This window comes from Lithobates pipiens, unplaced genomic scaffold (genome assembly GCF_037356315.1).
Source record: "Lithobates pipiens isolate NorthernLeopardFrog02 unplaced genomic scaffold, aLitPip1_a1.2 Scaffold_16, whole genome shotgun sequence".
Classification (NCBI taxonomy): Eukaryota; Metazoa; Chordata; class Amphibia; order Anura; family Ranidae; genus Lithobates; species Lithobates pipiens.
In genome coordinates this window covers 237,438,851-237,510,939 of record NW_027507748.1, presented here as the reverse complement: position 1 = coordinate 237,510,939, position 72,089 = coordinate 237,438,851, and the positions used below count along the sequence as shown (strand labels likewise).

General features: G+C 43.8%; 1 protein-coding gene across 1 annotated transcript; it reads right to left on the bottom strand.

Annotated features, from left to right (window-relative positions):
* Positions 1-29,266: 29,266 nt before the first annotated feature.
* YOD1 (YOD1 deubiquitinase) lies at positions 29,267-55,210 on the bottom strand. Its single transcript, XM_077481199.1, has 2 exons — positions 54,905-55,210; positions 29,267-30,527 (listed from the first exon to the last, which is right to left on the bottom strand). Exons 1-2 carry the CDS (start codon positions 55,110-55,112, stop codon positions 29,833-29,835), a joined length of 903 nt encoding a protein of 300 aa, XP_077337325.1. The 5' UTR covers positions 55,113-55,210; the 3' UTR covers positions 29,267-29,832.
* Positions 55,211-72,089: the final 16,879 nt, after the last annotated feature.

The following is a 72,089-nucleotide window of genomic DNA, read 5'->3' as shown; positions in this document are numbered from 1 at the left end:
TCACCAGGCATCACGCCTTGCGTTTGTACTTGTACATATGCGAAGGATCCTTTGGTTAAAGGGTTGGTCAGCTGAGACGCCTTGTAAGAACCTTCTAACTAGTTTCCCCTTTAAGGGAGAACAATTTGATGATAGTTTGGATAAATACATTCAAACAATTTCCAGCGGAAATAGTACTCTTTTGCCAGTCAAAAGAAAATATATGGCCTCTTCCATCAGACCAGGCTTAAAGGAAGACCTGGGGCTACAAGTCTGCAAAGCAGAATACAAGACCTCCTTATGAAGAGGCATCTCCCCTCCCCAAGGTGGGGGGGGAAGACTTCTGATGTACTCAGAAGTCTGGCAAAGGGAGATTGAGGACAAATGGACTCTCTCCACAGTGGCTCTAGGATACAAGCTAGAGCTTTGAGAGTTTCCACCATCTCCTTTTCTGAGATCAAACGTTTCCAAGGATCCAGGGAAAAGGCAATCCCTGTTGCAATCATTAGACCGATTATTGGCTCAAGGGGTGATCAGACAGATTCCCAAACAAGAGCAAGGTTTGAGGTTTTACTCAAACCTAATTACGGTGCCAAAGCCAAATGGGGATATCAGACAAAGTCTAGATCTACGTAATCTAAATCGGTTCCTGAAAATCCGCTCCATTTGCATGGAGTCAATCAAGTCAGTCATTTCCATGCTGCAAGGAGAAAAACTTCTGGCGTCCATCGACATCAGAGATGCATAGCTGCTTGTCCATATATTTCCTCCTCACCAGAGGTTTCTGCGATTCAAAGTAGAACAGAAGCATTTACAGTTAATAGCCTTGCTCTTAGGGCTTGCTACAGCACCTCAGGTATTCACGAACCTATTAGCCCCACCTCTAGTCAGGTTAAGGGCACAGGGCATAACTGTCTTGGCTTACTTAGACGATCTATTGTTAATAGACTAGACATGTGCAGAGTAAAATATTTCGTTTCGTAAATTAGTTTTCGCCCGAAAAATTTATTTATTTAGTTACTCCCGAAAATTGTTTTTATTTATTTTGTTTTTCGTTCAAAAATTGCATTCATCCAAAAATCCACATGAATTACGGTCGAATCTGTCTTTGAAGGCTTATGGTGTCTGTCGAATGTATAAAGAAGATTCGACGGAGCTAGTATATAGCATACTTCTGTGAACTTTAGAACCCTATTAAAGTCTATGGGACTCCAACGTTCAAAATCTAAAGTTCTAATTTTAAAGGCTAATATGCAAGTTACTGTCCTAAAAAGTGTTTGGGGACCTGGGTCCTGCCCCAGGGGACATGTATCAATGCAAAAAAAAGTTTTAAAAACTGCAGTTTTTTCGGGAGCAGTGATTTTAATAATGATTAAAGTGAAACAATAAAAGTGTAATATTCCTTTAAATTTCGTACCTGGGGGGTGTGTATAGTATGCCTGTGAAGGGGCGCATGTTTCCCATGCTTAGAACTGTCCCTGCACAAAGTGTCATTTATGCAGGAAAAAAGTCCTTTAAAATCACTCGCAGCTATTATGAATTGTTGGCTTCGTACTACAGAGAACACTCATTGAAAGTCATTGATAAAAATAAATAAATAAATAAAAAACGTGAGGGTCCCCCAAATTCAATTACCAGGCCCTTCAGGTCTGGTATGGATATTAAGGGGAACCCTGCGTCAAATTTGAAAAAAAATTGATGCGGGGTCCCCCTTAAAATCCATACCAGACCCTTTATCCGAGCACGCAACCTGGCAGGCCGCAGGAAAAGAGGGGGGGAGAGAGAGCGGCCCCCCTCCCTCCTGAACCGTACCAGGCCACATGCCCTCAACATTGGGAGGATGCTTTGGGGGTCTGTAACCCCTCAAAGCACCTTGTCCCCATGTTAATGAGGACAAGGGTGGGCGGGGGGCTTATCAGAATCTGGAAGCCCCCTTTAACAAGGGGAGCCCCAGATCCCGGCCCCCCCTGTTTGAAATGGTAAGGGGGTACAAAAGTACCCCTATCATTTCACAAAGAAAGTGTAAAAAATAGTTAAATAAGACAAACACACTTTTGAAAAATTCCTTTATTAAAAATAAAAAAAGATTCCAGCGGTGATAATCCACTCTTGCTATCCAGCGACGGATGTCCAGCGATGGCTGATTTGATCCAGCGCAGCGAATCCATCCATCTTCTGTCTCAACGGAGGAGACACTGCGGGGATCCCGGTGGCCTGACGTTTGTTATATGCGGAGGGCGGGGCCACCCGTCACCTGACCCGCTCCCTCTGATGCAAGGGGAAACCCGGGCTTCCCCAGTGGCGTATGGGTGACCCCGCCCCTCTGATGTAACGGAAACCTGCCTGTGTTACATCAGAGGGGGCGGGGTCACCCATACGTCACGGGGAATCCCGGGTTTCCCCTTGCGTCAGAGGGGGGTGGGGTCAGGTGGATTCGCTGCACTGGATCAGATCAGCCATCGCTGGACATCCGTCGCTGGATAGCAAGAGTGGATTATCACCGCTGGAATCTTTTTTTATTTTTAATAAAGGAATTTTTCAAAAGTGTGTTTGTCTTATTTAACAATTTTTTACACTTTCTTTGTGAAATCATAGGGGTACTTTTGTACCCCCTTACCATTTCAAACAGGGGGGGCCGGGATCTGGGGGTCCCCTTGTTAAAGGGGGCTTCCAGATTCTGATAAGCCCCCCGCCCGCCCTTGTCCTCATCAACATGGGGACAATGTGCTTTGAGGGGTCACAAACCCCCAAAGCCTCCTCCCATTGTTGAGGGCATGTGGCCTGGTATGGTTCAGGAGGGAGGGGGGGCGCTGTCTCGTCCCCCTCTCTTTTCCTGTGGCCTGCCAGGTTGCGTGCTCGGATAAAGGGTCTGGTGTGGATTTTTAGGGGGACCCCACGTCAATTTTTTTTTTTATTTGACGCAGGGTTCCCCTTAATATCCATACCAGACCTGAAGGGCCTGGTAATTGAATTTGGGGGACCCCCACGCTTTTTTATTTATTTTTTATTTTTTATCAATGACTTTCCATGAGTGTTCTCTGTATTACGGAGCCGACAATTCATAATAGCTGCGAGTGATTTTAAAGGACTTTTTTTCCTGCATAAATGACACTTTGTGCAGGGACAGTTCTAAGCATGGGAAACATGCGCCCCTTCACAGGCATACTATAGACACCCCCCAGGTACGAAATTTAAAGGAATATTACACTTTTATTGTTTCACTTTAATCATTATTAAAATCACTGCTCCCCAAAAAACAGCCTTTTTAAAACTTTTTTTTGCATTGATACATGTCCCCTGGGGCAGGACCCAGGTCCCCAAACACTTTTTAGGACAGTAACTTGCAGAATCTTTTCTCTCTGTCAAATCTTTTTTCTCTGTCGAATATTTTCTCTATATAATCTTGGACTAATAGAGGTAAGGTTAGGCACATTCGACCACAGGTTCTATAGACACAGATTGTTATTGTCAAAGTCACGTCGAATCTCCTATTCTATATCGAACTGTTGTAACAACGAAAACGAAAATAAAGCATTTATTTATGTCGGATCTTTCGTTTTTCGGATTCTGTGCTTTCGTTATCGTTTGTCAAAACGAAAATACCTGAAATTCGGACGAAAATGCATTCGGACGAAAACTAATGCACATGTCTATATAATAGACCAGTCAGTGGCTTGCTTGAAGCAAAGCGTAGCCATCACAAGCAGTTACCTGGAAGGTTTGGGTTGGATTTCAACCTAAAGAAATCCTCCTTAAAGCCACTAAGAAGGCTGGAGTATCTGGGTCTGATCATAGACACAGCCCAGAAAAGGGGGGTTCTTGCCTCCCGCAAGGATCAGCTCCATACAGGAGCTGGTGAGGATGATCAGGTCGAAGAGAAATCCTTCAATTCGCCTTTGCATGAGGTTGTTAGGGAAGATGGTAGCTTCATTCAAAGCAGTTCCCTATGCTCAATTCCATTTAAAACTAAAAGCAGTATTCTGTCTGCTTAGAACAAAATGATTCAAGCTTTGGACTTGCCAATGTGGCTGTCCCCATGAGTGTCCCAAAGCCTCAGTTGGTGGTTACTATCTTGGAACCTGCTGAAGGGAAAGTCCTTCAGATCAATTATCTGGAAGTTAGTAATGACAGATGCCAGCCTTTAAGGCTGGGGAGTAGGAGCCTTGCCCATCGACATCCTAGGGATTCCGGCAGTGTATCTGGTGCTAGAAACCTGGACCTCCAGGTTAAAGAATTGTCCTGCCAGGATCCAGTACGACAATGCCACGGCTATCAATCACAAGGGGTCACCAAGAGTCTCTCAGCTCAGAGAGAGGTGAACCAGATTCTGACTTGGACAGAAGAGAATGTCCCATGCCTATCGGCAGTTTTCATTCCGGGAGTAGAGAATTGGCAGGTGGACTATCTAAGTCGCCAGCAGTTATTCCCAGGAGAATGGTCTCTTCACCCCAAGGTGTTTCAGGTTTGCCAAAGATGAGGGACTCTGGACGTAGACCTTCTAGCATCCAGATTCAACACTAAGCTAGTAAACTTTGCATCCAGGACAGGGGACCCACTCGCATACGAAACAGATGTGTTGGCGACCCCGTGGGATCAGTTTTTACTGATCTATGCACTTTTCCCAGATTCAGTTGCTACCTCAAGTTCTTTGCAGGATCAAGCTGGAAAGAAAATCAGTAATACTGGTAGCACCAGCATGGCCCAGAAGGTCATGGTACGTAGAGATCGTAAGGATGGCAGTGGAGGGTCCAGGGCTCTTCCCACTAAGGCCAGACCTGCTATCTCAGGGGCCGATATTCCATCCTACTTTACGAACGCTAAATTTAACGGCTTGGCTATTGAGACCCATATTCTGAATAAACGTGGGCTTTCTAGGTCAGTTATTTCTACTTTGATTAATGCTAGGAAGCCAACTTCTAGAGCTATATATTATAGAGCCTGGGAAGCTTATGTTTTCTGGTGTGAGTCCAAGGGTTGGTACCCTTGGAGATATATCATAGGCAGAATTCTTACCTTTTTACAATTAAGCGTAGAGATGAAGTTGGCCCTGAGTACTATTAAGGGCCAAGTCTCAGCCTTATCAATTTTTATTTCAAAGACTGCTTGCTATGCATTCTTTAGTCCAGGGTTTCATGCAAGGAGTGCTGCAGATTAATCCGCCAGTTAAATCACACTTAAGCCCTTGGGACTTAAATTTAGTTTTGTCAGTGTTACAAAAACAGCCTTTCGAAGCGTTGCAGCATGTTCCCTTAGTCCTGACTAGGAAGCTGATATTTTCATGTTTGCTGTATCCTCACCAAGGAGGATTTCAGAATTGGCTGCTCTTTCTTGTAAGGAGTCATATTTGATTATTCATGAGGACAGAGTGGTGTTTGGCAAAAGTGGTTTCGGCTTTCATCTGAATGAAGATATTGTTCTGCCAGGGTTTTTTCCCAAGACCTTGTTCCAGGGAAGAAAGGTCACTACATTGTCTTGATGTAGCGAGAGCAGTGAAAATGTATTTAAGAAAACTGCTCCGATTTGTAAGACTAATGTCTTATTTCTTCTGCCAGAGGGTCCTAAGAAGGCACAGGCAGCGTCAAAATCCACTGTCGCTAGGTGCATTTGGCAAGTTATAATTCAAACTCATGATTTAAAGGGAAAGATTCCCCCTTTTCAAGTTAAGGCGCACTCTACCAGAGCGGTTGGTGCTTCTTGGCAGTGCGTCACCAGGCCTCCGGGTCTCAAATCTGCAAGGCCGCAACTTGGCCTTCAGTACATACATTTGCTAAATTTTATCAAGTGCATGTAAGATGGAATTAGGATATCGCCTTCGGGCGCAGTGTGCTGCAGGCAGCAGTATAAGTCCTCAGGTCTGGGGGTTACCCTACGGGTTGTGTCTCCCTCCCCTCAAGTAGCATTGCTTTGGGACATCCCACCAAGTAAATACTTGGGGCTCTGTGTCCTATGATGTACGATAAAGAAAATAGGATTTTTAAAACAGCTTACCTGTAAAATCCTTTTCTTGGAGTACATCATAGGACACAGAGCTCCCGCCCCTCTGTTTTATGGGGTGAGAGTATATTACTTATATTGCTTGGCTACAAAAACTGAGTGCTCCTGGAAGGAGGAGGGGTGATATAGGGGAGTCAACTTCCTGTATTGGTTATACCAGTGTCAACACCTGAAGGTAGGCCTATAACCCACCAAGTAATTACTTGAGACTCTGTGTCCTATGATGTACTCCAAGAAAAGGATTTTACAGGTAAGCTGTTTTAAAAATCCTATTTTTAGCACACATGGCTTTCATAGGGTTTATTCAACCATTTGCTTCTGCTGCTGAATCATGGAGCTCCTGGGTGGAGAGGCTGGAGCAGTATATGGAAGAAAATAGTGTGGCTGTAGAAAAGAAAGTTGCAGTTTTCCTCACAGCATTGGTTCAAGCTGCATATGGCACTCTCAGAGACTTAATTTCTCCAGACAAGCCGGCCTCTAAGCCCCTGCCTGAGAATCTACAGGAGCACTACAACCCAAAGCCATTAGAAATCGCAGAGCAGTTTAAATGCTACAGTAGGAGGCAGCATGCTGGGGAGGATATATCATTGCTTTACGTAAACTAGCTGCCACTTGTCAGTTTGGAGACTACCTGCAGACGGCGCTCCGAGACATGTTTGTCATGGGACTCTGCGACCCAGCCATACAGAAACGTTTACTCACAGAACCTGACTTGACTCTGGACGAAAGCCATGGACCTTGCTGCGGTCATGGAGTTGGCTACACGGGATGACACCCTACTGAAATATTTCACACTACTATCACCCGACACCCACGACGGCCATCGCCAAATCACCCTAAACCTCGCCACCCTAATTCTTCTGTCTCTAGGATACCAACTTGCTACTGTTGTGGTAACACTTCTCACAGTGCACCTGCTTGCAAGTTCAAGGATGTCATTTGTTTTCTTTGTGGAAAGACTGGTCATATTGGGCATGTTTGCCACAGCTCACACTCCCACAAAAGGTAGACGTAAACAGACATTTCATGTGGATACTGACGAGAACGGCTCCAGCTCTGATGTGGAGACCTGTGTCCAGCATGTTGGACTGTTTCGGGTAGCTGGGAACACTCCTGCGATAAAAGTGGATGTCACACTCAATGGCTATCCTATCTCCATGGATGTTGATACAGAGGCGGCTGTGTCCGTCATTTCATGTACTGATTTAAAAAGGCATCGGGTCTGTCCCCACCGCTCCAACCTACAAATCTCACTACAAACCTACTGTAAGGAACTGCTACAGCCCTTAGGTTCTGTGCAACCCATTGTGACATTAGGCAAGCGCAGTGAAACGCTACACCTTTATGTTGTAAGTAAAGGAGGTCCTCCTCTGTATGGTAGGGACTGGATCAAAGCCCTGGGCATGCCCCCTCTTGCCATTGCCCAATGTATATTGCTTCCTGAGGTAAACCATTGGGTGGAATCCCTGAAGTCATGCTTTAAAAGAAGGTTTTTAAGGACTCTTTGGGCTTGGTAAAAGGAAAAAAGCCCACCTTATCTTAAAGCCTGGTGCTACACCTCGTTTTTGTAAGGCAAGATCAGTGCACTTTGCCTTGCGGAAGAAAATGGAAGCAGAGCTGGACCATCTATTGGCTGAAAAGATCATAACTAAAGTTGATAGAAGTGAATGGGCATTGCCAATTGTGCCTGTCAAGAAAAAGAATGGAGACATTAGAATTTGTGGGGATTTCAGGATTGCCCTGAACAACCAACTTCTTGTGGATCAATACTACCCATTGCCTCGACTTGAAGGTCTATTTGGCTCACTGGTTGGGGGGCAAAAGTTCACAAAAATAGACTTAAAGCAAGCTTACCTGCAACTACAAATACACCCAGATTCATGCCATCTGTTAACCATTAACACCCATAAATGATTATTCCAATATAATCGCATGGTTTTTGGCATAGCCCCAGCTCCAGCCATCTGGCAGCGGATCATGGATGAGGTCCCGGCCGGCATACTTTTCACCCAATGTCTACTAGATGACATGCTCATTACTGGTCCCACTGATGAACAACACAGAATGTTGAAGCTGTGCTAGAGAGACTCCAACAGTATGGTTTGCGTGCCAGTCTTTCAAAATGCAAATTTTTCAAGTCTCGAATGGAATTTTGTGCCCACACTGTTGACAGACATGGGTTACACACTACTGAAGAAAAGGTTAAAGCCCTTACCCATGCCCCTACTCCCCAGAATGTCACAGCTCAGGTCCTACCTTGGCCTCCTAAATTACTACCACCGTTTCTTGCCGAACCTAGCACACCAGCTCTACCCGTTACATCGCTTACTGGATACAAGAGCTAAATGGATATGGACAGACAAATGTAAAGAAGCTTTTCGGCTTTCTAAAGAGCTCATTCTGTCCTCTCAGGTTCTGGTCCACTACGATATAAAGAAACACGTGACCTTGGCCTGTGACGCCTCACCTTATGGACTGGGTGCCGTGCTTTCCCATGTCATACCAGATGGCATGGAGTGCCCCATTTCTTTTGCCTCCAGGTCTTTAACCAGAACAAAACTATTCCCAGATAGACAAGGAAGCTTTAGCCATTGTATGGGCCACAAAAAAATTTCACATGTACATCTATGGGCAGGAGTTCACACTGGTCAAGACAGACCCCTGGTCAAGACTCCATCTTGATTTTGCTGGCCCAATCCAGGGTAAAATTTATTTGATCGTGGTAGATGCACATTCAAAATGGCCGGAGGTACAGTCAGGTCCATAAATATTGGGACATCAACACAATTCTAATCTTTTTGTCTATATACATCACTACAAAGGATTTGAAATGAAACAAACAAGATGTGCTTTAACTGCAGACTTTCAGATTTAATTTGAGGGTATTTACATCCACATCAGGTGAACGGTGTAGGAATTACAACAGTTTGTATATGTGCCTCACACTTTTTAAAGGGACCAAAAGTAATGGGACAATTGGCTGTTCAGCTGTTCCATGGCCAGGTGTGTGTTAATCCCTCATTATCCCATTTTTAAGGAGCAGATAAAAGGTCCAGAGTTCATTTCAAGTGTGCTATTTGAATTTGGAATCTGTTGCTGTCAACTCTCAATATGAGATTCAAAGAGCTGTCACTATCAGTGAAGCAAGCCATCATTAGGCTGAAAAAACAAAACAAACCCATCAGAGGGATAGCAAAAACATTAGGTGTGGCCAAATCAACTGTTTGGAACATCCTTAAAAAGAAAGAACACACCGGTGATTTCAGCAACACCAAAAGACCCAGAAGGCCATGGAAAACAACTGTGGTGGGTGACCGAAGAATTCTTTCCCTGGTGAAGAAAACACCCTTCACAACAGTTGGCCAGATCAAGAACACTCTCCAGGAGGTAGGTGTATGTGTGTCAAAGTCAACAATCAAGGGAAGACTTCACCAGAGTGAATACAGAGGGTTCACCACAAAATGTAAACCATTGGTGAGCCTCAAAAACAGGAAGGCCAGATTAGAGTTTGCCAAACAACATCTAAAAAAGCCTTCACAGTTCTGGAACAACATCCTATGGACAGATGAGACCAAGATCAACTTGTACCAGGGTGATGGGAAGAGAAGAGTATGGAGAAGGAAAGGAACTGCTCATGATCCAAAGCATACCACCTCATCAGTGAAGCATGGTGGTGGTAATGTCATGGCGTGGGCATGTATGGCTGCCAATGGAACTGGTTCTCTTGTATTTATTGATGATGTGACTGCTGATAAGAGCAGCAGGATGAATTCTGAAGTGTTTCGGGCAATATTATCTGCTCATATTCAGCAAAATGCTTGAGAACTCATTGGACTGTGCTTCACAGTGCAGATGGACAATGACCCGAAGCATACTGCGAAAGCAACCAAAGAGTTTTTTAAGGGAAAGAAGTGGAATGTTATGCAATGGCCAAGTCAATCACCTGACCTGAATCCGATTGAGCATGCATTTCACTTGCTGAAGACAAAACTGAAGGCAGAATGCCCCAAGATCATGCAGAAACTGAAGACAGTTGCAGTAGAGGCATTGCAGAGCATCATCAGGGATGAAACCCAGTGCCTGGTGATGTCTATGCGTTCCAGACTTCAGGCTGTAATTGACTGCAAAGGATTTGCAACCAAGTATTAAAAAGTGAAAGTTTGATGGATGATTGTTAATCTGTCCCATTACTTTTGGTCCCTTAAAAAGTGTGAGGCACATATACAAACTGTTGTAATTCCTACACCGTTCACCTTATTTGGATGTAAATACCCTCAAATTAAAGCTGAAAGTCTGCAGTTAAGGCGCATCTTGTTAGTTTCATTTCAAATCCATTGTGGTGGTGTATAGAGCCAAAAATATTAGAATTGTGTCAATGTCCCAATATTTATGGACCTGACTGTATTTCAAATGCCTTCTACTACCTCAGCTGCTACCATTCTAGTCTTAAGGAAGCTCTTTGCTCAGTATGGCTTGCCAACAGCCATAGTCTCGGGCAATGGAACTCACTTTACATCACATGAGTTTCAATCCTTGCTCAGTGGCTTGAGCATCCAACACTACAAAACAGCTCCTCATCACCCAGCCTTGAATGGTTTGTGCAGACGTTTAAGAAGCACTTACTGTCCACGCTGGACCAGATCGGACTGTCAGAGGAGAAGCTGCTCGACTTCTTGACCATGTACAGAAACACATTACTACTGGGCTGTCTCCTGCTTTTATGTTTGGCAGGCATCTCCGCACCAAACTGGATTTAGTCCATCCACAGGAACAGTTACCAACACCTCCTCCACCAGGCTGTCCTGGATTCCGTGCCGGTGATCTTGTATGGTTTCGGAATTAGAGTTTTGTCTCATTGGCTTCCTGGCATAATTGATGGACCTCTTGGATGAAGAACGTACCTTGTTCACCTGGAGAATGGCGTTTATGTTAGACGACACCTTTCGCAATTGAGGAAGCGCATTTGGCAACCACTAGAGACAGACCCGACCCCTCATTCTAACCATCCACCAGAGTCTACCAGGGATCTACTGGTGACATATGGCATGGCGTCTGGCATGATCCCACACGTTTACAACCAACCCCTAAAAAGGTTGGTGACCATATTCCTGAGGAGTCCGGACCTGTGCCTGGCATCGCAGAGACTGATTGGTCTGTTGGACACCCACTGACATCTCCAGAACCCTTGTCTGACTCTATCCCTTCCAGTGCTGTGCCACTTCGTAAGTCTGCCCGCCAAAGACATCAAACTCCTCTCTGGCAAAGCACTGAAATCTTACAGGACAGGAAACTGAGAAAAAAGGGCTCCCGAAGTGCTGTGGCAGCCACAGAACGGAGTTGGAGATACTACTTGCTGAACTGATCCTGTTTGCCTTGTTCTTTATGTGTTGTGTATTTGTTCTTGTATATATATACACCGTATTTGCCGGCGTATAAGACGACCCCCTATTTTTCAAGTGAAAACATAGGTTTTGGGCAATACTTGCGGTATAAGACTACCCCCCTTCTGAGGCAACACCATTTTAAAAAAAACATTTGAACCATTAAAAAACAAAGCAAGAATGCCAACTACTAATCCGCCATGCTGTGATATGTCATAAAGTAAATCAAACAATAATAACACAAACAGAGATCTATTGAATGCCACAACTCTGGAAAGTCAAATTTTTCACTAACCAAACCTATACCACTTTTGGGTTACATTCTATGGGAATTTTCCACCAAAATGCATTTAATAACCCCCCTGTCATATGTCCCAGATTTACATGTCCCTCTTGGGTTCCTGGGACCTCAAAGGCAAACAGCAGGATGTATAGTAGTAGATCAGTGAATGGATTTACCCAGAGAAGTATGGTGAGCGGTGTATTTTAATGAATACAACGCCTGCTTGGATTGGCAGAGGCTGTAGCATCATCAGCCCTTCTCTCTCTCCCTCTCTCTCTCTCCCCCCCTCTCTCTCTCTCCCCTCTCTCTCTCTCTCCCTCCCTCCCAATCCGAGCAGGCTACATAGAGGTTGTTACTCCAATCCAAGCAGGCTCTGTATTCATTAATAGAATACATCGCTCACCGGGAGTAGCTCAACGGCGTATACTGTTTATAGCTGAAGCCACATACAGTATTAGCAGACATTTGGGGGCTGAAATCCAATCGGGCAGCATTGTATACCCGGCGTATAAGACGACCCCCAATTTTTGGGCATTTTTTTAAGTGTAAAAGGTAGTCTTATACGCCAGAAAATACAGTATATATATATATATATATATATATATATATATTATGTTTTATTTTTCTTCGAGAAAAAGAGGAGGTGTAATGTTTATGCAGAATCACTGTGACCCTTAACCCCTTTCTCCTGATGCATGCTGGGGGGGGGGGGGCTGTACCAGGAAGTCAGTTAGTGTGTGTGGGACTAGAAGCAGCAGCATGATACTTAGAGGGAGACCTGTTGTATATAAATCCTTCATGTAAGAATGTGCATTGGTTTCTGAGTGAGTAATAAACCCTTCCCTAGTTAAGAAGTGCATACAGCCTGTGTGTTACTTGCTGAGCAGACACTGGCAACATTGCTAGCAACACCCTGAGAGACCGTGTCAAAGGGACATTACAGGCACCATGAGACCAGAGGACTGATACTGCTGCCTGCAGCACATTGCGCTAAAAGGCGATATACTCATGACTTTTTACATCTACTTGATAGAATCTGGTAAAATGTAAGGACTGAAGACCAAGTTGTGGCATTGCAGATTTGAGCCATGGAGGCTTGGTGATGCACTGCCCAGGAAGTAATAAGAGCCCTGGTGGAGTGTGCTTTAATATGAAAAAGGTGGAATTTTCCTCTTAATACCATAAGCTTGAACAATCATTGGTCAATTCCATTTAGAAATAGTGCATGTCCTCTTTTAGGACTTTCAGGCAACACAAACAAAACATAAATTTTTTAGAATCTGAGCAGGCGCCTTTAAATAGATTTTGACTGCTCTCACCACATCAAGAGAATGTAGGGACTTTTTCCTCAGAACGGGGTTCTTGGAAAAATAAAGGTAGAACAATATCCTGGTTTAAATGAAAACCTGGCACTACCTTTGGTAGAAAATTAGGATAACTACGCAATACAACCTTATCCTTGTGAATAATTAAATTTTACAAGAAAGAGCATGCAGAAGATATGGCTATCAGAAAAACTAGTTTCCTTGTCAAAAGGACCAAGGGAATATGTCTTATCGGCTCAGAAGGCTGTTTGTGTAATGCTGACAGGACTAAATTCAAGTCCCAAGGGTTCAGGGGTGACCTAACCGGAGGATTAAGCTGCGTTAGCCCCTGGGAAAAAAAAAAGCTATGAACCAAAGAGTGTAAAGCAAGTGGTCGCTGAAATAATACCGACAAGGCCAAAACCTGGCCCTGGATAGTACTCAAGACCAGCTTTATTTCTAATCCCATCTGTAGAAACTCAAGGATTATACCCAGGACATACTTCCTGGGGTGCCAACCTCTGGATTCACACCAGGAGACATAGACCTCCCAGACTCAATAATATAGCACTCTGGAGGCCGGGTTCCTTGCATTAACCAGAGTAGACACCACTGAACCTGACAGCCCATGCTTCTTCAGAATGTGGGTCTCAACAGCCAAACCATTAAATTTAGCATTTGTAAAGTAGGATGGAATACCAGACCTTGTGAGAGAAGGTCTGGCCGTGGCGGTAGGGTCCATGGGTCCCCTACCACCATCTTTACGTTCTCTGCATACCAAGATCTCCTGTGCCATAAGAATTACTGACTTCCCTTCCTGCTTGATCCTGTGAAGAAGTTGTGGACGCAGGCAGAATAGGAGGGACTGCATAAATCAGCGAGAACCGATTTCACAGGAATAGCAAAGCATCTGTTCCGCATGCTAGCGGATCCTTTGTTTTTTGACACAAAGTTGACAATTTATTTGTTGAACCTGGATGCCAACAGATCTACGTCTTTGACATATTGACAGGAAGATATCGGGGTGAAGGAACCATTCTCCCGGGAACAACTGCTGGCGACTCAAATAATCCGCCTGCCAATTTTCTATCCCTAGAATGAAGGCTGCCGATAGGCAAAGTTCATGGTTTGTTGCCCAAGATAGGATTTAATTCTTCTCTCTCTGGGCCACACAACAACTTGTGCCCCATTGGTTATTAATATAGACCATTGCTGTGGCATTGTCGGATTGAATCCTGAAACTGAAGGTTCAGGCCATCAGGACCAAGTGTTCTGCCTGAATTTCTAGAATGTTAATAGGCAAGGCCATTTCTGATCTGGGCCACTTCTCTTGGATAGTTGCCGCTTCCAGGACTGCTCCCCAACCCAAAAAAGGTTGGTATATAGGATTTTCTCTATTGCAGATTTTTGGTTATTAACCATAAACTGGAGTCTGACACATTGGGAATTCTAGAGCTTGAACCCTTTTCTTCCAAACTGATAGGATACTGTTTTGTAGCAGTCTCAAATGAAACTGAGCATAAGGAACGGCTTTAAATGAAGCCACCATCAGTCCCAACAACCTCATGCACAGCTGAATAGAAGAATTCATCTTGCTTCGACCACCTGAATTAGGCTGATCTTTTGGGGCAAGAATACCCCTTTCTGAGTTTATCTATGATCAGACACAAGTATTTTAGCCTTCTTCATGGTTTTAAGGAAGATTTCTTCTAGGTTGAGAATCCAACCTAGTTATTCCAGGTAGTTGAATGTGGTGACCATACTTCTAAGTGGGCTACCAACTTGTCTATCAAGAACAGATGGTCTAGGTAAACTATAATCTTTATACTTTGGGCCCTTAATCTGGCTAGGAGGGGTCAGAACCTTTGTAAACACTCAAGGTGCAGTAGCTAGACCAGCAAGCAGAGCTACACCCTGGAAATGAAGATTTTCTACCTTGAAAAGTAGATATTACTTTGATGTCGATTGATGCCAGAAGTTCTCCTTCGTGTAGGATGGAAACAACTGATTGGATTGACTCTATGCAAAAAAGAGTGGTTATAGTCAGGCATCAAATTAGATTTTTGAGATCCAGATTGTCCATTCGGTTTTGGCAGCTTGAAAAAAAAGTTTTAAACCAAACCCCAACCCCTGCTGTTACATGGGGACCCCCACGATCACTTTTTGCAAAAAAAAGGTCCAAATGCTTGAAAGAAAGACCTTTTTCTCTGGATCCTTAGGAATGTTTGATCTGAAAAACGAGGAGACGGGAATTCTTGGAACTGCAGTTTGTACCCTGGAGCGATTGAGGAACTCCCCCATATGTCTCGACACTCTTCCTGCCAGATCCTTGAGAACAGCAGACGTATTCCTCTTACTCGAGCGAGCAGGAGCACCTCCTCATAAGGAGGCTTCAGTCATTTTTGTAGGTTTCCTAACCCAAGATCTCTTTTGTCCCTGGGGTTGAACCTGAGGATTGTAAATAAAATTTGTTGCGCTAAAAGCATAAAGAAACTATAAAAAAAATATAGGAGCTAACACAAATATTGCTGGAAACAATATAAACACAAATATAAATTATGATATAGCGCTCTTAAAAAAAATAATAATAAAAAAACGTATGGAAAATATAAAGTTCAATTCGTTATTTAACAACTTCCAATGAGGTATTCTTGATTGTAATAATCGGATTCATATTTAGAAGGAAGGGATGATCCTATTCCAATTCATATGCAAAATAGGGGAAACCGTCAGGAAGACTCCTACCTTCCCTAGGAGTCAGCAAGCCTGCATAGGGCAGCCAGAGCGTGTTTGTATGCACACTGCAGGGTTATTGGGAGAATTATTTGTCTGAAATTTAACAACTTGAGGAACTCCTGGGAAGTGGAGTGTTAACTAAGCAGGAAAAAGAGATTTTCCCATTGGATGATTTTCTCTGAGAGGATTACATTCGTGTCGATAAAGGGAAACCGGGATATAAGATCTTATTTGATCCATTCTGACATGCGTTTAGATTTGCAGACTGATGGTAAGAGTCAGTGATTTTGGGTGTTGGTGACGGTTTCCCCTATTTTGCATATGAATTGGAATAGGATCATCCCTTCCTTCTACATATGAATCTGATTATTACAATCAAGAATACCTCATTGGAAGTTGTTAAATAACGAATTGAACTTTATATTTTCCATACGTTGACCCTGAGGATTACCTTTGAACTTTATGGCGGAGGCCGTCGCGACTGCCTGGAGGCTGATGGCCCTGGCACAGAAGGAGCTTGTTAAAATTAAATAAGTTTACTCCTTTTCTTAAATGGCAAAGGGGTACTTTCTACTAGAATTCCTTTGGATGTATTACCAAAATCATCGCCAAATAGCCATTTCACAGCAAGAAGGAAGACTAGCCAGGAGCTTATTGCATGGCACTTAGCGAAGGCCTGAAGGATAGAATCTCTCACAGCAACTATTGCAAACATAAAGCTGCTAGTAGCTTGCCACATCCTGGGCCTGAACAGGATAACCTTGAGCACCTTTTTATCCGCTTGCCGACCACCGCCCAAACATTTACGTTGGCAGAATGGCACGGACAGGCAAATGGGCGTACAGGTACGTCCCTTTAAATTTGCCGCAATGTGGTCGAGTGCGCGGCGCCAGAGGCATGAGCTCTGTGAGTGTGATCGTGGGTCCCGCGGACTCTATGTCCACGGGGATACTCGCGATCGTCTCAAGGGAAGAATGGGGAAATGCTGATGTAAACAAGCATTTCCCCGTTCTGCCTAGTGACACTCATCACAGCTCCCTGTAATCAGGAGTGGTGATCAGTGTCCTGTCACATGTAGCTCCCCGCCCCCACAGTTAGAATCACTCCCTAGGACACACTTAACTCCTGCAGCACCCCATCCTGGTTAACCCCCTCACTGCCAGTCACATTTACACAGTAATCCCAAAACAGTGCCAAAAGTGACCGATCTGTACATGTATGTTGCAGTCACCAAAAAATAAATAAAAAATCCCAGATCCCCACCAATACTAATTATATATATATATAAAAAAAAAATATTAATAAAAATGCCATAAAACTATCCCCTATTTTGTAGACGCTCTATAACTTTTGCGCAAACCAAACGCTTATTGCGGATTTTTTTTTACTAAAAAATTGTAGAATACATAATCGGCCTAAACTAAGGAAAACATTTTTTTTTTATAGATTTTTGGGGGATATTTATTATAGCATAAAGTAAAAAAAGTTACTTTGTTTCAAAATTGTCGCTATTTTTTTGTTTAGAAAGGAAAAAAAAAAAAAAAACGCAGAGGTGATAAAATACCAACAAAAGAAAGCTCTATTTGTGGGGAAAAAGGGATGTCAATTTTGTTTGGGAGCCATGTCGCACAACCGTGCAATTGTCAGTTAAAGCGACTCAGTGCCAAATCACAAAAAAGGCTCTGGTCTGGGGCTTAAGTGGTTAAACTGGTCTCTCAACGATTAAGCCATTTGTCAGTGCAGACTGAAACACTATCTACCAGAGAGTCTTTTTTTTTTTTTTTTTATAGGAATTCCAACTTTTTATCCGTTGGATCCCTAAGCATTTGAGCATTGTCTGCTGGATAAGTCAAACTCTTATTCACAGAGGACAGAGCAGCGTTAATTGCTGGTATACCCCACTTTTAGTGAATTTTCTCCTGCATAGGATAAAGTGTGAAAAAACTTTTTAAGAGGGAAAAACTGGGTGAGCCACTCAGATACGAAAAGCTTTTCCAGCAATGGACAGGAAAGGCATGCACAGCTTGAGGAGGCTTTAGCGAACCCAAGCACAAACAGTTAACGGTACATAAATGTGGAGTGGACCATTCAGCAAGAAATTGCACCATCAATCTTACAGATTGTCTCCCCCCCCCCCCCGCATTTGGCACCTCAGGAGTCAGCCTTACCACGGTCCCCTGAGGGAATTTATCTTCTCCCGCCCCCAGTTTAAGGGTCCTGGGTAATGGAAGAGAACCTGTCGCATTTGGTCCCACACTGGGATGAGATTAAAGTCACTAACCTTTTTTTTTTTTTTCCCCAATCCTATCATGGCTGAGGAAAAAAAATACCTTTTCAGTAACAAACAGGGGCTGCAGTGTTGAACAGTTGCAAACATCTCATGGCCCCAATGCTCACTCTGACCAACCACCCCCTCGCAGAGGATGATGCCATTGTAGAGATGAGTATGCTTTCCAGAGCTTGAGGGAGACCCTTTTATGGGGGTGTTTCAACCCCCCTTCTGACCTTAGCCCGATGCACAAAAGCAGAGGTACCATCAGAAGAAATAACATCTATTGCTTGAGCAATAGTCCAGCCACTGCGATTAACGCTCAGCCTGATGCTTTTAGTAAATGTGTCAGGGAATGCCTGTATCACCAACCTCTTACATGCCCCTTTTTGCTATTGTGTCCCCCCGACATCTGCAGCCAGCAAAAAATCAAGCTTTTAAACAATGCCACACTGGACGTTGGAGGACGCCAATGCCGCGCTAAGCCCCGCCCCTTCCATCACATTGCAGCCCCCCTCTTTTCGAAAGAGGGTTTTCCCGTGTGCTTGTGGGCCTCTGATCTGACGTGACCCCAGCGTGTGTGTGTGGGGGGGGGGGGGGGGGGGGGGAAATGGTGAGAAGACCTGCAACAAGCCGCCGCACAGGGGCGGTGAAAAAACAGAGCGGCATCACCAATTATTTTTGGCTTCCCCCTTGCAGGAATAGGGAGAGCTTTGTCCAGGTGGGGGGTGTTTCATTGAAGAAAATCCCCCCCAATCTTACTGGAGGTCTGAGCTGCTTGCTGGAGGGAAGCCTGCTGCTTCTGTGACAAGCGTGATGGTTGAGAAAAGCATGACAAGGTTCTCTATACAGCCCCCAGTGGTGACTCCTAGACATGACATTTTTAGAAACCTCCACTTACCTTTTCGGCTGCAGGGTTTTCTGTGGTAAAAACCAACAGACCCAATCTTCAACTCTCATAGTGGGCTCCTTACAAAACCTTCATGAACCGGGCACCCTCAGGGAACCCACACTCCTGGACCTGTAAAACACCCCACCAGTAAAAACTTTGTCTGAAAACACCAAAGCTCTGGATTCCGGGGTTCAGCTCTCTAAAAATAGAAGCGTTACAGGCAAAACCTTATTCGGCCTGAAAAGAAACTTTGACTGGATCCGGCTGCATAGCTGGCCCAAGCAAGCATTTCTCAGGGTTTAACTCAGCACATCTTTACTCGTGACCGACACCTTAGAGGTACTCTCAGTAGTGGGAGGGGTTATATAGGGAGTGGACTTCCTGTCATAGGGTGTGCCAGTGTCCATCACCTGAAGGTAGCCTACTATGGCTCTGTGTCCCATGATGTACGATAAGAAATAAATGTTTGATTCAAGTGCAGACAGATTCACAAAGTTTAGTGAACAGTTACAAAATGATCAGTCCCTATTTCTAGTATGACGACCCCAATAAACAGGTTGACCAAAACAGCTGTATAGAAAGGATAAAACTAAGCAACAGCAACCAATAGGAACAAAGATAAGGTTGCAGTAAATGTGGGAAATCGTGTACCATGACAACAGTGAGCATAACAACAAGTAAAGATATTTATCTTGCAACAACAAGGTCCCTCCCGAATTTTTCAGATGACAGGTTTTTCCAGACTGCTTTCTTTCAGTTCTGAGCTAATAGCAGCATCCTCTGGTTTAGAAAACAAAGACATTCAATTTTTTTGTATGCAGAACTAAGGCTCGAATCACATCTATGCATGTTGCTTTTGAGTGTTTCTGCAGTGCTTTTTTGCTGTGCTTTCTGTGGTTTTTAACCACGTTAAAATTATTTATTTATTTTTTACACTGTATCTAGCTGGTTGCTAAAGAGGTGGTCGGGAAGCAGGCCTCCGCGTCCTTAACAGCCGATTAAAAAAAAAAAACACACACACACACACATATATACCAGTACCTAGGGTCTAGTATGGAATCTACACTAGACCCAAGGCCCTGGTATGAACCTGGGGGATTCAGCTGTCAGTGGGGAAGCCCGCTGACAGCTGATGACTCATTGGTTGTTAAGGACGTGGAAGTCGGCCCTCTCCTTAGCAACCAGCTATATACAGTGTCAAAAAATTTATTAAAAAAAGCGGTATTTGCGTTTTGGATGTAGGTGCATTGATGTCTATTGCATGCAAAACGCTGCATTTTGCGGGGGGGGAGAGAAGAGTCACAACCCTTTTCAAAAACACACAGACACACAACAATGCACTGATGTGAACGTGTTCCATAGGAACCCATGTTAAAAACAATTCCCTGCATTTCTGCAAAATGCATCAAAAAACACATTCAGTTTAAGGTTTGGTTCACACCTATGCAATTTGCTTTTGATCCATATTTGAGCATGTGCTTTTTTTCATTTTTTATGCTCTTGTTTTTTGGCCAATTTCTTGTTGGGCAAAAAAAAAAAAAGCAACTCACAACAAAAACCGCATTTCTGCACCTTCTCTACTGAAGTCTAATGAACCAAAATGCACCGTTTGAGTTTAAGAAAAGTCCCTGACCCTGCCCAGAACTGCAGCAGCTGAAAAATGCAGAGATGTGAATGTGTTCCATAGGAAACCATGTTAAAAACAGACTGTAGTGCGTTTCTGCAAAAAGCATTAAAATATGTATAGGTGTGAACCGATCCTTAAAGCGGAGCCTCAACCAAAAGGACGTTCCGCTTTAAGGCCTCCACCCCAGAACCTCGAAATGGCACTTTAGGGAGGAAGCGGATTCCTGATTTTGGCAGAAGTTGTCTCTCTCCCCCCCGGCAGTCTTGTGGGACACATCAAAGGGGCGGGGTGGGACGACAACTTATAGACCCCAGATCTCTCTTTAAAGAGGACTTGTCCTGCTCTATTCCTTATAGGAATAAAAGTAAGTGATCAAAAAAAAAGTGTAAAAAAAAGATATATATATTTTTTTAAAAGCATCCATGTCCCCGCATGCAGAAGCGAACGCATACGTACGCCTCACCCACATATGTAAACTACGTTCAAACCACACGTGAGGTTTCGCTAAACATTAGAGGAAGAGCAATAACTCTAGCACAAGACCTCCTTGAACTCTAATCTCTAAAAATTTCTAAAGCGTAGGCTATGGTGATTTTTAAGTACCAAAGTTTGGCACCATTCACGAGCCTGTGCAAATTTAAAGCGTGACATGTTAGGTATCTATTTACTCAGCCCAACATCATCTTTCACATTATACAAAGAAATTGGCTTAACTTTAGTTCTTTCCCCCCCCCCCCAAAAAAAATTGATGTGCAAATACCGTGTGACATAAAAAAAATTGCAATGACAGTCGTTTTATTCCCAAGGGTCTCTGCTTAAAAAAAAATATATATACATATGTTTGGGGGGTTCTGAGTAATTTTCTAGCAAATAAAATGATGATTTTTACATGTAGGAGAGGAGTGGCAGAATTGGTTCTGGCTGAAACCAGAAGATGAAGTTCAGAACTGCAAGAAACCAGTTGGTACACATGTCTATTTCTGAGAAGTCTTACCAGAAGCAGTCTTCAGAGTAGCATAGCAAAAAAAAATTTTTTTTTTAAAGGAGAAACAAAGCCAAACAGCTCACCTTCACACAGAAGGATCAGGTTGAACCAGAATATGTCTGTAGCAAAAAACAGTTTCTCACCTTAAAGAGGAAGTAAACTCTGCCACTCTAATGCTTCTTTTCATTTAGTTCATTATAATAATTATCAAACTATAGCCACTGTAATCCAGCCCAAATCTCATATTACTCAATGTTTAAAGAAACATAAAAAAAAAAAAAAATATCTTGTTTCCAGAGGTTAGGCAGCACCATCTTAAAGTGGTTCTGCACCTAAAAAAAAAAAAAAAAAAAAAAAATTTAAAAGCCAACAGCTACTATAATTGCAGCTTCTGACTTTTAATAAATTGACACTTACCTGTTCCAGGGTCCAGCGATGTCGGCAGCAGATGACGAGCGATCGCTCATCTCTCTGCTGCCCCCGCCGCCATCCTCTGTCAGGGAATCGGGAAGTGAAGCATTGCGGCGTCACTGCCCGGTTTCCTACTGCGCATACGCGAGTCGCGCTGCGCATCTCTTCTGGTCCCCGCTGTGTCCTGGGAACTGTGTGTTTCCCAGAGTACAACGAGGGGGGGGGGGGGGGGGGGGTTTCAGGGCATCTGCGGCAGTCTGTCCCGGAAGTGGGTGCAGATACCTGGATTATCCAGGTAACTGCACCCCCCTCCCCCCTGAAAGGTGCCGGGGGGGAGGGATCAGATTAGCGGAACTTCCCTTTTAGGGTGGAGAACCTATTGTTTTCTGAGTCCACAGTGGAGTGTATTTCAGCCCTTGCATGAGCACTTCCTGTACTGTTAACCAAGCCTCCTTCTCAATCCAACGTTTCTATGGCAACCCTGCTTCCCTGTTCATAGCAGACTTGTTTTATTTCATAGTATTTACTTGTGCTGATTACCTAGTGTTTGCCTGTACGAGTTCTATCAGCTGATAAGACTGCAGTTATTTCTGTCCCATGCCCTGCTTTACACTATATGTGAGGTCACATGGTGTGTAGAAGGAAGCTCTTCGTGATTAGCAGCCTCCTGGGATATCAGCGGTGTGCGGTAGGAAGTCCTGATAACAGATAGATAAGACAGAGTGTGCCGTAAATCAGGGGAGATCTGGGCATGCTCAGTGATGTCATTCTAAAGAACAAAAAGGATAACAATACTAAGCAAGTAAGGAGAGATCTACAAGCAGTGTTCATTAGGGTTTTTTAATGCCGATTTTCATGGGACAAAAGTTGCGGGGGAGGGTTTACAACCACTTTAAAGTGGTAGTAAACCATGCTTTGAAATGAAAAAGGAACAGAGCAGTAAATAGATGTTAATAGATGCAGACAAGATGCCTTGGGAGGGAGCCCGAACGAGAGCACCCATAGGAAGCAGCTTTATATGGGGCCACTCGCCAAAGTAGAGGAGCCAGGAGTGTGGTATCCCAGAAGGGAATAGTAGACGCTCGGTGCAAAACCATTGCACAGAGCGGGTAATTATAGCATTTATTGTTTAAAAAAAAAAAAAAAACACTTGCATAATTTATCCGTGCATACATTTAGGAAATAGTTTTGTAAATTATGTATACAAATTTGCATTTTACAAAATATTGCAAAGATATACTCTGCACAACTCTTTGTAACGTTTCTTCTGCCAATTTTTGCTACTTGCATGATATGCAACTCGCGATAAATACAAAAAAGGTACACATTTAAAAAGTTTGATCGTTCATTACTTCTATGTAAAGAAAAGCACAAATCACAGATTCGTTGAAATAGTCTTCATTATTTTGTGTACACACAGCTCAAGTAACAGCCTTTACCAGTGATGAATAAATACAAAAAACAGCTTATTCAAGAGAAAAATATTCAAGTACTTATTTTGAATGCAGCTTATATATGTGTACCAGAAATTCAGTTATAAGATGAACGTTCAAGTTGTTTTCATGCAGGAAAAGAAAATGAAAACATTCCTTTCCCTGGAATGGTCCATAGTTTTATTGGACATGTGATGCTCCGGCAGTTGGCTAAAGCGATGCATTCATCTGTCTTGCTTCCAGTTTGTAAACAAGTGATCTCCCACAATGGTGGCAAGGATAACACAATTTTTTTAAATCAGTAACATTAAATACGAAATCCGTGACAGTTATAGGTCTCTGCAGAATTGTTTTTACATTATTCATTTTACATGCTTGCAACAGAAAAAGATTTCCAGTATTGTGGCTTTGTAAGGCTTTGGTAGGGTTGCACAGAAACTCACATGCATACAGCCCTTTTGTGCAAATTAAAATACAGTAGCAGCAATGGGATCTGAAGTTTAAATGCAGCTTCAGCAAACGCGGATATGATAACAGTTCCAAAAACAAAACGCATCAATGAGCAGTTTTAATCAATGATCCATTTTGATATGGTAGTGATTATATTGAAACAGTACATTATTGGCTATTATAAGCATTAAACCATGCAGATTGTCTATTTATGCACTAAAAGTGTCAAAAAGTCAGTCTTTACAAACAGCTTCAATCAAAACTTTCTTCCAAAACATGATTGGGATATATGACAAAATAGAATGTTGCATAATTCACAGATTAGTTAATTATATTGGCCTTACAATCTTCTGAAGGGAATATCATCAGTCTGAATTATGGCTCACAGCGGTGACAAGGAGGAGTTTTTATCCATTCATCCTGCATTGGAAATACTAAAGATTAAAGAGTAACTCCACTTTTATTCCCTCCTTTTTTGTTCTCAAAACAAAACATTCCCCTCTGGGTGATTGATGAACATTGCAGGGATTTACACAAACTTTGAAGATTACTTAGTGCAAACTTCTGGGACAATCCGTCCCATAATCACAAGCATGAAATTACACTTCTGGGGGGCTTTCTATACACCATCTGTGTAGAGAATGACTTCAGGTTGCCATATTGCATTGCAGTTTATAGAAAATGATAGTGCTGCAGATTGAAAAGAAACAATATCTTTTGTAAGAACGTTTAGTTACAATACGACTTGTGTTGCAGTGATGTATGCTTTTTTCCCCCACCCAAGTGGAGTTACCCTTTAAAAAACTTGTGATGCTTTAGGTTCTCATACAGGACAAAATGGAATGAATAAAAGCGCTGCTCCCAAATAAGTCTACCTACTTTATTTACACTTCTGCCTACAGGAAGGAGGCAACAAAACAAAACAAAAAAAACAGAGGGGTAGTCGATTACAGGACACAGGGAAGATTAAAGTAATAAAAGGTTTTTTTGTTTAACAACAGGTTATACTTACCTTCTCTGTGCAAGGGCTTTGCACAGAGCAGCCCCGTTTCTCCTCTTCTCATTCCTCTTTGACAAGCCAGCCCTTCTTTCCTGCCTAGTTCCCCCATAGCAAGCAGACAGACACTGGCTCAGCCACGCCCCCACTCTCTCTGGCTGTGATTGACAGTAGCCGGAGCCAATGGCTTCCGCTGCTGTCTCAGCCAATGAGGTAGAGACCTGGGGGAGCTGAGGGGCCCTCGTCCACATGGCTGGATCAAGATGGGGGTCAGGGAGTGCTGCTGAACACAGGTTTTTCTATCTTCATGAACAGAAAGCATGAAGTAAAAAAAAAAAAAAATAAAAAAAAAAAAAAAAGAAGAAACCCACACACAAATAAACACTTGAGCCTTTACAACCACATTACCACTGGCCATCCGGTTCCTGTACATATATGTCATAGCTTTGAAGATGGATCTTTCGGTAACAGCAGCAGGTGCTGCCACAACCGGGGTATACATCTTTGGAGCCAGCGGTTCCATTTGCGAAAATGGTGGTGTCTGCGGTGGATTCGCAGCAAGATCACCATTATCAGTGGCGGGAGAGGGGCCATCCCCCTTCTCGCTGCTCTCCCGCACCCTCTGACGCTTACCGGAGCTGACTGCAGTGGCGATCGGGACCTGTCCATGGCTGGGCATGGAGAAGAGTGATGCTAAGATGGCCCCCACCCATCTCCATACCATAGCAGGGCGGAAGCAACGTCAAAATGTCACTTCCACCCATACATCTTAAAGGGCCATTTTTCTGTTATTTCTTCAAAATGACAAAAATGTGTTTGTTTTTTTTTGCATTTAAGTTCAAATATGAGATCTGAGGTCTTTTTCACCCCAGATCTCATATTTAAGAGGACCTGTGATGCTTTTTTCTATTACAAGGGATGATTACATTCCTTGTAACAGAAATAAAAGTGAACCCAAATTAAAAAAATAGTGTAAAATAAAATCAAGCCCGCATATGAAAACAGTGGTCAAACCACACATGTGAGGTATCGCCGATAGTTCAAGCGAGAGCAATAATTCTAACCCTAAACCTCCTCTGTAAGTCATAAACATGGATATTTTTAAGGGTAAAAGTTTGACGCCATTCCACGAGCAATTTTGAAGCACGACATGTTGGGTATTAATTTACTCAGCATAACATTATCTTTCACAATATAAAAAAAAAAAATTGGGCCAACTTTACTGTTGTCTTATATTTTTATTCAAAAAAGTGACCCCCCCCCCCCCCAAAAAAAGTGCATGTAAGACCGCTGCGCAAATACGGTGGACAAAAAGTTTTGCAATGACCGCCATTTTATTCTCTATGGTGTTGGAAAAAAATATATAATGTTTGGGGTTTCTAAGTTATTTTCGTGTTTTTAACTTGTAAACAGAGTCCGAAAAAAGAGGCCTGGTCTTTAAGTGGTTAACTGTCCAAAAGCAATCCAACTGAGGAGTGAGCAACAACAAATAAAACACTAAACAGGCCAACTAGAAAACAGTACTGGGGACTCTCTGTAGCTCAAAGAGCGATCTGATGAACCTTTCATCAGATGAGGACTAAACATCCACCTAATAGAACTTGGAAAACATGTGAACAGAAGGCCTTGCAAATATGGGAAACAGTAGCCTGATGCTGAAGAACCCAAAAGGCACCCACATTGTGCTTTGACAGGAAAAGGGTCCAACTACACCACTAAAACCAAAAGCTTTGATAATGGTTTATCCTAGCCATCAACAAATGGTGAAACAGCAATATGGACATTCAGGTGCGCATCCCTAATATCTAAAAAATGCAGGAAGGCTCCCTGATGAAGGAAGGCAATGACAGACCTGGTGGATTCCATACAGAACTTCTGAGCTAAAATGAAAGCATTTAGAGCTTTCATAGGTAGGATGGGGACTCAAACTCAGCAGCTTAAGGCTCTGTGGCTGCTAGCAGATCCGATACAGAACCTGCGAGGGAAGAAGCAAAAACTAGCTTGTGACCTCTGCGTTAAGCAAGTCAACAACCATCTGTACCATTAGGCCTAAAAAGTCAAGCATGACTGAAGAGAAAAAATAAAATAAAAAAACCTTGTGTAGAGGGAACTTTAAAGGCGGCATAGGCTCTTCAAAAAGAGGGCAAGAGAATTCCTGGATGCAGACGCATCAGTAGGCACACTGCAGACAATACCTGAAGGCTTGAGAGAACCTGTAACAGTGGGACTGACACCTCCTGTATCTAGAATCAGACATGTTGCAAAGGCTTGGTGATAAGCAGCTTAGCACAGGGTATCGGACAAAGCCTCCTGGATAGCTACAGAAGACAATTGGTGGTAGCAGGTGTAGGGTCAGATAGCTGCAGATGGGGATGTAACAGTAGGCGTGCAATAGGAACAAATCGAAGATTGGATGTCCACGTGGCTCTTTTCCAAGTAGTTGGGAGATGGGAAAAAGGGAGGAGCACAACAGTGTTAACCTCATCCCCAGTTAAACCAGCAGAGATTAGGAAATTCAAGGCACCCAGAAGTTCAACAACTAGGCAGTTTCCAGTGTTCAGACCAATTGGCTTACTCGCACAGTAAATCTTGGGCAACAGGGCAAGCAGAGGCATGGTGTGCGGCCCTGGACTTGGAAAGATTTCTGCTAACTTTATCAGAATGAGGTCTGGAAAGTGACTAGTGAGGAACCCAGACCCCGAAGATCACTTTGCACTGCAACATCTGTACCAGCAGGCTATAGGTACAACACGCCAAAGCAAGGCTGGAGAAAGGCTGCTCTGGATAGATGCAATTGTAGAGACCAGCTCAAGCAGCAATGTAGCAAAAAAATCTTGACCAAAGACAAAAATGCTAGCAAAAAAGGATTTTTTCACTTCAAACTGAAGAAAAGACACACTTTCTAGGACACTAGCCAAAAAAAAAAAAAAATAGAAAAAGGCATGCTGGTAGTAAGAGGCCATATCCTATATTTTTTTTTGTTTACCAGTATACAGTCCTTCTGTAGATGGCAGTATACCTAAACAATGAATATCTTCCTATGTCCCTGATTGAATGAGAAAAAAATAAGGTTACAAATCTGAACTCCAGGCAGATATAAAAGACAAAACGCAGCTTCGTATTCATCATTACATTTATATTTATTTTTTCTAAACTTAACCTGGCCTTTCTAACGTGACCTGAACTTGACCTGGTATCAGCCTTTTGCGGTCAACTGTAAAGCAGAGATCAGACTTGCAGAAAAAGCAGCACCACAAAGAGCCAGTCATTTGTACTGCAGCATTCATGGACAACTGAGGGACAAACTGATAGGAGGAGGGAGTACAGTGTTCCATGAGCTCATCTACATGCTGCTTCACCTTTCAATGTCAAGACCTAGAATTGTAACTTGACTGCAGCAGAGAAAACTGATTTCCTGCTGTACAGCAGGGCTGTGTAAACATCTTGACTGGATGAACAGAAATGTAAATACTTTGGCAGGTAAAACAGCTCCAATACATGCATTTCATCTGTTCGCCTGGAGTTCAGCTTAAGGCACATCCAAACCCCACAAACAGCAGATGTTAGATGTGGTGGTTGACTCATTTTTCCACCTTTATTTTAACCTGGTGATCTTGTTACTAACAACTCCTGTCTCATGTTAGCAACAGTCACTTACTGTACAGTATCTATGGAGTAGTGTTATCACCATAGGCTACTCTCCTAATCTGCACTACAAACGTTTCCTCTTCTGTAGGCCAGTGGTTCTCAACCTAAGTCGTCAAGTACTCCCAACAGGCCATGTTTTGGGAATTTCTCTTAGATAGGACTGGAGGTTGAGAACCATTGCCGTAGACCTCAGAAAAAGGTGGGAACTAAAAGCATGCAGCACAAGCACTGGAAGTCATCAGTTCACAAGGTTTCTGTAAGGGAAAAGGACACTCACCTTGAGATTAGCTAGCTAAAATAACAGTGATATTATATAATATGCTCCATGTCTGTTTTTTTAGAAATCCACCTCGCCCATCTGCTACTGCAACCCAAAGACATACTTTGTAATGTATGCAGGACACAATATCCCAGACTGCAGTACCTGGTGCTTGGGAGAGTTACCAGACCATAATGTTGTAAGAGATAGATATATAGATATATATATATATATATATATATATATATATATATCTATATACACAGTACAGTAGGCGTTTGTTTAGTCCTATACACTTTCAGAATGTTGCATCTGCATTGGATTTTCAAAGGGCTGAAGTGGTATACCGAGGAGATACTGAAAAAAGGTAGGAAATGGCACGCAATAGTACCTATAACAGAATAAAGCAAGTGTACACATTTTTTAAATGTAGTGTATGTACAGTATGCCGAATTTGTGTACCAAAAAAGGTTCACAGGTAGATTGGGGCATTATTTAAAAATTACATTTAGGTAATTAATGAACTGACAGCTAGATTAAATAAAAGATTTTTACACATGCATACACTTAACCCTTAGTAAATTTAGTTTAAATATCACACCATTATCCCAAGTAGCATTTCATCTTAACACAATTATTTAATTGTGGAAAAAATTAACACGTGTCAACTTCTTTGCCAGAATAAAGTGTAAAAGCACAAAGTGTGCGTGTGTGTGATTATATACTTGTCAAATATCACATTAGCAGTTGTTCAGCCTCTTTGGCTTGTTAACCACTGGCTGACCTTGCGCTGTCAAACTCACAGATCAAAAAAACAAAACAAATCAATACCACATACAGTATAAAAGCATCAGGAATACTTATGCCAGATAAAATAAAAGAACTTTTGCTACCCTGATGGTCTCGGCCTCTGACACTGGAGCCACCTAATGCATATGAGTACCTTTAGCGTGTAACTTGTTTTAACCACAAATCATTTAAATTAATCTTAAAACTGCCAAAACATTGGCTGGAGTTCAGCTTTAACACAACAATAAATATCCCGAAAAACCCTAAAGAAAAAAAGAAAGAAAGCAGGTGTTGCCTACTTTCCTTAATTGTTTTTAGAATATCACTACATATGCACGTTAAACTGGGTTCTGGGGTACGAGGTAGTTTTCACCATTTATCCGAAGTTTGGGATACTACACCTCCCCAAAGTTGGTGTGCCCAGTTTCCTTGGCATGATCTCTTGCTGCAGACTGTCCAGTTAATCCTTTCTGGCAAACCATACAACGTAGGGCAAATCTATTCACATCTGTGAACTTCCTTTTCTTCCTCGCTTCATCAGCCAACTCCAAGGCCTGCACCAGTGCACCGTCATCTGTTGTGGAGAAAATGGTCATAGGGGGCATACTAGGATCAGGAAACTGGCGCTGTAAAGGGTCATAGTGAATGCCATCATAAATTAGAAAAACCCGTCTGGTGTAACCGGCGTCTTCCCCAAAACGATCTATTCTTACTGTCTGGGTATCTACTACACAAATTTCACACTGATAAAATTTGGAAAGTATTGAAACTTCTATAGCTCCACCCCATGTGTCATCCCTACGAATCCACAAGCAATACTCTTCATTACTTTTTCCAAGCACAGCTTCAGAATAACTTGTGGGATCACTGGCAACAATTTCAGCTATAAGGCTGCGCATGTCTGGTGCGCATGCTGGGTCATATACACCACCTTCCACCACATAGTAAACACTTGTAAAGAGACAGGAATTGTCTGCTGGAACTACTCTACGAACAAATGCTGGAGCTCTTGGCAGAGTCTGATCATTTACATATTGCTTCACGACCGTAGCATTCCGGCTTTTATCTTCTTCCACAACCAATGTGTCACCTGTTTAAAATACATAAAAATACACACCTTGAATACCTGTCAAAATACAGAACTGTACTAACAAAATAGGCTTATAGACATTGTTTTGGTTGCATATATAGTAGTTTACGAATGCCATCAGCAGTTCAAAGATGTCAGCCATTAAATCCTTTATAAAAAAGGGAAGGGGGGGGGGAACAAAAAACAAACTGGTTTTGCACCATATAACATTTTCCAAACTATTAACAAAAAACACCTGCACACCATCTTCCAATGTAAGTGAAAAGAAATAAATCCTCGGCTGCTAGTGGAGTGACACCTTTTGAGTGCTAAGGCTATGTTCACACATATGCGGCTCCGTGAGGTGCGATTTGAATGGGCTGCCATGCCTCCTGAAAAAAACCTAGGGAAAAGGTCCCTGCAGCTTTTTAGAAATCGCAGCCCACACGGAAACCACAAGTGCAGTGCGGTTCCCAGTGTGCCATTAGGATTCACTGTGCAGCTGGTTATGGCTGCAGGAACAGGTGCGGACCCACAGCGAGAATCACCTGCACAGATGTGAACCTAACCCTAAATAAATCAAATGGCTCAAAATAGTGCAGCACTACCACGCAATACTAAAGTAACTAAAGTGTGTCAATAATATTTATAAAGATAAATACATACAGATATCAAAAAATAAATAAATTTAAAAAAAACCATTATTAGATACTATGCTAAACTGCGAAAGCATAAAAATGTGACAAAATACAATAATCCCAATGGTGACACATCAACCAAAATCCGTCATAGAAAAACCTTGTGATCCCCCTAATGTAAAACTTTAAAAAGGCACTCCAACGCGCATAATCCCTGTGCACTCATTCACCCATGGCTTTATTCACTCAAAGCCATTAACCTCACATTCAGATCTCAGTACTACATAGAGGTCACAAAAGATAAAGCACGCGTCCCTTTAAAGGGAAAAACGGAGAACTGATCTACACTCCTTAAAGAATAAGTTCACTTTTCCAGGCACAAAAATAAATGCACATATTTTCACCAAAAAAAAAAAAAAAAAAAAAAAACTAAATGTGCATTATTAGTTTTTCCTGTAGGAGCCATGAAAAAGAATTGCATCCCTGATCAGTGAATCAGGGGTGCAATGTCAGGTTTCTGTAGACACTTCCTTCAGCTTTCTGCCCGTACCTTCATACGGGTTGTATTTTTGAAAGATGCATGGCTTGTGAATGAACTTCAAGAGTGCTTATTAGGGCCCTCACAGTTCATTCAGAACTACAAGCCTTCAGCCACGTTGGCCGATTGTAGTTCATTTATTCATAGGAAACTGTGAATGAATGAGGAGGCTGTGTGGGTGGAGCCCTGCACCATGTTCCTTTTAAAAAGTGAAAAACAGGTGTGGGGAGAAGATTCCCTGCACACTGTCACACTGAGGAGGGGAGCTGAAGGCACGAGCTGGAACATGTTACACCTAACACCCCAAATGTGGTTGGAACATGAAATATGTTCCAAAAAGGAGAACTTAGTGTTTAAGTGGTTGTAAAGGCATAAAAGACAAACTGCTAAGTTGTGAATTATGTGTAGATGTGTGCCGTTTTATGGTTGTTACCCGAGTCTAGACTAGAGAAATTTGGATTGTCATGGCAATCTGGCAGTGTGATGATTTCTGAGGACACATGACACACAGCGATACCTCATAGGCTCTATGCTTACGTTTTGGGTCTGTTCAAGTGCTGTGGCTATTTTGAAGGTATCCCAACCCACTCTCCCTAATGGATATTTTAAAGCGGATTTCAAATTTGGGTGAATACAACAGGAGATATTGAAACTTGCAAGAATAGATGGTCAACACCCAAAAATTTCCAGGTTGATGAGAGAACAGTAAGGAATTACGAAAGGGAGCTCTTGTGGGGTATCTGAATAAGGCAATGGCTTAGAAGTCAGCCTGAAACAGGAGGTGGTGTTGCTGGCATATTGTTGCCGTGTGTGTGTGAGAGAATATAGAGAAAGATATCCATCTCTATATATTACACACACACACACACACACACACACACAACGTGATGAAAAATAGATCTGGGGTGATCCTGAAGTGTACAATGCTCATTTCAGGGTGATACCTAAACCTGGGAGATATGAAAAACCTCACCTTTACAGGAGGTAAGGAAAGCTAAATTCTACAGAGATCCCAAACACATTAGAATATACCACAAGAAAACTACAAATCTGCACAAGGGATAGAATTTCAGAGTCACAGTTATATAAACAACTAAACTATGACAAATAAGGAGACGATTAGCAATATGAATTTTGCAACAGATTACAATGTTCAGAGTGGAATTCACACATAGCCCTAAGTATTTAGGTGTGGAGTATGCAACATTCTGTACATAACATAGAATGGTGTAATCAGGAGTACATGACGTACAGCACAGTGAGGGCACCATATCATTCAACCCAATACACTCACCACACCCTACCACACATATATACAGTGCACATCATATCTCATACCTACCTCACAGCTCCCATCAGTGAATGAGCAGACTTTATAGTGGAATTTGTTAGACAACACAGCACGCTTCCCTTTTCCTGAAGTTTCTCTATGAATATGTATAGTTTAAAGCTCTGCTGAAGAACAAATGCAAAATGCCCCGTTACCTTTGTTAACCACTTGCCGCCCGCCCTATAGGCAATTGACGGCTGCAAAGTGGTTTCATAATCCTGACCGGACGTCATATGACGTGATCAGGATTATGAGCCGCGGCGATCGTTGTTGCAGGGTGTCAGTCTGACTCCCGGCAACTACGATCTCGGTAAAGAGTCTCCGACGGAGACTCTTTACCACGTGATCAGCCGTATCCAATCACGGCTGATCACAGTGTAAATGGGAAGAGCCGGTGATCGGCTTTCCCTCACTCGCGTCTGTCAGACGCGAGTAGAGGAGAGCCAATCGGCTGCTCCTCTGACAGGGGGGGGGTCTGTGCTGATCGATTATCAGCACAGCCCCCCCGAGGATGCCCACACTGGACCACCAGGGACGCCACCAGACCACCAGGGAAAAGGTAATCCTCCCTAGACCACCAGGGATGCCAGTCAGCACAATGGATGCCAATCAGTGCCCATAATGGATGCCAATCAGTGCCCACAATGGGCATCACTGATTGGCATCCATTACTATAGTATAACACCAATGCCGCCCATCAGTGCCCACCCGTGCCGCCCATCAGTGCCCACCCGTGCCAGCTATCAGTGCCCACCCGTGCCAGCTATCAGTGCCCACCCGTGCCAGCTATCAGTGCCCACCCGTGCCAGCTATCAGTGCCCACCCGTGCCAGCTATCAGTGCCCACCCGTGCCAGCTATCAGTGCCCACCCGTGCCAGCTATCAGTGCCCACCCGTGCCAGCTATCAGTGCCCACCCGTGCCAGCTATCAGTGCCCACCCGTGCCAGCTATCAGTGCCCACCCGTGCCAGCTATCAGTGCCCACCCGTGCCAGCTATCAGTGCCAATCCGTGCCAGCTATCAGTGCCAATCCGTGCCAGCTATCAGCGTCCGTCCGTGCCGCCCCATCAATGCCGCCTCATCAGTGCCCATCAGTGAAGGAGAAAACGTACTTATTTACAAAGTTTTGAAACTGAAACAAAAAAAAACATTTTTTCAAAATTTTCGGTATTTTTTTTTATTTGTAGCGCAAAAAATAAAAACCGTAGAGGTGATCAAATACCACCAAAAGAAAGCTCTATTTGTGGGGAAAAAAAATGATAAAAAATTCATTTGGGTACAGTGTAGCATGACCGTGCGACAGCGCTGAAAGCTCAAAATTGGTCTGGGCAGGAAGGTGTTTAAGTGCCCTGTATTGAAGTGGTTAAACGTCTTCAATTTGCTTTCATTTTATTACTTTAGACTTCAAAAATGAGACTACCAACTGCCATGTCAGTAGCCATTGAGACAGCTTCATTGGCCAATAAAAGGTAAGCTTCCTGGAAATGGTGAGCGGAGTTTAGACACTTTGGGGTTTATTTACTAAAGGCAAATCCACTTTGCATTGCAAGTGCACTTGGAAGTGCAGACAGACAATGTGGATCTGAGGAGAAGATCTGAAATGAGGGGAAGCTCTGCTGATTTCATCATCCAATCATGTACAAGCAAAAATGCTGTATTTTATTTTCCTTGCATGTCCCCCTCAGATTTACAGCAAGCGCACTTGTAGTGCAAAGTAGATTTGTATATAAACGCATTAGTCATGAAGTCAGGGAAAGCAAGCCCCGCTAAGTGAAAACTAAATTCAAAGAGGCAAAAAAGAAGCTTGTTTAGGAAATAGCTGTGATCTTATAACGTATACTTATACACTAGAGATTGTAGCTTACCCTGGGTGTCAAGGTTTTGCACTAAAGGCTTCTTTTTCTTCCGTTTATACTTGCCATTCCTGCCAGTATGAAACTTCCTGTCTTGGGGTAACAGTAGCAGATCATTTTAACAAGCTACTTAGCTATGTAAAGCAGGAGGTAGGCAACCCTGGAGACTGAGGTGTAGATATACTGTGCAAAAGTTTTAGGCAGGTGTGCAAAAATGCTGTAAATGAAAATGGTTTCAGAAATAGAAGTGTTAATAGTGTACTTTCCGTTTTTGTTAATTGATAAAAAAAAATAAACAAAAAGAAGAGAAATCAAAATCAAAATTTGGTGCAACCACCCTTTGCCTCCAAAACTGCATCAATTATTCTAGGTACGCTTGCACAGTTTCAGAAGGAACTTGGCAGGTAGGTTGCAGAACTCCGTACTTTACGCTGAACATAGTTCCTAATTACATTGGCTGTATGTTTGGGGTCATTGTCTCCCTTATGGTATGGCACGATGGATAAGTATTTGCCCGTTTTTCTCTGCATTGAAGACATCATTGATCCTGACCAAATGCCCAACTCCATTTGCAGAAATACAGCCCCCAACATGCTTCACTGTTGCATGTAGACACATTATTGTACCATTCTCCAGCCCTTTGGCAAAAAAACTGCCTCCAACTATAGCCAACTATTTAAAATTTGACGCATCAGTCCAGAGCACCTGCTGCCATTTTTCTGCACCCTAGTTCCTATGTTTTCCTGCATAGTTGAGTCACCTAGCCTTGTTTCCACATCGGAGGTACGGCTTTCTGGCAGTAATTCTTCCATGAAGATCACTTCTAGCCAGACTTCTGTGGACAGATTATGGGTGTACCTGGGTCCCACTACTTTCTTCCAGTTCTGTGCTGATGGCACTGCTGGAAGTCTTCATATGTTTAAAGGGAAGTAAGCATGATGTGTCTATCATCTGCTGTATTAAGTTTCCTTGGCCGACCACTGCCTCTACAGTACAGTCCTCAACATTGCCCGTTTTTGTGCTTCTTCAAAAGAGATTTAACAGCACTTATTAAAAGTCCAGTCCGCTTTGAAATCTTTGCCTGGGAGAGACCTTGCTGATGCAGTATAATTACCTTGTGTCTTGTTTCTGTGCTCCGTCTTGCAATGGTGTCTAGTCTGACATGAAACGGTCTTCCATAACCTCACCTCAGAGGTCAAGTTTTGTGCGGCCATCGAATTTGAGTGATTTTTGAAAAAACAAACTAATCTCTAATCAATGATGCAAGAAATCGAATCGAAAAATAATTGGCATGAGTGGTGATCTGGAAAGAATAGAGGATTACCAGCCACGAAAATTATTTTCTGTAGCAACAAGGTGAAATTGAAGGCTTGGCTGGTCGAATTTCCAAATCAATGGTGTTACCACCGGATGACAAAAATTGGATTTTCAAAATATTTATTTTTCTGAATTTGACCCATGTATGGCCTGCATTACTTCAAAGCATTTCTTTACACCTGCCTAAAACTTACACAATACTGCATATTTGAACACCCCCGCTCTCAGACTGACAAAGTTGCTGTCTGCTGTGCCTCCTGACCTCATTCATCCAAAGTCGTGTCACTGGCCAGATCATCAGGTGAAAAAGCCTAAGAAAAATGGATGCAGCTACATCTAATGATTGGTAAGCTGCAATATAAAATTTTTGGGTTCGGGTTTAATACCACTTTAAAACAACTTCAGCCCCCCGTTGCGAAATGTTTGTTATCCATTTACATGGCGTAACTGCTTTTATATTTTACTAAATAATATGGTATTATATTGTGTTTTTGTGCATTAAAATTCATTAAAAGTATATTTTTTCCCAAAAAATTGCATTTGAAAAAATGCTGTGCAAATACCGTTACATAAAAAATTTCAGCACCCACCATTTTATTCTCTAGGCTTTAAAAATATATACAGTGGATATAAAAAGTCCACACACCCCCTGTTAAAATGTCAGGTTTCTGTGATGTAAAAAAGTTAGACAAAAATCATTTCAGAACTTTTTCTACCTTTAATGTGACCTATAAACTACAACTCAAATTGAACAAACAAATCTTTTAAGCGGAGTGAAAAAAATAAAAAATAAAGTTGCACAAGTGTGCACACCCTCAAACTAATACTTTGTTGAAGCACTATTTGATTTTATTACAGCACTCAGTCTTTTTGGGTATGAGTCTATCAGCATGGCACATCTTAACTTGGCAATATTTGCCCACTCTTCTTTGCAAAAAGACTTTCAGATTGTGAGGGCACCTCCTGTGCACAGCCCTCCTCAGGTCACCCCACAGATTTTCAATTGGATTCGGGTCTGGGCTCTGGCGGGGCCATGCCAACCAAACTTTAATCTTCTTCTAGTGAAGCCAATCCTTAGTTGATTTGGATGTATGCTTTGGGTCACTGTTATGCTGAAAGATGAAGTTCCTCTCCATATTCAGCTTTCTATCAGAAGCTTGAAGGTTTTGTGCCAATATTGACTGGTATTTGGAACTGTTCATAATGCCCTCCACCTTGACTAAGGCCCTTGTCCCAGCTGAAGTAAAACAGCCCCAAAGCATGATGCTGCCACCACCATACTTTACTGTGGGTATTCTTTTGGTGATGTGCAGTGTTATTTTTGCGCCAAACATATCTTTTGGAATTATAGCCAATATTCCCACAGCTCCTGTAATGTTTCTGTAGGACTTTGGCAACCTCCTTGTCCTGTTTACTTCTCGTCTTTTCATCAATTTTGGAGGGATGTCCAGTTCTTGGTAATGTCACTGTTGTACCATATTTTCTCCAATTGTTAACTGTCTTCGCACTGTTTCATGGTATATCTAATGCCTTTGGAAAATGCTCTTGTACCCTTTTCCTGACAGACTTTAACAATGAGATCCCTCTGATGCTTTGGAAGGTCTCTACAGACCATGGTTTTTGCTATAGGATGCGACTAAGAAATGGTCAGGAAAGTCCTACTAGAACAGATGAACTTATTTGGAGTTAATCAGAGGCACTTTAAATGGGTTTGAATGGAATCGCTTAATTCTGAACACAGCTACATCCCCAGTTAAGAGGGTGTGCTCATTTATGCAACCACATTATTTTTTTAGTTTTTTTACTCCCCCCTCCCCCCCCCTCCTCCTAAAAGATTTCAGGTTTCAATTGAATTGTACAGTTTATAGGTCACATTTAAAAGCGGGATTCCGCTGCCGATGTTTTTTTTTTTACCTGTGTCACTGGTGGGCGATTCCTTAGGTGTCTTTGTTGTTGCGATCGGCGTCTTTTTAACCACCGACATGACGATTTCAGTTGTAAGGATAACTTTTAAAAATGCAGTCTGGCGGTTTCCATTTTCACTGTGGGCGTTTGAAGCCCACAAGCATTTCCTTCCTGGATGCGATGACGCTGTGCTCCGAGCACCCACCGCTCCATCCCGCACTTGCTCATTGATAGCAGTGAGCAGCGCTGTAAAAGATTATGGTTGCCATCACGACGGGCGGTGTCCTCGGAAGTTCCCGCCCTGTTGTGATGGCGAAGTAAACATCAAGAGAACAAAGACCGGTGTCACGTGACGCCAAAATCTCACGAGATTTTGGCAGTACAGCGTTCCCCACTGATTCGTGGGAACAATGAAAGATACTGTTATATCCTCTGTGTTGTGAGAGACACAAGACTCTGGTCTGGAACAATGGAAGTTTATTTACAGTACTCACTGTACACTGCAAAATGCATCTCAGGACAGTACATCTTATTAGGCTCTTACATGTGTCCAAGATGGCTACCATACCCCTTGACCCTTGGCATCACTCCTGGGTGGAGCCAGCCTTAAAGTGGCAGTACATGTGGAACCCTTCAGGTATAACACCTTCCATCCATCCCTAAAAAAACAAAACAAAAAAACAAGCAAAAACAAAACGAGAAAAGGCACAAAACATTAACTAATAACTGTCCAATAACAGTCCTCCAAACACAGGAGATGCACAGGACTTTTCCTGCATCCAAATGTGAGAGCAAGATTCCAGGGACAGTTGCGGGGATACAATGTCATTGGATCACTTTCGGCGGCCCCGTCGAAAGTCTCGTAACCGGTCTTGAAGCTGAAACCGGTCAGGAGGGCGACAGTGTCGTTGAGGGCGGGCACCCGTCGACTCGGGATCGGAGGAAACAGGGTCGACTGGAATGGGCACTGGCGGTGCCAAGAAGGGATCCCCCAGCTCAGTGGGTGAACCAACCTCCGGACCAGGGCTGGAGGGCTCTGTTGGAGCTGAGTTCAAAGGGTCAGAGTCCCCCCAATCATCAGTTCCCATGCATCCTGATCCGCTGGGAGCAGTTCCTTGCAACACTGGTGGTTCAGCCGGCGTCAGGGATTCATGCAGTTGAAAACGAGGGCGCAGTTGGTCCGCATGCCTTCTGCAAATAGAACCATCTTCCAGGCAGACCCTATACATCTTGGGTCCCAAAGTCTCTGCAATGACAGCAGGAAGCCAACGGGTGTTGGATACTCCATAAGATCGGGCCCATACCTTTTGTTGGGCTGTGAATCGGGGGATCTCATGGTGTTTGACCATCTTGTCTTGGGACTGCAGTACATGTTCCTGGACTGTTTGTGGGCGGAGCATGTCCAAAACAGTCCATGGCTGCCGACCCAGAAGGAGTTCTGCTGGAGTTTTCCCGGTGGTTGCATGTGGTGTGTTTCTGTAAGCAGAAAGGAAGGAGTCCAGCTGCTGGGGTGACAGGGACTGCTGTTTACTTGTAGCCACTGTAGCTTTGAAATAGCGTTTAAAAGTCTGCACAAACCGCTCTGCTTGACCATTTGTAGCTGGGTGGTAAGGTGCGGTCAACTTGTGTTTGATGTTGTGGGCAGTCAAGAAACGCTGAAACTCCTGACTGGTGAATTGTGCACCGTTGTCTGTGAAGATTTCTCTGGGGTATCCAAATGTAGCAGCGAGATGTAACAGTATGGAAACTGTTGCCTTAGTTGTTGGCTGAGTAACAGGAATTACCTCAGGCCACTTTGAATGGGCGTCCACTATGATCAAGAAGGTGTGTCCTCTGATCGGACCTGCAAAGTCCAAGTGTAGTCGAAACCAAGGAACCGTGGGCCAAGTCCAGGGCTGGACGCACCCTCGAGGAGGGTCTCTTGCAGTTTGTGCACATCCAGCACAAGCATTCACATATGTTGTGATATCCGAGTCTAAGTTTGGCCACCACACATAGCCTCGGGCCTTTTGTTTCATACGTGTGCCCCCGGGATGACCAGTATGTAGCAAGTCCAGAATGTGTCTCCGGAGGGTCTGTGGAATGATCACTCGGTCTCCCCATAAAACACAGTTACCAGCCACAGTTAATTCCATACGCCTACGGAAATAAGGTTCATAATCCTGTGTGACGGTTGCAGGCCAACCGGACCGTACCCAGGAGAGTATTGTTTTCAGAAAGGTATCCTTGGCTGTATGGGCTGCTATCTCCCCAGAAGACAAGAAGGACAGGCTGGTGTAACGACAACTCTTGACCGGTGGAGAGGAGTCCATTGACCTCCCTGTCAGTTGGGACATTGCGTCCGCATTAGCATTGGCATCATGACCGCGATACTGGATTTTATAACTGTACGCTCCCAAGAACAGGGCATAGCGTTGGAGGCGGGCCGCAGTAGTCTGAGAGATGCCTTTGTCAGGGCTAAAGATCTGAAGGAGTGGTTTATGGTCTGTCAGTATGTTGAATTCCCTACCATACAGGTAAAGATGAAACTTATTTATAGCCCATATCAGCGCAAGAGCCTCTTTGTCAATGTGAGAGTAATTGCTTTCTGCTTTGGTCAAAGACCTGGAGGCAAATGCCACTGGTTTTTCTGACCCATCAGGTAAGATGTGAGACAGTACAGCCCCCAGACCATAGGGTGAGGCATCACAAGCCAAGGTCAGAGGCTTCTGGAGGTCATAGTGAACAAGCATGCGTGACGCCAACAGCTTCCGCTTAGAGACTTCAAAAGCGCGTTGGCATGCAGCCGACCAGTCCCATCTGGAGTGTTTCTCCAAAAGCTTGTTCAACGGAAACAAGGTGTGTGCCAGATCTGGCAGAAATTTGTGGTAATAGTTCAGCAAGCCAAGGTATGATCGCAGCTGCTGGACATTGGTTGGGGCAGGAGCTTTGACTAAGGCATCAACCTTGGCTTCTGTGGTGTGTATACCGTCTGCATCCACAAGGTGGCCACAAAACTCCAATTTCGGCACCATGAATTGGCATTTTGCTAAGTTCACTTTCAGACCCTGCTCTTGGAGTCTTTCCAACACAAGCTCCACGTTTTGCTTGTGTTCCTGGTCCGTCCGTCCCGTGATGAGCATGTCATCTAACAGGCACTGAGTGAAAGGAATGTCCGCCAAAATCTCATCCATCTTCCGTTGCCAAATGGCTGGGGCAGAGGCTACACCAAACACCATCCGATTGTACTCATACAGTCCCTTGTGGGTGTTGATGGTCAGAAACTTGCGGGAAGAAGGATGGACCTCAAACTGTAAATATGCTTGTTTGAGATCAAGCTTGGTGAACTTTTGACCCCCTGCAAGAGAGGCAAAAATGTCATCTACTCTGGGTAGAGGATACTGGTCTATTTCCAGTTGGGAGTTCAGTGCCATGCGGAAATCGCCACAAATGCGCAAGTCCCCATTCGCTTTCTTCACTGGTACAACAGGTGATGCCCACTCGCTGTGCTCTACCTTTGAGATGACACCTTGTTCCTCCAGCCGACTCAGTTCTGCTTCCACTCCTGCTCGGAGTGCGAAAGGTACTGTGCGAGCTTTGAAGAACTTCGGCTGGGCGTTGGGTTTCAGCTTGAGTCTCACACAGTCATGCTTTATTTTCCCCAACTGGTCATCAAAGATCTTTGGGAACCGCTGCTTCAGGGACACCACCCATCCCTCATTATCTCCTAATGGAATTGTCACAGTGTTACAGGGATTTATGGCGATGTCTGGCATACCAAAGTGAGCAATCCAGTCTCTCCCAAAGAGAGGGGGGTCCCCCATTCTCTAGTATATATAATGGCAGTCTCTTTGTCTGACCCTTGTACAATACCTGCACTTTTGCATAACCCAGTGGGTGGAGTATCTGCTTTGAGTATGTCTGCAGTTTGATTGGCGTTGGGCGGACAGTTGTTCGGGTCTGAAGTTGTCTCCATTGTTTCTGAGTGATAACTGAAACTGCTGCTCCTGTGTCTACATCCATCTTTAGTTTCTTTCCCTCAATGGTTACCTCTACAGTCATTGCAGAGGGTGCTGAATGCATATGATGTATGTCTAAACTGTGGAGCACTTCCTCATCCTCTGACTCAGATGGTGATGTATATCTTCCCACCATATAGGTCTTTGTCTTGGGGTTCAGAGGTTGTTTATCTCGCACCTTCTTGCTCCGGCAAACTCGTTTCAGATGTCCTGTTTTACCACAATTATGACAGGTCTGATCCTTAAACCTGCAGACTTTGTGATCATGGTCTGTATTCCCACAACGGTAGCAAGCTGACCCCCGGCTTGGTGGAGGTCTGTATTTCCAGTTTGACTGTGGGCTTGACTGCTGTTCTGAAAACTTCTTGTTTCACCTCTTCCCTTCTGCCCTGGGGGTTCAATTCCTCTGTATCTTTCACAGCCATTTCCATCATTGAAGCTATCTCAATTGCCTTTGCAAGGGTAAGGTCTTTCTCTGTTAACAGTCTCTTTTGGCTAGAGTCACAATTCAGTCCCATGACAAACTTATCTCTCAGTGCAGTAGGTAGGTACTCCCCAAAAGAACAGGTAGAGGCTAGTCTGCGAAGGGCGAGCACAAAGGCTTTAATTTCTTCACCTGGCTGCTGCTGCCTCTGATAAAAATGAAATCTTTCTGCAATCTCTAGTGGTTTAGGCTGGAAGTGACCCTCTAACAGTGTCAGGAGCTCTGCCAATGTCTTAGTTGCTGGTTTTACAGGGGAAAGGAGATCCCTGAGAGTGTCATATGTCTTAGCACCGACCACTGTCAGAAATACTGCTACATGCCTTTCACCTGGGATGCCATTTGCACTGAAATACTGTTCCAGTCTCTCCACCCAGGAACTCCAGGATGTCTGTTCTCCATCAAATTCACTTAATGTCCCGATCAATGACATTTTCCTGCTGGGATCTGTGATTGCTTTTATCCAGGTAACAATCCACAATGTCTTTGTCTCTCTCTCTCAGACTGATAGACACTTTGTAAATCCCATCCTCGTCGCCACTGTTATATCCTCTGTGTTGTGAGAGACACAAGACTCTGGTCTGGAACAATGGAAGTTTATTTCCAGTACTCACTGTACACTGCAACATGCATCTCAGGACAGTACATCTTATTAGGCTCTTACATGTGTCCAAGATGGCTACCATACCCCTTGACCCTTGGCATCACTCCTGGGTGAAGCCAGCCTTAAAGTGGCAGTACATGTGGAACCCTTCAGGTATAACAGATACCTCCCAGGGGACTTTGCGGAGCAGGGGAAAGGCAACAACCACGCCTACTCCCACGGGAGGAGAGCCCGGAAGTCAGCTTGGAAATGAAAATTAAAAGTTAATTACGCTGATCGTATTTTTAAAAAGGTTCATTTTGGCATCTTTGGAAGAGACACTATGGCTGGTGAGGTTTTCAAAATGTGAGTACAACACCGCTTTAAGGTGGAAAAAGTTCGGAAATTACTCATCTTTGTCAAATTTGACACCACTTAAACTTGACATTTTAACAGGGGTGTGCAGACTTTTTATATCCACTGTATATTGTTGTGGAAATTTTTATTAATGTATGTAGTCAGATGTTCCCCAGCGTCAGTTTTGCTGTAATATGCTCATGTGAGCGTATTCGCACATACAGACGTTGGTGGAAGACCATTGGCTGCGGAAACCATCCTGTGAAAATGACAGTGCTGTTTGCTCTTTAAGGCCCCTTTCACACTGGGGCGGTGCAGCCGTTGGCGGTAAAGCGGCGCTTTACCGTCGTTTTAGCAGCGGTCGGCACCCGCTAGCGGGGTGGTTTTAACCCCCGCTAGAGGCCAAAAAAGGGTTCAAACTGCCCGCAAAGCACCGCTGCAGCTGTCCCGCCGCGCTCTCCTATTGATTTCAATGGGTAGGAGCGGTGAATACACCGCTCCAAAGATGAGGCTAGCAGGACTTTTTTCACCATCCTGCCTCGGGCTTTCACATTGGCGTGAAAAGGGCCGTTTTTTTTCAGGCGCTACACAGGTGCTAAACCGCCCCAGTGTGAAAGGGGCCTTAGAAATGATTGTTTATGCCTCACCAAGAGACTGGCCACTAGGGTTGCACTGATACCACTTTTTTAAGACCGAGTACAAGTACCGATACTTTTTTTTTTATGTCAAGTGACAGTTTTCAAAGCACAGTACAGACTAACAATTTCTTCTTTATAATTAAGAACTTTAACTCAAGAGATTAATAAAAAAAAAAAAAAAAAAAAAAAAAAAACACACACACAATTGAGAGGTGGCACTGGCTGATGGCCACTGATTTGCGGCCCTGCTATGGGCACCGATAGGTGGCACTGACAAGCACAGATTTGCAGCACTGAGAGGTGGCACTGACTGATAGCCACTGATTTGCGGCATCGACATGCGGCACTAATGGCTGGCACTTATAGGTGGTACCGATATGTGGCACTGACTGATGGCACTTACTGATGGGCACTGATATGCGCCACTGATAGCTGGCACTGATAGGTGGAACTGTTTGACAGTTGCACTGAATAATGCAGCACTAATTGCTGGCAGCTTGGCATGATAAAATAAAAAGGACAATATGTGATCACAAGAGCCCATCTTGATACACCCTGCATTCAGACTCAGTAAGCCTACTCAGAATGCAGCAGTGGACATCTTGTTACACCCAGCCCATTTAGTTAGTAATAGTGAACTATATAGGCTGGGTGTAACAAGATGTCCGCTACCGCCTTCCAATGCAGGCTACTGAGGCCGAGTTCAGGATGTACCAAGATGGGTGTTGCCGTGTACAGCCTCTGATGAAGACTCGGGCCGTCACTTCCATTAAAGATTCTAATGGCCCGGTCACTGATGGATACATGGCTGCACACGGCCTGTGCTGTGTACCACAACCCTGCCCACAGGCTTACATTCTTACGCTGCAAGGACCGTGCCTGGACCTCTCCCACCCACTCAGTCCGCACACTGACTTCCGGTATCAGGTATCAGGTGAAGCATCGGAAGCATTTGCTCGAGTACAAGTACTCAGGAAAATACTCGGTATCAGTGCAACCCTACTGGCCACCTCATTGCAATTGCATTAACGCTCCTAGCAAACAGATCTGCGTACATGGGAACAATAGCATAACCATACAAAAATCAAGTTCCCACTGAGCCACAATAGGGTACCACTCGCGTCATTGGTTTGGGGGTTGCAAGTAATTTTCTAGCAAAAAATAAAAATTTTCACAAAAAGTGTCCTAAAAGGCCTGGTCCTTAAGTGGTTAAGCTGTTCAATTCAAATGTTACCATCAAATTGCTTTAGACCTATATAGCAGCGATCCTGTTGCTAGCAAGAATTTGTCATCAACAAATTTTCTAGAAAATACAGGGAGTATCCATACCAACATGTATCTCTCCATGGCTGACCTCCCCAGCGAGGTGTCACTCCCTCACTTTTGAAAATATTCCAAAACCCAAGTTACCATATAATTGCCACCTCCCTTTTCTTGACAGTGAGGGAGCAAGGAATGCAAGCAGTTGAGTGTTGTCACTCACAGTCGGGGTTCTTTAACAGACATACTATATCTGGAGGGTTCTCACCAGTAGGGATGAGCACAAATTTGGTCCTAACTTAGGTTTGAACTGAATCCAGGAGGAAGCCATCACTGCTGCCAAATCAGCACCCAATCAGTTGTGACTAAGGCATTCTCTGCCCCACAGCCACATGTAACAAAAGGGCAGGGAGGCTCACAATATCATGAATCCCCACAGGGTGGGGAATGCTATGGCTGGAGTGAAAACTTCCTAACAGGTTTTGTCCGAACCTGCTTGTCAACTCATGCGTGACCAGACACATGTCTATTTTATTATCCATACTGATTTAGTATTAAGGGCCAGGTCACACCATAGAAACGCAGTCCGGATGCGTTCCAGATGCTTTTCTGCATGCAAATTTTTCACGTGTTCCAGAGCATTTTTGATACAGTTCAGTGCATTTTTCCCCCCTCTTTTGTCTAACCTTAAATAAGGACAAGTGCGTTCCAGTGCGTTTTTTGCAAAATGCAGCATGTTCTACTTTTTTTTTCTGAAACTGCAAGCCCTGGTGTGAACTATGCCATTAAACACCATATAAAATTTCCATGCCTTTTTGATGAAAAAAAACAAAAAAAAAAAATAAAAAAAACACTGGACTGAATGTGGTGTGAACTGACCCTCAATAAAAACGGTCAAATGGGAAAATAACTGAACAGCCATAACATCCCTCCTGATAAATTTCGACTTGGTTTAGCTCAGATTCGATCATGCTGAGTCAATCAGCCAGGGTAGAAAATTATTAAATTGATTAGCAGCACTGCGATAATTTGGTCTCGAACAATCGTATTCCGATCAATTACATTATCAGATTGTGTGGTAGAAACAAAGATGCGATTGATAACTTACCTTCATATCCTAAAGTAGAACTCCAGCTTACACCCAACTAGCCTTAATGCCGGTTCACACAGGGGCGACTCAGATCCGACTTCAAGTCGCCCCAAGTCACCTCAGGTCCCACAACATGTAGAAATCAATGCAAGTGAATGAGAGCTGTCTTAATGCACACTACTGAAGTCGCTCTGACTTCAGAAAAGGTTCCTGTACTACTTCAATCCAACTTGTAGGCGACTGGTACCCATTGATTTCAATGGTGGTCGCCTCCAAGTCGGATCTCCATCTATACAGAGGCGACTCTCAGAAAATTATCAGCTCTCAAAAGGAGTTCCCCCCCCTGAGAGCTCATTCTCTGATTGGCCACGGCAAGTCGCCTGGCCTGGGGCGACTTAAAGTAGTGTTGTAAGTCACGTCAAGTGACGTCAAGTCACGTCCAAGTTGCCTCCAAAAGTCGTGTTGCCCGTGTGAACCAAGCCTTAGGCTGCATTCACACCTGAGCGTTTCAAAGTCGCGTGTTTTTGCCCAATTTTTGCCACAATTTTGTTCGGGTCACCAATGTAAAAGGCAGAAAAACGCCTGTTATCTGCCCCAAAGAAGCTCATGGTCTTTTTTGCTTCAGGTGACAAAACACTTAGATGTGAACAGGTGCCACTCGAATGAATGGGATTTTGCTTGTTGGCCGCTTTTTCACAGTTGAACTAAACCCAAAAAACAAACAGTTACATTCCTGGCATGCTGGGAATGCTGTCACATTTGCTTTCACATTCAACCAAACTGTTAAACCATCAAATAGCTGGTGTCATAACTGATCACATGTGCAGCGGTTGCAGATCAAACAGAGGCTAAGATAGCAGCTTCCTTCGCTGAAAAAGATAGGGGGAGTTTAGTTCCAATTTAAAACTGTCAAGGCAGCATCCCCATCCAAACACCATGCCAACTAACCTGTGCAAGAAAGATGCATATACTTACCTATTTTCGGCTGCTCTGGTCATGTGATTCAGATCCTGTGTATTAGTCACTGCAGCTGCAGGGGAGGGGACACCCAAAAGATTGGACCATTGAAGCCTATGGGAGATAACAATACTCCAGCCTTTACCAGCTTTGCCATTAAAGAGCTCTTTCCTCTCCGCTGCAGCTGGCTAACACATGGGATCTCACGTGACTGGAGCAGCCTGAAAATAGATATGTATATACATCCTTCTTACACAATTTAGCATAGGAGATTTGTTAAGCGGGGGGAGTTTTAAGGCTGTTGGGGTGTAAGCTGGTATTCTACTTTAACTATCGTTCAAAATATACTTCCCTGTGTATGGCAGATTGATGAAATTGGTCATTGCCTATAGATGTATTGTTCCTTTTGAAGATTAATCAGCAAATAAATTGAAATTCTATAAATTTAAATTTATAGAATTGTCTCTATTCACTATTAGGCTGAAAACAAATGGGCAATTCTGCTGGTAGTGACAAATCGCTAGGAGCAGGATTGCTAAAGGGACTTCTATAGGTCAAAGGTAGGAAAAGTGGACAGTTTTAAAGTGGTTGTAAACCCTTACACAATCCACATTTTACTGCAGGTAAGGCTTGCCTTTAACTACCCTGGATATCTCCTAAACCTACAGTTTAGGAGATATCCCCTGTATCAGCATGCGCCAACATCATCGGCACATGCACACTTAAGCAACAGCTCGTGTCATTGCTTCAGCGTGCATGTGCGGGAGTGATGTCATCGTGGCTCTGGCCAATCACAGTGCTGACCGGACCAGTGTACAGGGGATTTTGTTTTAAAGGTATTTCATAATGAACTAGTAAGCCATGCATACTTGCTTACATGCCTTTGTCTTGCAGCCTTTTGTTTTTTTTGTGGAGTGGGTTTACAACCACTTTAAAGAAGTGGCTTTTTTTGGCCATACTTCTCCTGTGGATCACAGGACTGCATTTCGCTCTTCACTCCTGTTACCCAGATTCAGCTGGCAGCGGGCTAAAGCCCACTGATGGATGAGGTCACAGACCCAATCCAGGCTCTGCAGAGATCCTGACAATGTTGGGATCCACAAAGATGCCCGACTGGCAGCTGGCTTAGCACACCACTGACAGCCTTAAACAGCCGCTCTCGGCTCCTCCATAATCCATTGCTCTAGTGAGCGTTGGAGGGGCAGAGCAGTGACTGACAGTCACCGCTCAGTGTGGAGGGAGAGAACCGAGTGATCAGTGGTCTTTGATTGCTCAGTTCTCCGTTTAGAGCCAGGGACAGCTGCAGCATTGGATTTATACTGCATCCACCTGAGTATGTGTGTATATTTTGTATTTTATATTATTTTGAAATCACAAACTTCTCTTTTAAGGCTGGTTAGGTGTAAGCTTGAATTCCACTTTAACCATCGATGGAAATCAACTTCCTTGTGTGTGGCATATTGATTTAATGGGTTGACTATAGATGGAATATTTCTACCGAAATATACAGAAAAGACATAAATCATTTATCGGATCATCTATGGCAGCCTGATGTCAGGCGATCATGCCGCCAGAGACAAACTGTTGTACTGCCAAAATCATATCACTTGCGGTTACTGTAAAGCATCAGTAATTGGAGAGTTAGACGAGTTTCTGTTTTGACAGCATCGGCAAATATGTACACCCCTGTACACGATATTATGAGCGGAGGTTGTTAGACCACCCGATACTAACCAACATCATGGCCGCCACCGAGGCAGTGACAACTTTTTCCTCCTTAGCCGCTGTTCTGTGAAAACAGCAAACTCTTCATGTACCGGAGTGTACACATTTGCCGGTGTTGTGTCAAAACAGCAACTCGTCTAAATCTACAATTACTGATGCTTTACAGTAACTGGAAGTGACGTTATTGGAGATCATGATGAATTGCCCACTTTGACAGGACACTGGTGTTCTATCAGAAAGCCACTACCCATCAGAAAATGCAACCTTAATGATGTTCCGTCGCAGCCATCTTGGTAAATCTGACCCGCACTTGTCCGCAGTAAGCCTACAATCTGAAGTCACCAAGCAGACATCTTTTTACGCCCACCCGAGTCTTGCATATCACACTTATTTTTACCATGTTACCAGTAAACTGGGCTTATATAGTGAAATACAGTATTTAGACATCCATCAGACTGTTTTTAACTATTGAAAAACAGTGATCTCTAACACTATATAGCTAATAGTGAGCTTGTTCAAACAAAACATTCTACCACCATATACATAAGTGCGTAACAATTCCATACATATAATGTATTCAAAAATATATATTGCACACAGTCCTATCAGTGAAAAAGGTAGATGCGCATGATAAAAATGAATGAAAAATAAAGTCTTCTTCATAAATTAATAAAAATGACTTGAAGTGTTGATAAAAGTGCTAATCGAAAATACGAATGTAAGAAGTTTTCATATGAGGAAGCGACCCCATTGGGTCTAATCGTGCCTTAGAGGGGTGGTGTCACTGAAAACTTCTTAAATACGTATTTTGGATTAGCACTTTTATCAACACATCAAGTCATTTTTATTAATTTATGAAGAAGACTTTATTTTTCCCATACAATTGCATCTACTTTTTTTTACTAATGGGACTGTGTACAATATATATTTTTGAATACATTATGGTTTGGATTTGTTACACACTTATATTGTATATGGCGTTTGTTTTTTAATTAAATTAATAGTGCGCTTGTTCAAACAAAAACACAGACTTCCAAATACTGTATTTGACTATATAAGCTCAGTTTACTGGTGAAACTTATGCTGGCCATACAAGGTTCGAATTTCAAAAGAATTTTCTTTCGAAAATCGTATCCAAGCATTTTCGTACGAATATCACACCATTAGTGCAGCCGATTTTCGAGCGGCAATCAAATTTGAGGAATCGGACATGTTGCAATTTTTTGGAAAAACAAACGATTTTCTAGTCAATGATGGGAGAATCGTGCGAGCAATGTACTATGCATGTGCAAGAAAAGAAGATTCCCAGCCACGAAAATTATTTTCTGTAGCAACATGAGGTGAAATTGAAGGCTTGGACGTGGGAATTTCGTAAATCAATGGTGGCATCATCAGATCTCAAAAAAAAAAATATAATTTTATATATATATATATATATATATATATATATATATATATATATATATATATATATAAAAACTTTGTTCGAAATTTGACCATGTATGGCCTGCATAAGGCCTCATGTACACTGCTGCTGGTAAATAGACGTTCAGAGGCTATTGGATACTTTTTTCAGCTGCCCCTAAACTCATCCAATGTTACATGTACACAGGTTTGTTTAACCACTTAAGCCCTGGACCATTTTGCTAGCCAAAGACGAGAGCACTTTTTGCGATTCGGCACTGCATCGCTTTAACTGACAATTACGCGGTCGTTCAACGTGGCTCCCAAACAAAATTGACGTCCTTTTTTTTCCCGTAAATGGAGATTTCTTTTGGTGGTATTTGATCACCTCTGCGGTTTTTATTTTTTGCACTATAAACAAAAAAGTGACAATTTTGAAAAAAAAAAAAAAGAATGCATTATTTTTTACATTTTGCTATAATAAATATCCCCCAAAAATATATTTTAAAAAACATTTTTCCTCAGTTTAGGCCGATACGGACTCTTCTACATATTTTTGGTAAAAAAAATATTTGCAATAAGCGTTTATTGATTGCTTTGTGGAAAAGTCATAGCATTTACAAAAAAAGGGCATAGCTTTATAGCATTTTTATCATATATATTTATTTTTAATAGTAATGGCGGCGATCAGCGATTTTTATCGTGACTGCGACATTATGGCGGACACATCAGACTTTTTTGACACAATTTTGGGACCATTGGCATTGATACATCGATCAGTGCTATACAAATGCACCGATTTTTGTGTAAATGGCACTGGCAGTGAAGGGGTTAACCACTAGGGGGGCAGTGTAGGGGTTAAGTATGTCCTGGGTGTGTGTGACACATCACTGATCTCTGCTCCGATCACAGGGAACAGAGATCAGTGACACTGTCACTAGGCAGAACGGGGAGATGCTTGTTTACATTAGCATCTCCCTGTTCTTCCTCTCCGTGAGATGATCTCGGGTATCGGGTCCATGCGGCGCTACTCATGGAGCTTGCTGCAGGCGCGCGTCCGCAAGCCACCTCTTAAAGGGCAACCTACAGGTACATTAGTTTGCCTGTCCTTCTGCTGCAGTATATCTGCATGAGGCGGTCGGCAAGCGGTTAATGTTTTTAGGCAGTTGCACTTAGAGGCTTTTCTTTGAAGGCAAACAAAATAAGTTCAGATGCCAAAGTCTTTGACGTGAAGCGTGTCTAAGGCTAGGTTCACATTGCTGCGATGCGGGAACACCGCGAATCCGCGGCGTTTTCCCGCATCGCACGACTCCCGCCGGCAGTTCACACTGCCCTATGCGGACGGCTGGGGGTGTCAATGTTATGTTAATGACACCCCCAGATCCGTCCGCATATCGCAGTGCGATCTGCCGACTCGCACAGGAATCGGATCGCATGGTGTGAACCCCCATGCGATCCGATTCCGTGGCGGACCCAAAAAAGGGTCCCGTGCGAGTTTGCTGCGGGACCGCTGCGAGTTCAGCCATACTATCTGTATGGCTGAACTCGCAGCGCTACGGAGATCGGATGTGATTTGCTGTGCGAATCACATCCGGTTCTCCCCCCGCAGCGGTGTGAACCCAGCCTAAATGCAGTAACTCATGTTTAGTTTTTGAAAAAAAAATAAAAATTATAATATATATTTCCCCAAAATGCAAACGCGGCATAACGGACGTTTTAAACGTGGGTTATTATCTGTCACATTAAATCGTTCAGGAGAGGTTGTAAAAAGTCCCGTGTGCATTAAAGCGGTTCTTCACCCTAAAGGGGGAAGTTCCACTAATCTGATCCCTCCCCCCCTCCGGTGCCACAATCAGCACCTTTCAGGGGGGAGGGGGGTGCAGTTACCTGGATAATCCAGGTATCTGCATCCACTTCCGGGCAGACTGCCGCAGACCCCCACAGACGCCATGCCCCCCCCCCCCCCCGTTGTGTTCTGGGAACCCCGTTGTGGTCTGGTGACTCGCACATGCGCAGTAGGGAACCGGGCAGTGAAGCTGTAATGCTTCACTTCCCTATTCCCTGACAGAGGATGGCACATCGCTGGAACCTGGGACAGGTAAGTGTGATTTTATTAAAAGTCAGCAGCTGCAATATTAGTAGCTGCTGGCTTTTAATATTTTTTTTTTTTAGGTGCAGAACCGCTTTAAGTCTAATGCCCTGTATACACGGTCGGACGGAAAATGTGCGATTGAACTGTGTTGTCAGAAATTCCGATCGTGTGTTGACTCCATCTGACTGACTTTTTCCATCAGAATTTCCGACACACAAAGTTTGATAGCTGGAGCTAAAAATCCAATCGTTTAAATTCCAATCGTGTGTAGACAATTGACAGTTGACACAAAGTGCCACGCATGCTCAGAATAAAATAACGAGACAAAAGCTACTGGCCTCTTTATAGTCCCATTGTACATCACCTCATTCTGAACGATCGGATTTTCCGTCAACTTTGTGTGACCGTGTGTATGCAACACAAGTTTGAGCCAAAATCCATCGCAAAAAATCAGACGGATTTCGTCATCGGAATGACCGACCGTGTGTTGGCTCCATCTGACTTTTTCCGTCTGAATTTCCGACATACAAAAATTTTGAGAGCTGGATCTAAAAAATTTCCAACAACAGAATCCGATCGTTTAAAGTGGAAGTAAACCCACTTTTTTAACTTTTACCTACAGGAAAGCCTATAATAAGGCTTACCTGTAGGTAAAAAAAATATCTCCTAAACCTGTACGGTTTAGGAGATATTCCCCTCGGTATGCGCCGCTGACTGCAGCGGCGCATGCGCACAAGGGGGTTCTCTCCGCGAAAATCCGGCAGCGCTCGTCCGGCCGGATTTAAATCTCCCGCGCGCATGCGCGGGAGTGACGATATCGCGGCTCCGGCCACTCACAGCGCCGGAGCCGCGATACCCGGAAGAGACGCCGAGGGAGCATGTCGGCTTCCTCGGCGTGGATCGGGCGAGATGTCGGGGCCTCGTTCTAAGGTAAGTATTTCATAATGAGCTAGTATGCGGTGCATACTAGCTCATTATGCCTTTTGCTTTGCAGGTTTTAAAAAAAAAAAAAAAAAAAATGCGGGTTTACTACCGCTTTAAATTCCGATCGTGTGTAGACAATTCTGATGCACAAAGTGCCATGCATGCTCAGAATAAATTATGAGATAATGGGTCCTTTCACACGGGGCGGATCAGTGCTGATCCGTCCCGTGGATATCCGCTTGCTCAGCGGGGATCGCCGGAGCGATCTCCGCTGAGATGACAGGTCTGTCTCTGCACAATGTGCAGGGACGGACCTGTCACAGCGCCACTCTCCCCTATGGGAGATCGGGTGACGACGGACCGCACCGTCCGTCGTCACCCGATCCAATGACGGATGGAAAAATTGCTTTTTCCTTCGTCACACTTTTTCGGATCGGATGTCAGCGGACTTGTCACCGCTGACATCCGATGCTCCATAGAGCTCTATGGAGCATCCATTCAGGTCCTCCTGAAAAACGGACAGGCGGAACTTAATGGATCGGTAGTGTGAAAGGGGCCAAAAGCTACTGGCCTCTTTATAGTCCCGTTGTCACCGCATTCTGATCGATCTGATTTTCCGAAAACTTTGTGCGACCGTGTGTATGCAACACACGTTTGGGACAAAATCCGTTGGTATGTCCGACTGTGTGTACAGGGCATTAGTGTGAAATGCAGGAATCCCCGGCGTGTTCGCACACTCCACATGCAGAGCCCGTCAGGAAGTCGGCGTTGCGCTAATCACAGGCAGTGAGACACTGCTCGATCTCTGCAGCCGCGCATAGGGAAATGTCTCACAGCCTGTGACTAGCGCAACACCGACTTCCTGGCAGGCTCTGCACATGGAGCGTGCGAACACGCTGGAGCTCATCCTTACCGGTGGGTGTAAAAATATGTCCTCTTGCCCCCTTCTTACTTTAGGCTTACTGCGGACGAGTGCTGGGGTGTACCAAGATGGCATCCATCCTTGTGTAACCCGGTACAGCAAGATATGGCTGGCATGAATGCTGCTGAATCGCTATCCTTAGTAAAGGAAGTGCCATCTTGCTGCAGCTACAGAGGAAGGGATTCCATAAAGATAAACAGGCTCTTGGAGATGCTATGACAATCCTTAGTGGTAGTCACCACTAAATGACAGCAGTGTGGTAACCTAATACAACCCCCATGTAGGCAGGCCCTCGCACCATCACTTCAAGGACTATGTATTGGTTGGACGATGTACGGCCACCTCGTGCTCTCGGCCCCAATAACACACACCGGGCACAGTCATTACCTGATTTGATTGGCAGCTCCCGCAGGGGGGCGTCAGCATCGCTCAGGTCCAGACTGGCAGGGGGATAGCCCACCATGACTCGCTGTGTGGGCCCGGAGATGCCACTCACCCCCGTTATAAGCTCCTGCAGCTCCCGGACACTGGAAACATCTGTCAGCCCCTGCAGTAAGTGTGTACCCTGCCGGGTTTTACAACGGAGCCGCATCATAGTAGCTACTAACACCAGTGGAAGCGGCGACCAACTAAACAATAACCAGGGGAAGCCGGGTAGGCACGCTGAATCAGCAGCAAATCTCGCGAGAGTTCGTGACAGCCAGCGATACTCCATGTTGGTACACCTTTGCTGCTTTTTTTTTCTTTTTCTCTCTCTCTCTTCCTCCCCCCCTCTCTCCAATATGGCATTTCTCTCTCTCTCTCCAATATGGCATTTCTCTCTCTCTCTCCAATATGGCATTTCTCTCTCTCTCTCTCTCTCTCTCTCCCTCTCTCTCTCTCTCTCTCTCCAATATGGCATTTCTCTCTCTCTCCAATATGGCATTTCTCTCTCTCTCTTTTTTTTTGCGATATGGCACTGCACACTTTAACTAACAATTGCATGGCCGTGCGACGTTGCGCCCAAACAGAAAAGGTTTTACCCCCTTAATGACCAGGCCATTTTTTGCTTCACTTTAACTGACAATTGCGACGCTGTACACAGATAAAATTGATGTCCCTTTTTCCCCCACAAATAGAGCTTTCTTTTGGTGGTATTTGATCACCTCTGCGTTTTTTTTGTGCACTATAAACAAAAAAAAGCAACAATTTTGAAAAAAACACTATTTTGTACTTTTTGCTATAATAAATTAAGAAAAAAAACAAAAACTAATTTCTTCATCAGTTTAGGCCGATATATTCTTCTACATATTTTTGGTTAAAAAAAATCACAATAAGCGTATATTGATTGGTTTGCCAATCACAATAAAAATCGCTGATCACCGTCATTACTAGTAAAAAAAAAAAAAAAAAATTGCCTAACTCTATCCCCTATTTTGTAGACGCTGTAACTTTTGCGCAAAATTTTTTTTTTCGCAATAAGCGTATATTGATTGGTTTGTCCAAAACAAGTAATAGCATCTACAAAATAAGGGATAGATTTAGGCAATTTGTATTTTTTTTTTTTTTACTAGTAATGGCGGTGATCACCGATTTTTATCGCGATTGGCGGTATTTGATCACCTCTGTGGTTTTTATTTTTTTGTGCTATAAACAAAAAAAGAGCGACAATTTTGAAAGAAAATAATCTTTTTTTCTTTCTGCTATGAAACACACCCAAAAAAAAAAAAAAAAAAATCAAATTTATTCATCAATTTAGGGCAACATATTTTTTGGGGAAAAAAATCCAATAAGTTTATATTGACTGGTTTATGCAAAAGTTATAGTGTCTACAAACTATGGGATATTTTTATGGCATTTTTATTTATTTTTATTTTTTTACTAGTAATGGAGACGATCAGTGATTTTTAGCAGGACTGCAACATTGTGGCGGACAAATCAGACACTAAGGAGGTTATTTACAGTGCACTTGAAAGTGCAGTCGCTGTAGATCCGAGGGGGACATGCAAGAAAAAATTTTTTGGGCAGGGGTGATATTTATTTTATAGCAAAAACAAAAATTTTTTTTTTCAAAATTGTCGCTGTTTTTTTGTTTATAGCACAAAAAATAAAAAACGCAGAGGTGATCAAATACCACCAAAAGAAAGCTCTATTTGTGGGCAAAAAAGGACGTCAATTTTGTTTGGGTACAGCATCGCACGATCGCGCAATTGTCAGTTAATTATTCACAGTGTTGCATCGCAGAAAAAAAGGCCGGGTCAGGAAGGGGGCAAATCCTTCAGGGGGCTGAAGTGGTAAAAGAGGAGCTCCAGGCCCCCCCCCAACAAAAGTACCCCTACCATTTCACAAAGAAAGTGTAAAAATGGTTAAATGAGACAAACACACTTTTGAAAAATTCCTTTATTAAAAATAAAAAAAATAAAAAAAAGATTCCAGCGGTGCTAATCCACTCTTGCTATCCAGCGATGAATCTCCGGGGTCCAGCGATGGATGATCATATCCAGCGACGGGGGATCTCTCAGTCCTGCGCTGTCCATACATCCGTCTTCTGTCTCCACTGCGGAGACACTGCGGGGATCCCAGCGCTGACGTTTCTTATATTAGGAGGGTGGGGCCACCCGTCACCTGACCCGCCGCTCTGACGCTTGTGAGGGGAGCCAGGGATTCCCTAATGACGTATGAGTGACCCCGCCCCCTCTGATGTAACGGAAACCTGTGTTACATCAGAGGGGGCGGGGTCACCCATACGTCACTTGGGAACCCCTGGCTTCCCTCACCAGCGTCGGAGGGGCGGGGTCAGGTGACGGGTGGCCCCGCCCTCCTAATATAAGAAACGTCAGCGCTGGGATCCCCGCAGTGTCTCCGCAGTGGAGACAGAAGACGGATGTATGGACAGTGCTGGACTGAGAGATCCCCCGTCACTGGATATGATCATCCATCGCTGGACCCTGGAGATCCGTCGCTGGATAGCAAGAGTGGATTAGCACCGCTGGAATCTTTTTTTTATTTTTTTTATTTTTAATAAAGGAATTTTTCAAAAGTGTGTTTGTCTCATTTAACCATTTTTACACTTTCTTTGTGAAATGGTAGGGGTACTTTTGTACCCCCTTACCATTTCAAACGGGGGGGCCGGGATCTGGGGGTCCCCTTGTTAAAGGGGGCTTCCAGATTCTGATAAGCCCCCCACCCGCAGACCCTCACAACCACCGGCCAGAGTTGTGAGGATGAGGCCCTTGTCCTCATCAACATGGGGACAAGGTGCTTTGAGGGGTCACAGACCCCCAAAGCATCCTCCCAATGTTGAGGGTATGTGGCCTGGTACGGTTCAGGAGGGAGGGGGGCCGCTCTCTCGTCCCCCCTCTTTTCCTGCGGCCTGCCAGGTTGCGTGCTCGGATAAAGGGTCTGGTATGGCTTTTTAGGGGGACCCCCACGTCAATTTTTTTTTACATTTGATGCAGGGTTCCCCTTAATATCCATACCAGACCTGAAGGGTCTGGTATGGATATTTAGGGGGACCCCCACATCAATTTTTTTTTAAATTTGACACGGGGTTCCCCTTAATATCCATATCAGACCTGAAGGGCCTGGTAATTGAATTTAGGGGAACCCCCACGCTTTTTTTTTTTCTATCAATGATTGAATGAATTGTCGGCTAATACAGAGAACACTCATTGAGTTTTCTCTGTATTACGGGGAGCTCCGCAAGTGATTTTAAAATACTTTTTTTCCTGCACAAATGACACTTTGTGCAGGGACAGTTCTAAGCACCAGAAACATGCGCCCCTTCACAGGCATACTACAGAAACCCCCCAGGTACCACATTTAAAGGAATATTACACTTTTATTGTTTCACTTTAATCATTATTAAAATCACTGCTCCTGAAAAAACGGCCGTTTTTAAAACTTTTTTTTGCATTGATCCATGTCCCCTGGTGCAGGACCCGGGTCCCCAAACACTTTTTAGGACAGTAACCTGCATATTACCCTTTAAAATTAGCACTTTAGATTGTGAACGTTCGAGTCCCATAGACTTTAATAGGGTTCTAAAGTTCACACGAAGTTTAGGTCTGTTCGCAGGTTCTGGTGCGAACCGAACAGGGGGGTGTTCGGCTCATCCCTATGTATCACCATATTTTTAATACATGGTGTGTTTTTTTTATTTGTTTTGTAGGTGATGTGGAAGAAGAATCCCATTTTACCAGTGAAAGTGCCCAGATCCTGATTGGGGAGATAATGGGGTGCAATCGGGATTTGGAAAATATACAGCAAAACATCAATGATGTTAAAAATAAAATGAAGAACATTATTGATGTTTTGGGGAGAGTGTGAAACAGCCCAAACTAGCTAGGGTTTTATTTTTTGTATTTTAAACTACAACTTTTGTATTTTTAGAAAATCCAAATTTGGAAGATGCACAGAGTGTGTAAACATGCGCTATCTCCCATCATGGGGGATCAATGTATGTACGTGTTTTGTGGAAAGTGCCTGAGATGAAGGGGTTGCAGCCCCAAAACATGTACATTGATCCCCCATGATGGGAGATAGCACATGTTAACACACTCTGTGCATCTTCCAAATTTGGCTTTTCCAGGGGTGACACCCCACGTGATGAAGGCAATATCAGCCCAGTTTGTACCTATTCATGTCTGATATTGTCTTCACTTTTCAAAGTTGAACTTTGTAAGTTCCTGTGTTCTGTATGTTACGCTTTGAAACATGCCTGTTTACACAAAAACACAAAGTGTATATAAAATTACCAGAAAGATTGTTTTTGATACACACAATTTGTTGATTTGTTGTAAAACCCTTTTCTAAACGCACATGTGAATGTGCTTGGATTAAAAAGTTAAATTATCATCAATGTGTGGCTTCCTTTTTCATTGCGCCAAACATGTATTTGGAGTAAAATTTTTGATTGCGGTGAGAATGGGTGTTATTTACTAAAGGTAACTCCACTTTGCACTCCAAGTGCAGTTTCAGGTGTACTTTTGCAGTGCACTTGTAGTGCATAGTGGATGTGCCTTTAGTAAAAAACACACACAGTGATGTGTTAATTTGGACAATCATGCCATTTTCCTGCCATGGTGCTGAAAATGAGCACGATTTTGGTCAGTAATGCACTACATACATTAGCTACCAAAAACAAGGTGTGTGTGTAGCAGACCTACAACATAATAAGCTTATCTGAAGAAGAGACTGTCCCCTCATCTCGCTCTGAACTTGGGTTTGCACTGTTGGTGAAAAAGGCACAACAAGAAAAAACATAAATTTACCTAGGAGACACCTAAAAGCAAGCCAAGCAGTAAATGAAGGCGTTTCAAAGAAAAATGTATTCAGAAAATGCCGCTCAGACATTGTCTGGCATATCAATGGCCCCCCCTACCCACAAAGTAGTCCATGTATTGGGTTCTAACGTCACGGGCGCTTTGGGGGGGCAAGCCAGGATGAGCAGGTTCAAGGCCCGTGAGGTTATCATTTTCCAGCAAGTCTGCTTCTTGTTGGACAACTGAGACCGCATAGTTCGTAGAAAGTCTTTTTAGAAAATTGTGCAGAACACAGCAGGCCAGCACTATGTGATTGAGTTTGTATTCCGCCATGTGGATAGGAGTTAAAAAAAGGCGGAACCGGCTGGGCAGTATTCCAAAGGTGTTCTCCACAACTCTTCGGGCTCTGGACAGGCGGAAATTAAAAATCCTCTGGTCTGGGGTGAGGGTCCTCATCGGGAAAGGCCGCATCAGATGGTTCGCCAGGGCAAACGCCTCATCTGCGACGAAGACGAACGGGAGTCCATCCTGATTCTCCTCTGGGGGTGGCAAGCCCAGACTGCCACTCTGGAGACACCAGTAGAACTCCGTCCGGGAGAACACACCACCATCCGACATCCGTCCATTTTGCCCCACGTCCACTTTGCCCCACGTCCACATACAAAAACTCATAGGTTGCAGACACCACCGCCAACATCACGATACTATGAAACCCCTTATAATTATAATAGTACGACCCGAGTTGGGTGGTGGGACGATGCGGACGTGCTTCCCATCAATTGTTCCTCCACAATTGGGAAAGTCCTAACGACTGGCAAAGTGGGAGGCCACAGTCTGCCATTCCTGTGGCGTTGAAGGACACTGTGGAGTGAAACAAGACCAAAAATTAGTAATTTTGCAAATCAACATTGCAAGCAGATTATACACAAACATTTTTGGCCAAGATTAGTATAACATTTTGGGAAGTGAGTATTTAGAGCCTAAAGTATAAGGTCCCCTTATCAGAGTCATCACCCCCCCCCCCCCCCAGGTAACCCTCTCCACTTGATGGAGAGCTGAATGCCTAAATAATGTGTGATACTTTGGGATGCCCCTCCTTACTTACACTATTGGCAGCCCACCGGACAGGTAAGAAGTGTCATAATACCAAAAAGAAACCAAAATGGAAGCACATTTTGACATTCTGCTATTACATATCAAGATAATAATAGGGGGAAAAAAAATATAGCATTTGAAAGTATTGAGGCAGGCCCTTGCACTACATGCTTTGGTGAATTCATCCATAAATGTGAGCATCAAAAAGGTAGGTATAGTGTGTATTGGGTTTGGTAAAGTCAGCAGATAGAGGATTGCTATCAGCTGAGCTAGCCGTTGGGGGGAGGGGGGTTCCTAATGAGTTTGGCACAACCAAAAAAAAAATGTCACTCTGCATGAATTGAAGCACACACATCACATTTGTAGACATTTTAGGGGGTGTTTAGGGAAAAGCAATACTATGGAGCTGACAAAAGACATTGTTAAGTGACTAGACTATAGTTTTATGGCCAAGAGCATGGTGGGGAAGTTAGTGAGGCAAATATGCCATAGGACAAAGGGGCAGAGTATATGAATTAGAGCATATTGCAATGATGGTAATTAGGGAACGAGGAAAGAAATGCAAGACATTAGCAATCATTAAATACATATAATGTGATGTTAAAGGAGAAAACTTACCTTCATATAGTCCTTCTGCAGGACCTGAATGATGGCAGAACAGGTCTCTGGAATAATGATCCCCAGAGCCTGGGGGGAGATGCCTGTAGAGAACTTGAGGTCCTGAAGGCTTCTCCCTGTCGCCAAGTAGCGCAACATGGCGATGAGCCTCTGCTCCAGAGTGATGGCTTGCCGCATGCAGGTATCCTGCCTGCTGATATAAGGGGTCAGCAAAGCCAGCAGACGGTGAAAAACGGGGTCCGTCATCTGGAGATAATTCCTGAAATCATCAGGATTATTCTCCCGGATCTCACGGAGCAAAGGCATGTGCGAGAACTGGTCACGCTGGCGCAACCAATTCTTGGTCCACAAACACCTTCCCTCCCTGTTCATGGACCGGGCTTGTGTCAAAGTAGCAACCGCAACACGAAGCCCCTGCACAGCAGAAACTCTACGATGAGTACGTAAAGGAAACATGGTTTCAAAATGGTCGGCTGGTCAGAACGGATAACAGAAAGCACCGATAAACAGCAATGCCTGAAAGAACGACCTGAATAGCAGAAGCAAGCAGACAATAAGAAATGCAAATCAAAGTGTACTATACCAAGATATAGTCCACAATGAGAAACAAATACTTACTGACTACACGCACTGATTATCAGATACGCAAAGACAAGCAGAAACTGAAGAGCAGTAGCGTTCTGAATCACTAATCTGAAAAGCGCGAATCGTCTCTCACCAAACTTCTACTAACACGCGATGCACACTAAATCAGCAGAAGGAGCCCAAAGGGTGCCAAACGTGGTGCTGAACTTCCCTTTTCTAGTGCCGCCGTACGCGGCATACGTCACCGCGTTCATGGCAACCGGAAATTCTGACAACTTGGTCCAACTGTGTGTATGCAACATCACTTCGGACCTCGTCCGGAATTAATCCGTCGGAATAACTCTGACGGATTTGGTCGTCGGAATAACTCGTCGGAATAACGCCAGTCTCAATCTTCAGTCTCAATCTTCAGTCTCAATCTTCAATCTCAATCTTCAGTCTCAATCTTCAGTCTCAATCTTCAATCTCAATCCATCCTTCAGAAGCCAGAGCTTGAGGCCAGTTGGAATATTTCTCTACCTCTCCTGTTCTCTTTAGGATATCTTTAGTACCGGAGTCACAGAAGGATAAAAGTGTTAAACATGAATTCAAACTGACTTTGAATTATAGCATCCAACATAAAAAATATGAACAAATTATAAAGCATAAGTGGCATTTTATTAACCACTTCAGCCCCAGAAGATTTTACCCCCTTAATGACCAGGCCATTTTTTGCGATATTGCACTGCGTCGCTTATATGACAATTGCGACGCTGTACACAGATAAAATTGATGACCCACGTTTTTTCCCACAGAGCTTTGTTTTGGTGGTACCGTATATACTCGAGTATAAGCCGAGATTTTCAGCCTCTTTTTTGAGGCTGAAAGTGCCCCCTCGGCTTATACTCGAGTCACCGCTGTCTGACTGCTCGATCAGCGTATCGAGCAGACAGACGGCGGACATTAAAATTCAAAAGCCGCGCCTCCTTCTCCGCCTCCGCCTGTGATAGGCGGAACACTGAATTTCCCAGCAGTCAGTGTTCCGCCTATCACGGACATCCGCTCATTCTCATACTACGGACGAGTATGAGAGGATGTCCGTGATAGGCGGAACACAGGCTGCTGGGAAATTGAGTGTTCCGCCTATCACAGGCGGAGGCGGAGGCGCGGCTTTTGAATTGTAGAATGGCCGCCGAGAAGAGCGGCGATCCTGGAGTGGCGATCCATCGGCACGACACGGGACGGAGGAGGCACGGGACGGAGGAGGCACGGGACGGAGGAGGCACGGGACGGAGGAGGCTCGGGACGGAGGCTTGGGACACAGGTAGGCTGGACACACACACAAGGCTGCACGGACACACACACACACACACACACACACACACACACACACACAGGGATGGATGGATGGATACACACACACACACACACACAGGGATGGATGGATGGATGAATACACACACACACACACACACACACAGGGATGGATGGATGGATGGATACACACACAGGGATGGATGGACGGACACACACACAGGGATGGATGGATGGATGGATGGATGGACACACACAGAGGGATGGATGGACGGACACACACACAGGGATGGACGGACACACAGGGATGGACAGCCATGTCTCACCCTCGGCTTATACACGAGTCAATAAGTTTTCCAGTTTTTTGGGGGTAAATTGGGGGCCTCGGCTTATATTCGGGTCGGCCTATACTCGAGTATATACGGTATTTGATCACCTCTGCGGTTTTTATTTTTTTTACACTATAAACAAAAAAAAGAGCGACAATTTTGAAAGAATACAATATTTTTTACTTTCTGCTATCAAACACCCAATAAATAAAAAATAAAATTTTTTTTTATCTCTTCATCAATTTAGGGCAATATGTGTTCTGCAACATATTTTTGGGGGAAAAAAATCCAATAAGTGTATATTGACTGGTTTGCACAAAAGTTATAGCGTCTACAAACTATGGGATATTTTTATGGCATTTTTATTTATTTTTATTTTTTTACTAATAACGGAGACAAACAGTGATTTTTAGCAGGACTGCAACATTGTGGAGGACAACTCAGACACTAAGGGGGTTATTTACAAAAGGCAAATCCACTTTGCACTACAAGTGCACTTGGAAGTGCAGTTGATGTAGATCGGAGGGGGACATGCAAGGAAAAAATACAAAGCAGCTTTTTAGCTTGCACATGATTGGATGATAAAATCAGCAGAGCTTCACCTTATTTCAGATCTACCCCTTAGATTTAGAGTGACTGCACTTGCAAGTGCACTGGTAGTGCAAAGTGGATTTGCCTTTCATAAATAACCCCTTAAGTGACACTTTTTGGGGAACCAGTGACATTATTACAGTGATCAGTGCTAAAAATATGCACTGTTACTGTACTGACACTGGCAGGGAAGGGGTTAAGTGTGTCCCTAGGAGGTGCTTTCTAACTGTGTAGGGGATGAACTGATTGGGTGAACAAAGAGATCAGTGTTCCTGCTTAGCAGGAACAGAGGATCTCTGTGTCCTCCCCTGTCAGAACTGTGATCTGCCTTGTTTACATACAGTGCATATGGATAGTATTCACAGCACTTCACTTTTTCCACATTTTGTTTAAACTAAATTTATTAAAAATAAAAAAATAAAAAAATAAATCACATATAAATAAGTACACACAGTTAACAGTGCATGTCAGAGCACAAACCAAGCCATGAAATCCAAGGAATTGTCTGTAGACCTCTGAGACAGGATTTTATCGGGGCACAGAAAAATTTCTGCAGCACCGAAGGTCCCAATGAGCACAGTGACCTCCATCATACATAAATGGAAGAAGTTTGGAACCACCAGGACTCTTCCTAGAGTGGGCTGCCCGGCCAAACTGCGCGATCGGGGAAGAAGGGCTTTAATCAGGGAGGTGACCAAATACCCGATGGTCACTCTGACACAGCTCCAGCATTTCTCTGTGGGGAGAGGAGAACCTTCCAGAAGAACAACCATCTCTTCAGCACTCCACCAATCAGGCCTATATGGTAGAGTGGCCAGACAGAAGCCATATCTCAGTAAAAGGCATATGACAGCCCACCTGGAGTTTGCTAAAAGGCACCTGAAAGACTTTCAGACTATGAGAAACCAAATTCTCTGGTATGATGAAACAAAGATTGAACTCTGAATGGCAAGCATCATGTCTGGAGGAAACTGTAGTAATATGGCTGAACCAGAGTGACTCCATCTTTGTAAGTTCATATAGGATTAACTTGGGTTAACTTTACTAGCTGGCTTAGATTCTGTATCTGCAGACTGTAGCAGTTTTTCTGTAAACATGCACATAAGGAAATATAGCTTGCATAGGCAGTCTCGTTCTATGCTGTCTAAATAAAGAGATTGTGTCACAATATGTCTGGGCCACATATCCCATGACTGTGATTCAGAAGCAGATGACATGTAATGATATGTAATGATGATGTGTAATGTACACCTCTGTATTAACCACACCCATGTTCTATGCAATGATTGGCTGATAAGGGTGCATATAAAATGCAGCCCCTCCCAGAATAAATTGGACAACTGCTGAAACTGTAACATCGGCTGGGCTTTTTCTTGTTGTCTCCTAATGCTGCAGCGTTAGTTAAAAGGGTTTCGTGAGTATTGTAATTGCATTAGTTATACCTCTAGCTGGTCTTTGTCAGGTATATTTAACCTTAAGGTTATATGTGGCCTACCCGATAAAATCACTAGTAACACACTTATTGGACATAGAGGGGATGTGCATTCAGAGTCTACAGGAACTCCACAGTGCTTGACACCTTAGATCGTGCCCTACATCACACTTCATGCATGCCTCTGGCCCCCATACTGAGATGGCCAAGCTACTTTCACAGCTTGCTTTTGCAGGATTCTCTGAGGGTGCCCAACAGGTCCTTAAGCAGACAGCCACTGGCCTTGGACAACAGCACGTACATTTGTTGTGGAAGACCATGCCATCCATGGATTCTGAATGATTCCAGGGGATGGGGTTACTTGGCCTCATTGGTTCTGATAGTGGTTATTCTCGGGGACAGTGAGGAACGTCACTTGCTCAGGGCTAGTGTTCATCCTGGATGCCCCCTCAAACACCGTTATGCTGGGTCATTGTTTCTGGAAAAGAACATGACCTGGGCATGGTTCTTCTCAGGAGCCTGAGGGGGTATTGACATGATGAAAAAGAAAAATAATTGCTTGGGAGCCCCCTGGGTAACATGGGGGGTTTGGTCTCAATGCTGAATCCTGGATTAATCCTGGATTAGGGATATTGCAATCTGTGTTGTACTGATTTTGCTTATGGTATTATTTTTATATGCCTGCTTCAGGTTTATTATGTGCATGGTTTCCGAGGTACTTGACCTTCCAACCAAGCTGCAGATAATACGGCGGGACTAGAAAAGGGAAGTTCAGCATCACGTCCGGCACCCTTTGGGCTCCTTCTGCTGATCTCGTGTTAGTAGAAGTTTGGGGAGCGACAATTCGCACTTTTCACATTAGTGATTCAGATCGCTACTGCTCTTCGGTTTCTGCTAATCAGTGCGTGCAGTCATTAAGTATTTGTTTCTCATTGTGGACTATATCTTGGTATAGTATGCTTTGAAAGGCATTTTTTATTGTCTGCTTGCTTCTGCTATTCAGGTCGTTCTTTCAGGCCTTGCTGTTTATCGGTGCTTTCTGGTGTCCGTTCTGACCAGCCGACCGTTTTCAAACCATGTTTCCTCTACGTACTCGTCGTTCAGTTTGTGCTGTGCAGGGGCTTCGTGTTGGGGTTCTTACTTTGACACAAGCCCGGTCCATGAACAGGGAGGGTAGGCGTTTGTGGACCAAGAATTGGTTGCGCCAGCGTCACCAGTTCTCGCACATGCCTTTGCTCCGTGAGATCCGCGAGAATAATCCTGATCATTTCTCAGTTTTTCACCATTTGCTGGCTTTGCTGACCCCTTATATCAGCAGGCAGGATACCTGCATGCGGCAAGCCATCACTCCGGAGCAGAGGCTCATCGCCACGTTGCGCTACTTTGCGACAGGGAGAAGTCTTCAGGACCTCAAGTTCTCTACAGGCATCTCCCCCCAGGCTCTGGGGATCATTATTCCAGAGACCTGTTCTGCCATCATTCAGGTCCTGCAGAAGGACTATATGAAGCTAAGTTTTATCCTTAAACATCATATTCTATGTATTTCATGATTGCTAATGTCTTGCATTTCTTTCCTCATTCCCTAATTACCATCATTGCAATATGCTCTAATTCATATGCTCTGCCCCTTTGTCCTCATGCATATTTGCCTCACTAACTTCCCCACCATGCTCTTCTTGGCCCATCAAACTATAGTCTAGTCACTTAACAATGTCTTTTGTCAGCTCCATAGTATTGCTTTCCCCTAAACACCCCCTAAAATGTCTACAAATGTGATGTGTGTGCTTCAATTCATGCAAAGTGACCTTTTTTTTATTTTTGGGGTTGTGCCAAACTCATTAGTAACCCCCCTCTCCCCAACTGCTAGCTCAGCTGATAGCAATCTTCTATCTGATGACTTGACCAAACCCAATACACACTATACCTACCTTTTTCATGATCACATTTATGGACGAATTCACCAAAGCATGTAGTGTAAGGGCCTGCCTCAATTCTTTCAAATGCAATTATTTTTTTAACACATTTATTTTCTTGCTATGTAATAGCAGAATGTCAAAATGTGCTTCCATTTTGTTATTATGACACTTCTTACCTGTCCGGTGGTCTGCCAATAGTGTAACTAAGGAGGGGCTTCCCAAAGTATCACACATTATTTAGGCATTCAGCTCTCAATCAAGTGGAGAGGGTTACCTGTCCTAAACATCCCCCCTCATTTTTTAGCAAGGGCCCATCAGATGGGGGGGGGGGGGGGGGGGTGATGACTCTCATAAGGGGACCTTATACTTTAGGATTTAAATACTCAGTTGCCAAAATGTTATACTAATTTTGACCAAAAATGTGGGTGTCTAATCTGCTTGCAATGTTGATTTATCAAATTACAAATTTTTGTACTTGTTTCACTACACAGTGTCCTTCAACGCCCCAGGAATGGCAGACTGTGGCCTCCCACTTTGACAGTTTTTTTTAAGTTGTGCCTTTTTCACCAACAGTGCAAACCCAAGTTCAGAGCGAGATGAGGGGACAGTCTCTTCTTCAGATAATCTTATTATGTTGTGGGTCTGCTACACACACACCTTATTTTTGTAACTAATATATGTACCGTATATACTCGAGTATAGGCCGACCCGAATATAAGCCGAGGCCCCCAATTTACCCCCAAAAAACTGGAAAACTTATTGACTCGTGTATAAGCCGAGGGTGAGACATGGCTGTCCATCCCTGTGTGTCCGTCCATCCCTGTGTGTGTGTCCGTCCATCCATCCCTGTGTGTGTGTCCATCCATCCATCCATCCATCCATCCCTGTGTGTGTGTCCGTCCATCCATCCCTGTGTGTGTATCCATCCATCCATCCATCCCTGTGTGTGTGTGTGTGTGTGTGTGTATTCATCCATCCATCCATCCCTGTGTGTGTGTGTGTGTGTGTATCCATCCATCCATCCCTGTGTGTGTGTGTGTGTGTGTGTGTGTGTGTGTGTGTGTGTGTGTGTGTGTGTGTGTGTGTCCGTGCAGCCTTGTGTGTGTGTCCAGCCTACCTGTGTCCCAAGCCTCCGTCCCGAGCCTCCTCCGTCCCGTGCCTCCTCCGTCCCGTGCCTCCTCCGTCCCGTGTCGTGCCGATGGATCGCCGCTCCAGGATCGCCGCTCTTCTCGGCGGCCATTCTACAATTCAAAAGCCGCGCCTCCGCCTCCGCCTGTGATAGGCGGAACACTCAATTTCCCAGCAGCCTGTGTTCCGCCTATCACGGACATCCTCTCATACTCGTCCGTAGTATGAGAATGAGCGGATGTCCGTGATAGGCGGAACACTGACTGCTGGGAAATTCAGTGTTCCGCCTATCACAGGCGGAGGCGGAGAAGGAGGCGCGGCTTTTGAATTTTAATGTCCGCCGTCTGTCTGCTCGATACGCTGATCGAGCAGTCAGACAGCGGTGACTCGAGTATAAGCCGAGGGGGCACTTTCAGCCTCAAAAAAGAGGCTGAAAATCTCGGCTTATACTCGAGTATATACGGTAGTGAATTACTGACCAAAATCGTGCTCATTTTCCGCACCATGGCAGGAAAATGGCATGATTGTCCAAATTTACACCTCACTGTGGGTGTTTTTTACTAAAGGCACATCCACTATGCACTACAAGTGCACTTCAAAAGTACACCTGAAACTGCACTTGGAGTGCAAAGTGGAGTTGCTTTTAGTAAATCACACTCCTTCTCAGCACAAACTAAAATTTGACTACAAATACATTTTAGGCGCAATGAAAAAGGAAGCCACACATTGTTGAGAATTCAACTTTTTAATACAAGCACATTCACATGTGCATTTTGAAAAATGTTTTTACAACAAACCAAGAGATTTTTTGTATCCAAAACAGAGTTTAATCAGAATTTTGTTTCCTTGTTGTTTTTGTGTAAACAGGCATGTATCAAACCGTAAAATACAGATCACAGGAACTTACAAAGTTCAACTTTGAAAAGTGAAGACAATATCAGACATGAGTATGTACAAACTGGGCTGATATTGCCTTCATCACATGGGGTGTCACCCCTGAAAAATCCAAATTTGGAAGATGCACACAGTGTGCCAACATGTGCTATCTCCCATCATGGGGGATCAATGTACATGCTTTGGGGCTGAAACCCCTTCATCTCAGACACTTTCCACAAAACATGTACATTGATCCCCCATGAAGGGAGATAGCGCATGTTTACACACTCTGTGCATCTTCCAAATTTGGAATTTCGATAAATACAACATTTTGTTTTTAAAATAGCAAAAATAAAACCCTATCTAGTTTTTATTGTTTCACACTCTCCCCAAAACATCAATGATGTTCTTCATTTTATTTTTTACATCATTGATGTTTTGTTGGATCATTTCCAAATCACGATTGCACCCCATTATCTCCCCGATCAAGATCTGGGCACTTTCACTGGTAAAACGGGAATCTTCTTCCACATCACCTACAAAACAAAGCAAACAAACACACCATGTAATCAAAATATGGTGATATACATTGCTGAGCTTACCGGAAGCTGTGTTCTCCGACACTCACCTGTTGTGGTGACAATTTGTCCAACCTCCACGATCTCTCCTTCCTCCTCCTCCTCCTGCTCCTGCTCCTCTGTTTCTGCTTTTGGAAGTTGCCCTTCTTTGGGAGGGATGTGGTCCCTGGTGTCCTCATACTTGCCGAGTCTTCTCTCTCCTATGAGAATGTAAACAAAGAATAATTAGCACACAGAGGGCAGAAATAGGAATCATAAACATTGCTTGGAAGTGTTGTACAATTGTGTTTTTGGGCCGAGTTACAAGGTGAGAACATTATTGGGTACACTTTGTTCAGCTGGAATACTTCCCTGTAGAACGATGTTTCATACGAACGAACGAAACCATGAACTTGAAAGTGGCCATTTTAAAATGCACAACATGAAATCAAAGCACATGGAGCAGTATGCAAGCAAGAATAATCATATGAACACACGACAACTACTTACTTTTTTTAAGAACACGCTTGACCCTTAGGTACTGCTTGTGCTCCCTCAGTTTTAGGTCTGACCAGCGTTTTCTCAGTTGATCCTTGGATCGGTGTACCCCAAAATTCTAATGAAGACTCTTCACAACTTTATTCATGATTTTGGCCTTTCTGATATTTGGGTTTGGGTAAGGTCCATACTTCCCATCATAGTCGGTCCTGTTCAATATGTCGACCATCTCCAACATCTCTCCAAATGACATATTTGAGGCCTTAAATCTTGTCTTCCTGGATCGGGACTTTTCAGGCTCCGGGCTTTCCTCACCCTCCTCCTCGTTAATGGAACTATTATTAGTGCGCACCTGTGTTCTCTCCACCATGTGCTCTCCCCACTGCGCCAGAAGCGAAGGGGCGGGGAATAGTCTGGAAAGAACGTCAGGGGCGGGCGGAGTTTCACGCATACACACTGTATATAAAACGCAACACGCGTGTATCGTCCGTACGATCTGGGAAGAGAGTGAGGCGCGGACGTGACGAACGTGGAAACAAAGGTAACATTTTTAAGTTGGTGCTTCACTAGACTAGACTGCTTCTATCTAGGCCGATGTTGGGACAAGATTACGAGGGTTTTTAATGCCATTATTAGTATTTGAGGGTTTGTCTTGTGTTGTGTCTTGCAGACAATATGGATCCTTTCAAAAATGCAAACTTTATGGGGCTATTCATAGAACTGTACATGGAGATGCCCTGCCTGTGGCAGTTCCACAACAAGTTTTATGCCGACAGAACAAAGAGGAACGCAGCACTGGAGAAACTGCTTTCTTTGGTGCGGATCATGGTCACCACGGCAGACATGGACTATCTGAATTGGAAAATTGGGGCCATGAGGATTACATATTTCAGGGAGAGAAAGAAGCACCTGGAGTCCTTGAGAGCAGGAGATACAGATGCCGTTTATTCCCCCAGGATGGTTCACTTTGACAGGCTGCATTTTCTGGTAGACCAGGGGGTACTAAGGCCACCACTCAGGCCACCACTCTCCAGTAATCCTTCAAAGCATCCTTCACCCCCAGCTGAGGCTTCTGATGTCCAACCTGGGCCTTCCAGGCAGTAACATGTGGTGGGGCCCAGCTTGAGACAGGTATTGCATTGTTGAACATATTTCTTGTGTTACATTTAATGATGTTAACTAGATGTTCTTATTGATCAGTAAGTTGTGATTTCTCAAAGTGGTTTACATCTCAATAGACAGTAGTGACCAAAAATGATTGGGATGGGAAAGAAAAATGCTGGTCTCAGAATAATAGTCTGTTCTATTTGGTAACATTCAATTAGCAAAAGCCAGGAGCACAAAATGGTATGATTGATGAGCAAAAAACTAAAACTATGTCCCCTTTTCATACACAGGAAGACCTCAGTCG

Bases quoted from the DNA above. Each gene is read 5' to 3' on its own strand.
- YOD1 (XM_077481199.1), bottom strand. From the start codon at position 55,112: ATGATGCGGCTCCGTTGTAAAACCCGGCAGGGTACACACTTACTGCAG. The intron at 30,528-54,904 runs GTAATGACTGTG...TATTTTAAACAG, and splicing joins GGAGCTGCCAATCAAATCAG to GTGACACATTGGTTGTGGAA.